Source organism: Rutidosis leptorrhynchoides, chromosome 5 (assembly GCF_046630445.1).
Source record: "Rutidosis leptorrhynchoides isolate AG116_Rl617_1_P2 chromosome 5, CSIRO_AGI_Rlap_v1, whole genome shotgun sequence".
In the NCBI taxonomy this organism is placed as follows: Eukaryota; Viridiplantae; Streptophyta; class Magnoliopsida; order Asterales; family Asteraceae; genus Rutidosis; species Rutidosis leptorrhynchoides.
This window is the reverse complement of record NC_092337.1, coordinates 172781715-172853803: the sequence shown is the minus strand read 5'-3', so window position 1 is coordinate 172853803 and position 72089 is coordinate 172781715.

The following is a 72089-nucleotide window of genomic DNA, read 5'->3' as shown; positions in this document are numbered from 1 at the left end:
CAAAGCTCATTAATATTCAACTTTAAGCTTGTTTGTGAATTAATTAAGTGTTTTCATGATGTCTTAACAATTGAAACAAGTAATAAAAAATATGCATGTTATAAGACAACAAGTTAATCAAGTCTAAACCATTCTTTGTGATGCCCCGTACAAAACCTTCGTGTATGAATCATCAACAACAGGATCATTACAAGGTCAAATACTATATGCGGTTTCAAAAGAAGTTTGCATTCATGAATAAAGGTGATGTCTTAACCAACATCAAATATCTTACAACAAAAGTATGCTTCAATGAACAGAAGTGATTAGTAATAGTACGTGACCCAATGGTCTTTACAAATCATTGTTTCAAAAGGTAACATAGTTTGAATGCAAATAAAACATTTCATGCGGTGACAACTCTAACAAGCGCAGCGGGTGTCTACAAAGCATGACTAGTACAGCGGAAATAAGCAAACCTTAAGCACCTGAGAAAAACATGCTTAAAAATGTCAATACAAAGGTTGGTGAGCTATAGTTTAAGTATAACAGTATGTAAGGTAGGCCACGAGATTTCAGTGCTTCAACAGCATTTCAAAACAGTATGTAAAGTATATGTTTAACCGTTGGCACTTGGTAACTAACTTAACGTTTATAACCCCCTGAAAGTACACTTGGCGAGTGCGTATGTTTACGAAGTATTAAACACCAGTTAAATGCTAGCTCTACTAGCCCGAGTGGGGATGTCAAACCCTATGGATCCTTATCTAAGATTCGCGTTCACCGGTTCAAAGACCAATGACTAAACGTTATCGAGCTAAGGGGAAAGTTTATGCCGTTGTATAACCTACACATATATAAAGTTTAAGTACTCGTGCCTAGTATGTAAAACATAAAATGTGCATGTATTCTCAGTTCCCAAAATAGTTAAAGTAAAAAGGGATGCTATAACTCACAGCGTAAAGTAGTAGTAAAGTTGACTCGGGAAAAGTAAGCAAGTATGTTTGTCCGAAAGGGTCCTCAACCTAAGTCAAAAGTTACTAAGTCAGTAAATCGTCCCAATATGTTTATAAGTATGTGAATTAGGTCTTAAGTATCATCATCATTCATCATCAAACAAAAAGTGTAAAGTAAGTTTCATTCTAGAAAAGAGTTTAAATCAAAGGTTGATTTCGATCAGTCGCCACGGCCTCTATACAAACTGAATTGAGTTGGGACCAGTGGCCATGGCTCCGTATATGAGTCCTTTAGTTTCTGTAAGTGCGAGTAGGTCAGAATTTTTTGACCATGGTGACGAAACTCGTCTTCGTTTAACCGTGGCGATGGTTTAAGTGCGAGTATGTCAGAATTTTTTTCAGCACAACGTTAAAAGGACATAGTGACGTTCGGAGGGCCATAGATCCTAAACCGTAGCTCGGATTAAGATGAGTCTTAAACGAAAAATTATCTACTCGAATAGAGATAACTGAAAATCAACTTTAAATTAGCCCAGGTATTCTGATAAGACCCAAAAAACAGTAGGTTTAGTGTTCTGGTGGGTTCTTGGTGCTCGATGCTCATCACGGTTCTCATCCTTGATGCATATAGCTTCAAGTGTACAACTCGTTGATGTGTTTGCATCATATTTACCAAGTTTTGACCATCATAACACAAGTGTAAGTCTAAGATAAGTAGCACAACTCAATTAAGTGTTGCAAGTAGTTTGATGAACCAAAGTTACATCAAGATCTTAGATCCGTCACATACATGAACTCTAAAAGTAATATTAAGCTACAAACTTGAAAGTAAACTAAATAATCAAGATCTTAAGTTGTAGAACATAGTTCATAGTTAGATCCTGAAGATCCAAGACCCAAAAGTCTAGATCTAAAGTTACTAAGTTAAATCCTAAGTCATAACACTTGAATCTTTACTTTAATGAAACCATAAGTTATGAAACTTAGATTTTCAACTTGTAAAGTGTATGTAAGCTCATAAGCTCTTGTTTACAACAAAATAAGTAGACCATAAGCTATAGAAACTTAGATCTTTCATAAGTGTTTGAAGTTATAACTAGAAAGTTATACTTCCATGTTCTTGAACTTATAAAGTTAACTTTTAGTTTCAAGAAATATGAGAACAAGATTAACTAGTAATACTTGACCAAATTAACAACATTTCAACTTTAAAGTACATAAAATGAAGAAATAAGTTAAATCTACAAGTAACAAGTTCATGGTTGTTCATACTTTAAAGATTCAAGCCAAGGCTTTGATCTTTAAGAAAGTAAACTTTAAGTTTACAAACATGGATACAAGTATGATTTTAAAACTCATGAACTTTAAATCTTTTAAAGCATTAAATGTAGAACCATAAACTAGAAAGTTTAGGTTCTTGTTTGTTCTTGTAATGACAAGATAATATGAAGAATAAACTAGAAAGTTTGATTCTTAATAATTAGTAAGTAAACAACAACAAAAGAACAAGTAACAATCAAGCAAATGATGATGATATGTTTGTTTAGGATTCGGTTTTCACAAGAAAAAAGAAAGAAAAAGAAGCCTTGTTACTTAAAAGAATGGAGAGAAAAGATGAGAGAAGGTTGCAAGTATTTTTGTGTGTGTGAAATGAAATGAGATACAAGTGAATAAGTAACTCAAAAAAAAGTTTAGAACCCCCCTTTACCCTCATCAAAACCGACGGCCCAAGGGTGGCCAAAAGAGGGTGGTCACAAGCTTGTTTCCATGCATGGGGAGGAGATGTTGGCTTGAAATGGTAATAAAGTTAAGTTGGTATGGGAAAGTGTTGTAATTGTACAAGTAACTAGTCTCCTTACAAGCTAATTAATCTAGTTTCATCTAAATGTGATACTTGCATAAGAAGATGGGCTAACTTAGTCCATTAAGTGTGTAGGGTGGGCTTCTAAGTCCATGTACATTTATAAAGCCAAAGTATGTAAGTAAGTAACAATTAAATAAACAAAGCCCAAGTAATTAACTAGTAACCTTAGTTAATTAAAAATGATTAATAAAAATTAATCATGAATGTAAATAATATTTGAAAATATTATTCGTGTAATGTACGTGTGTCATAAAGACGATTCGAGCCATGCAAAGTCATGTACGGTAACAAGTATATGCATAAAAATACATTTATTAAAACACAAGTATTAATAATAAATATTATTAATTAAACGTTGGAAAATCCAGGGTCGTTACATTACCCACCTGTTAAAGAAAATTTCATCCCAAAATTTTAAGCTGAGGTAGATGGAGGAGTCGGGAAAAGGTGAGGATACTTCTGCATCATTTGATCCTCTCGTTCCCAGGGAAACTCAGGTCCTCGTTTGGCATTCCATCGAACTCGGACGATCGGAATCTTGTTGTGTTTCAAAGTTTTGACCTCACGGTCCATAATCTCAACAGGCTCTTCCACGAAGTGGAGTTTGTCATCAATCTTATGTTCTTCCAATGGTATGACATTTTCCGGTTCAGCAAGACACTTCTTTAAATTCGATACGTGAAAAGTGGGATGAACTGAACTCAATTGAGTTGGAAGATCCAAACGGTATGCAACGGGTCCCACACGCTCCAAGATTTCAAAAGGACCAATGTATCGTGGGTTTAACTTTCCACGCTTTCCAAAGCGGATCACACCTTTCCAAGGTGCAACCTTCAACATCACACGGTCACCCACGTTGAATTCAAAGTCTTTACGTTTTAGGTCGGCATAACTCTTTTGACGATCACGGGCCGTCTTGAGGTCACTTGAATCTGGACAACTTTCTCAGTGGTTTCATGGACAATCTCGGGTCCGGTGATTTGCGTTTCGCCTACTTCGGCCCAATAAATAGGAGATCGGCACTTGCGGCTGTACAACACTTCAAAAGGTGCGGCATTAATACTCGAATGATAACTGTTGTTGTAAGAGAATTCGGCTAGTGGCAAATACCTTTCCCAGGACTTTCCAAAGTCTGAATCGTGCGTTCGATTTTTCCATCGGTCTATAGGTGATATGCAGTGCTCATGTCGAGACGTGTTCCCAAGGCTTCTTGCAAAGAACGCCAAAATCTGGAAGCAAAACGGGGATCGCGATCTGAGATGATCGATAAAGGTACACCATGACGAGATACAACCTCTTTGATGTATAGTTGAGTGAGTCTCTCCATCGTATTCGTTTCCTTCATAGCTAAGAAATGTGCAGATTTGGTAAGACGGTCAACGATAACCCAGATGGTATTGTATCCACCCACCGTCTTTGGTAGCTTAGTAATGAAATCCATTGTTATCCTTTCCCACTTCTGAAATGTCCCGTTCTTATTGATTAAAAACGTTCCATATTAATTGATTTCGTTGTTAGGTTTTGACCTCTATATGAGACATTTTTTCAAAGACTGCATTCATTTTTAAAACAAACCATAACCTTTATTTCATAAATAAAGGTTTAAAAAGCTTTACGTAGATTATCAAATAATGATAATCTGAAATATCCTGTTTACACACGACCATTACATAATGGTTTACAATATAAATATGTTACATCGAAATCAGTTTCTTGAATGCAGTTTTTACACAATATCATACAAACATGGACTCCAAATCTTGTCCTTATTTTAGTATGCAACAGCGGAAGCTCTTAGTATTCACCTGAGAATAAACATGCTTTAAACGTCAACAAAAATGTTGGTGAGTTATAGGTTTAACCTATATATATCAAATCGTAACAATAGACCACAAGATTTCATATTTCAATACACATCCCATACATAGAGATAAAAATCATTCATATGGTGAACACCTGGTAACCGACATTAACAAGATGCATATATAAGAATATCCCCATCATTCCGGGACACCCTTCGGATATGATATAAATTTTGAAGTACTAAAGCATCCGGTACTTTGGATGGGAGATCTATCTTTAGGATTCACGTCAATTAGGTTGTCTGTTCCCTAATTCTTAGATTACCAGACTTAATAAAAAGGGGCATATTTGATTTCGATAATTCAACCATAGAATATAGTTTCACGTACTTGTGTCTATTTTGTAAATCATTTATAAAACCTGCATGTATTCTCATCCCAAAAATATTAGATTTTAAAAGTGGGACTATAACTCACTTTCACAGATTTTTACTTCGTCGGGAAGTAAGACTTGGCCACTGGTTGATTCACGAACCTATAACAATATATACATATATATCAAAGTATGTTCAAAATATATTTACAATACTTTTAATACATTTTGATGTTTTAAGTTTATTAAATCAGCTGTCCTCGATAGTAACTACACCTAGTTGTCCACAGTTAGATGTACAGAAATAAATCGATAAATATTATCTTGAATCAATCCACGACCCAGTGTATATGTATCTCAGTATTGATCATAACTCAAACTATATATATATTTTGGAATCAACATCAACCATGTATAGCTAACTCCAACATTCACATATAGAGTGTCTATGGTTGTTCCGCAATATATATATATAGATGGGTCGACATGATAGGTCGAAACATTGTATACGTGTCTATGGTATCTCAAAATTACATAATATACAATATAAGTTGATTAGGTTATGGTTGGAATAGATTTATTACTAACTTTCACGTAGGTAAAATGAGTAGTTTTTATCAATCTTGTTTTACTCGCCATTTCTTCGTTTCTAATCCGTTTTGAGTGATTCCAGTGGCCACGGTTTCGTATTGAACTTAACTTTATGAATCTGAATAGAAAAAGTATAAGTTTATAGTTAGAAATACAAGTTACAAGTTGTTTTTGAAAGAGATAGTCATTTCCGTCGAAAGAACGACATCTTGATGACCATTTTGAAAAACATACTTTCACTTTGAGTTTAACCATGATTTTTGGATATAGTTTCATGTTCATAAGAAAAATCATTTTTCCAGAAGTATAGCTTTTAAATCAAAGTTCTTCTTAGCTTTTAATTATCCCAACCAAAACAGCCCTCGGTTTTACTACGACGGCGTATATCAAGTTTTATGGTGTTTATCGTGTTTTCAGGTTTTAAATCATTAAGTTAACATATCATATAGATATAGAACATGTGTTTAGTTGATTTTAAAAGTCTAGTTAGAAGGATTAACTTTATTTGCGAACAAGTTTAGAATTAACTAAACTATGTTCTAGTGATTACAAGTTTATAACGTTGAATAAGACAGCTTTTATGTATGAATCGAATGATGTTATGAACATCATTACTACCTCAAGTTCCTTGGATAAACCTACTGGAAATGAGAAAAATGGATCTAGCTTCAAAGGATCCTTGGATGGCTTGAAAGTTCTTGAAGCAGAATCATGACACGAAAACAATTTCAAGTAAAATTTCCACTCGAAATAAGATTGTTATAGTTATAGAAATTGAATTAAAGTTTGAATATGATTATTACCTTGTATTAGAAAGATAACCTACTGTAAGTAACAAAGGTTTCTTGATCTTGGATGATTACTTGGAATGGATTTAGAAAACTTGGAAGTAAACTTGCAATCTTGGAAGTATTCTTGATTTTATGAAACTAGAAATTTTGAAATTTATGAAGAACACTTAGAACATGAAAATAGAACTTGAGAGAGATCAATTAGATGAAGAAAATTGAAGAATGAAAGTGTTTGTAGGTGTTTTTGGTCGTTGGTGTATGGATTAGATATAAAGGATATGTAATTTTGTTTTCATGTAAATAAGTCATGAATGATTACTCATATTTTTGTAATTTTATGAGATATTTCATGCTAGTTGCCATATGATGGTTCCCACATGTGTTAGGTAACTCACATGGGCTGCTAATATCTGATCATTGGAGTGTATATACCAATAGTACATACATCTAAAAGCTGTGTATTGCACGAGTACGAATACGGGTGCATACTAGTAGATTTGTTGATGAAACCGAACGAGGATGTAATTGTAAGCATTTTTGTTAAGTAGAAGTATTTTGATAAGTGTCTTGAAGTCTTTCAAAAGTGTATAAATACATATTAAAACACTACATGTATATACATTTTAACTGAGTCGTTAAGTCATCGTTAGTCGTTACATTATGGTTAGGCCACCAATACTGTTCTTTAAGATCGTGGTACATTTTTCCCACTCCGGGATGAATTGAATATCTCGACTTGTAGGCTTCATCTAGTATAAGGTTCCGTAGATCTCCATAAAGAGGTACCCAAATCCTTCCGGAAAAATATCGAAGTCCAGTCTCCTTAACCTTGAATCGAGAGACGAGAATGTTCAGGTGTTCATGATATATATTTTCCTCCTTGAGAGCTTCATCTTGGGCTACTCGGATCTGGCTGTTGAGATTTGAATGAATAGTGATGTTGAGTGCCCGAACACGAAAAGGTGCCATCCTCTCCTTTCGGCTCAAAGTGTCAGCTACAACATTGGCCTTGCCAGGGTGATAACGGAGTTCACAATCATAGTCGTTCAGCGTCTCGATCCATCGACGCTGCCTCATATTCAGTTGCTTCTGATCAAAGATGTGTTGGAGGCTTTTATGATCGGTTAAAATAGTGCTCTTAGTTCCATAAAGATAGTGTCTCCACAGTTTTAATGCAAAGACAACGACTCCAAGCTCGAGATCGTGAGTAGTGTAATTTCGTTCGTGAATCTTCAGTTGTCGGGAGGCATAAGCGATAACCTTTGTTTGTTGCATCAGTACACAACCAAAACCACTTTTCGAAGCATCGCAATAAACGACGAAATCGTCACTGCCTTCAGGAAGTGATAAGATAGGTTCGGTGGTTAAATTCTTCTTCAAGGTTTGAAATGCTGATTCCTGTTCAGGTTCCCAAATGAACTTCTTCCCTTTGTAAGTCAGCGCGGTCAAAGGACGCGCAATCAGAGAGAAACCTTCAATAAATCTTCGGTAGTAACCGGCGAGACCTAAAAATTGGCAGATGTGAGTTGGAGTAGTGGGAGTTTCCCACTTGCTGATAGCTTCAATCTTTGCGGGGTCAACCTTGATACCCTGGTCGCTCACAACATGACCCATAAATTGGACTTCCTTTAACCAAAATTCACACTTGGAGAATTTGGCATAAAGTTGCTCTTGTCTCAAGAGTTCAAGCACTAATCGAAGATGTTGTTCATGTTCTTCTTCGCTCTTAGAGTAGATGAGGATATCATCTATGAAGACGATAACGAACTTGTCCAAGTATGGTTTGCAGACACGATTCATGAGATCCATAAAAACGGCAGGTGCGTTGGTTAATCCGAATGGCATTATGAGAAATTCATAATGACCATAACGAGTTCTGAACGCAGTCTTCATCACATTGCTTTCCTTCACCCTCAACTAGTGATAACCGGATCGCAAGTCGATCTTAGAGTAAACGATTGATCCTTGTAGCTGTTTGAAAAGATCGTCAATTCGGGAAAGAGGATACCGATTCTTGATCGTCAATTTGTTAAGTTCACGGTAGTCGATACACATGAGAAAGGATCCGTCCTTCTTCTTCACAAATAAAACAGGTGCGCCCCAAGGCGAGAAACTTGGTTGGATAAATCCACGGTCTAGTAGTTCTTGTAATTGGCTCTACAACTCTTACATGTCGGAAGGTGCGAGTCGATAAGGTGCGCGAGCTACAGGTGCAGCTCCTGGCACTAAATTGATCTGAAACTCCACTGCTCTCAGTGGCGGTAATCCAGGCAATTCTTCCGAAAAGACATCGGAAAATTCGTTCACAATTCGTATGTCATCTACGCTCTTCACCTCAGTTTCTAACGTTTTCACATGTGCTAAAACAGCAAGACGTCCCTTCTTCATGATCTTTTGCGCTTTCATGCAACTAATGAGATTTAGTCTCGAGCTACATCTCTCTCCGTAAATAATCAGTAGCTCACCATCTCCTTGTGGTATACGAAGAGCTTTATCTCCACAGATAATGTTGGCCCTTATCTTGGTCAACCAGTCCATACCGACAATAACATCAAAGCTTCCCAACTTAATGGGTATCAAGTCAATCTCGAAATCCACACCAGCTATATTGATAATAGCTCATCGGCTAACTTGGTCAACTTTCTCAAGTTTTACATTGGCTACCTCTACAAGCATACTCTCCTTTAAAGGAACTAACGACCAATTTATCTTATCGCAAAAGTGTCTACATACATAACTTCTATCGGCACCAGTATCAAATAGGACAGAAGCTAATAGATTGTTGATAGTGAATATACCTGTCACCAAGTCGGGGTTCTCACGAGCATCCCTTGCATTTACATTGAAAGCTTGTCCACGCGGTGGTCCACCGTCCTTTCGCTTGTTGGGACACTCATTTCTAAAGTGGCCCGTCTGTCCGCATTCATAACACTTTCTCGGTCCATTGGGGTTCAGTTTCCCAGTCATGGTGGTGATCTTGCAGTCCCTGGCAATATGCCCGGTCTTTTTGCATTTTTCACAAACAATGTTACAGTACCCGGTATGGTGCTTGTAGCAACTCTTGTACTGTGGCAGACTGCCCTTGTAGTTGGGGTTCAAGTTGGTATTCGGATTGGGATTCCCACCGTTGTTGTTTCCTTTGAAACGCTCATGTTGCTTCACCGGGTTTTGATCATAGGCTCTACCCTTGTTGTTATCCCACTTATGCTTATCACTACTACCCGCTTCAGATTTTGCCTTTTCTGGTTCATCGATGATGATTTGGTTCATTAAGGTATGCGCCATGCGCATTGCCTCCGGGACATTGGGTGGCTTAGACGAGGTGACATTTCCCTTAATGGACTTAGGAAGTCCCCGCAAGTACCTTTCCATACGTTTAAACTCCGGGGTAACCATGGTAGGACACATCAGGGCTAATTCTAGAAATCTACGGTTGTAACCATCGAGATCGTTTCCCACAACCTTCAACTGCATCAACTCAATCTCCATTTTCTGGATCTCGATCCTAGGGCAATATTCTTCAATCATGGCCCTCTTGAAATCTTTCCATGGCGTAGCATACGCCTCATCAATACCCTTTGCTTGAGCCAGAGTGTTCCACCATGTTAGCGCGCTGTCAGACAGCGTACATGAAGCATACTTGGTTTTGTTCGCCTCTGAGCAGTTACTAACTCGAAATACAGATTATAATTTCTCAAACCACCGAGTGAGACCAACTGGTCCCTCCGTTCCACTAATGTTGTGGGGCTTGCAGCTTTGAAACTCTTTGTATGTACACCCATTATGAATGGGCTGGATAACCGGTGGCGGTGGAGCTTGGGGGTTCATTTCCGCTAAACCTGCGGCGACTCGTTCATTGATCATTTCCTCGATTTGGGCTACGGTAGGTGTTGATCTTCCGTTGGCCATTGATGTTCTAAACAAAAATTTTGACTCAAGTCAAAATCCAGCGTTCAATAAATAATAATACAGTATATTGTAACCAACATGGAATCAACACATCACATGTTTATTAAGTAATGCAACTAGGTATAAATACCACAAAATCATCATACAATAACGTAAATAGAACGCCGTGCAAGAATTAAATAACGCAAAATTCCATTCATTAATAATAATAAGTTGCATACATTCGCATAGGTTCGTACAATACATAAGTGAAACATGAAACTACAACTAGATTACATAATGAAATCTACTACAAAAGACCTAAGGTGATGGTGGGTGTAGGATGTCCATTACGTGGGACATCTGGTCCTCGAGCTCAGCTACCCAAGCACGGAGGATCTCCACTTCCCTCGTCAGTTCCTCGACAAAGAGAGATGGTGGGGCAGGCGGTGCAGTCGGTACGGGTGGTGCCGGTGGTGCAGACGGTCTGGCTCCAGAGGTAGAGGCTGCAAAGCGGTAAGGCTTATGCATAAAAGGATCAGCAGGGTACGGCACAAGCCGCTTACGGGCGGTAACCCTACGACGCCGACCATGAGCGTCAATGAATGGTCGACCTCCATTAATCCCTAGAATGACGGTACCATCGAAACTGAAATGTCCCATTCATATTGATTATAAACGTTCCATATTAATTGATTTTATCGCGAGGTTTTGACCTCTATATGAGACGTTTTTCAAAGACTGCATTCATTTTTAAAACAATCATAACCTTTATTTTATCGATAAAGGTTTAAAAAGCATTACGTAGATTATCAAGTAATGATAATCTAAAATATACCGTTTACACACGACCATTACATAATGGTTTACAATAAGAATATATTACGTCAAAAATAAGTTTCTTGAATGCAGTTTTAACATAATATCATACAAGCATAGACTCCAAATCTTGTCCTTATTTTAGTATGCAATAGCGGAAGCTCTTAATAATCACCTGAGAATAAACATGCTTAAAACGTCAACAAAAATATTGGTGAGTTATAGGTTTAACCTATATATTATCAAATCATAATAATAGACCACAAGATTTCATATTTCAATATACATTCCATACATTGAGATAAAATTCATTCCTATGGTGAACACCTGGTAACTGACATTAACAAGATGCATATAAGAATATCACCTATCATTCCGGAAAATCCTTCGGACATGATAAAAACAACATCGAAGTACTACAGCATCCAGTACTTTGGATGAGGTTCGTTATGCCCAATGGATCTATCTTTAGGATTCACGTCAATTAGTAGATCGGTTTACTAATTCTTAGGTTACCAAGCAAAAGGGGCATATTCGGCTTCGATCATTCATCCATATAATGTAGTTTCAATTACTTGTGTCTATTCTGTAAAACATTTATAAAACTGCATGTATTCTCATCCCAAAATATTAGATTTTAAAAGTGGGACTATAACTCACTTTCACATATTTTTACTTCGTCGGGAAGTAAGACTTGGCCACTGGTCAATTCACGTACCTATACAAATATGTACATATATATCAAAGTATGTTCAAAATATATTTACAACACTTTTAATACATTTTGATGTTTTAAGTTTATTAAGTCAGCTGTCCTCATTAGTAACCTACAACTAGTTGTCCATAGTTAGATGTACAGAAATAAATTGATATATATTATCTTGAATCAATCCAAGACCGAGTGTATACACGTCTCAGGCTAGATCACAACTTAAAGTATATATATTTTTGGAATCAACCTCAACCCTGTATAGCTAACTCCAACATTACTGCATATAGAGTGTCTATGGTTGTTCCAAATAATATATAAACGTGGGTCGATATGATATGTCAAAACATTTGCGTACGTGTCTATAGTATCCCAAGATTACATAATAGATTAGAATACATGTATAATACAATATAAGTTAGCTAGGATATGGTTTGTATAGAATTGTTACAATATTTCCCGTAGCTACAACAATCAAAAAAATATCCAATCTTTTTTTACCCATAACTTCTTCGTTTTAAATCCGTTTTGAGTGAATCAAATTGCTATGGTTTCATATTGAACTCTATTTTATGAATCTAAACAGAAAAAGTATACATTTATAGTCGGAAATATAAGTTACAAGTCATTTTTGTTAGAGGTAGTTATTTCAGTCGAAAGAACGACGTCTTGATGACCATTTTGAAAAACATATTTCCACTTTGAGTTTAACCATGATTTTTGGATATAGTTTCATGTTCATAAGAAAAATCATTTTCCCAGAAGAACAACTTTTAAATCAAAATTTATCATAGTTTTTAATTATCAAACCCAAAACAGCCCGCGGTGTTACTACGACGGCGTATGTCCGATTTTACGGTGTTTTTCGTGTTTCCAGGTTTTAAATCATTAAGTTAGCATATCATATAGATATACAACATGTGTTTAGTTGATTTTAAAAGTCATGTTAGAAGGATTAACTTTTGTTTGCGAACAAGTTTAGAATTAACTAAACTATGTTCTAGTGATTTCAAGTTTAAACCTTCGAATAAGGTAGTTTTATATATATGAATCGAATGATGTTATGAACATCATTACTAAATTAGGTTTTGTGGATAAACCTACTGGAAATGAGAAAAATAGATCTAGCTTCAAAGGATCCTTGGATGGCTTGAAAGTTCTTGAAGCAGAATCATGACACGAAAACAAGTTCAAGTAAGATTTCCACTCGAAATAAGATTGTTATAGTTATAGAAATTGAATCAAAGTTTGAATATGAGTATTACCTTGTATTAGAAAGATATCTTACTGTAAATAAGAAAGATTTCTTGAGGTTGAATGATCACTTTACAAGATTAGAAGTAAGCTAGAAAACTTGGAAGTATTCTTGATTTTATGAAACTAGAACTTATAGAATTTATGAAGAACACTTAGAACTTGAAGATAGAACTTGAGAGAGATTAATTAGATGAATAAAAATGAAGAATGAAAGTGTTTGTAGGTGTTTTTGGTCGTTGGTATATGGATTAGATATAAAGGATGTGTAATTTTGTTTACATATAAATAAGTCATGAATGATTACTCATATTTTTGTAATTTTATGAGATATTTCATGCTAGTCGCCAAATTATGGTTCCTACATGTGTTAGGTGACTCACATGGGCTGCTAAGAGCTAATCATTGGAGTGTATATACCAATAGTATATACATCTAAAAGCTGTGTATTGTACGAGTAAGAATACGGGTGCAAACGAGTAGAATTGTTGATGAAACTGAACGAGGATGTAATTGTAAGCATTTTTGTTAAGTAGAAGTATTTTGATAAGTGTCTTGAAGTCTTTCAAAAGTGTATGAATACATATTAAAACACTACATGTATATATATTTTAACTGAGTCGTTAAGTCATCGTTAGTCGTTACATGTAAATGTTGTTTTGAAACCTTTAAGTTAACGATCTTGTTAAATGTTGTTAACCCAATGTTTATTATATCTAATGAGATGTTAAATTATTACATTATCATGATATTATGATATATTAATATATCTTAGTATGATATATATACAGTTAAATGTTGTTACAACGATAATTGTTACATATATGTCTCGTTTCGAAATCATTAAGTTAGTAGTCTTGTTTTTACATATGTAGTTAATTGTTAATACACTTAATGACATGTTTACTTATCATTTATCATGATTAAACATAGTGTATTAATATCTTAATATGATTCATATGTATTTAGTAAGATGTTGTTATAACGATAATCGTTATATATACCGTTTCGAGTTTCTTAATTCAATAAACTCAATTTTATGTATATAACTCATTGTTAAAATACCTAATGAGATACTTACTTATCATAGTATCATGTTAACTATATATATATATATATCCATATATATGTCATCATATAGTTTTTACAAGTTTTAACGTTCGTGAATCACCGGTCAACTTGGGTGGTCAATTGTCGATATGAAACCTATTTCAATTAGTAAAGTCTTAACAAGTTTGATTGCTTAACATGTTGGAAACATTTAGTCATGTAAATATCAATCTCAATTAATATATATAAACATGAAAAAGTTCGGGTCACTACAGTACCTACCCGTTAAATAAATTTCGTCCCTAAATTTTAAGTAGTTGGAGGTGTTGACGTATCTTCTGGAAATAAGTGCGGGTATTTCTTCTTCATCTGATCTTCTCATTCCCAGGTGAACTCGGGTCCTCTACGAGCATTCCATCGAACCTTAACAATTGGTATCTTGTTTTGCTTAAGTCTTTTAACCTCACGATCCATTATTTCGACGGGTTCTTCGATGAATTGAAGTTTTTCGTTGATTTGGATTTCATCTAATGGAATAGTGAGATCTTATTTAGCAAAACATTTCTTCAAATTCGAGACGTGGAAAGTGTTATGTACAGCCGCGAGTTGTTGAGGTAATTCAAGTCGGTAAGCTACTGGTCCGACACGATCAATAATCTTGAATGGTCCAATATACCTTGGATTTAATTTCCCTCGTTTACCAAATCGAACAACGCCTTTCCAAGGTGCAACTTTAAGCATGACCATCTCTCCAATTTCAAATTCTATATCTTTTCTTTTAATGTCAGTGTATCTCTTTTGTTGACTTTGGGCGGTTTTCAACCATTGTAGAATTTGGATGATCTTCTCGGTAGTGTCTTGTATTATCTCCGGACCCATAATCTGTCTATCCCACACTTCACTCCAACAAATTGGAGACCTGCACTTTCTACCATAAAGTGCTTCAAACGGCGCCATCTCAATACTTGAATGGTAGCTGTTGTTTTAGGAAAATTCTGCTAACGGTAGATGTCGATCCCAACTGTTTCCGAAATCAATAACACATGCTCGTAGCATGTCTTCAAGCGTTTGTATCATCCTTTTGCTATGCCCATCAGTTTGTGGATGATAGGCAGTACTTATGTCTAGACGAGTTCCAAATGGTTGCTGTAATGTCTGCCAGAATCTTGAAATAAATCTGTCATCCCTATCAGAGATAATAGAGATTGGTATTCCATGTCTGGAGATGACTTCCTTCAAATACAGTCGTGCTAACTTCTCCATCTTGTCATCTTCTCTTATTGGCAAGAAGTGTGCTGATTTGGTGAGTCGATCAACTATTACCCAAATAGTATCAAAACCACTTGCAGTCCTTGGTAATTTAGTGATGAAATCCACGGTAATGTTTTCCCATTTCCATTCCGGGATTTCGGGTTATTGAAGTAGACCTGATGGTTTCTAATGCTCAGCTTTGACCTTAGAACACATCAAACATTCTCCTACGTATTTAGTAACATCGGCTTTCATACCCGGCCACTAAAAATGTTTCTTGACATCCTTGTACATCTTCCCCGTTCCAGGATGTATTGAGTATCTGGTTTTATGAGCTTCTCTAAGTACCATTTCTCTCATATCTCCAAATTTTGGTACCCAAATCCTTTCAGCCCTATACCGGGTTCCGTCTTCCCGAATATTAAGATGCTTCTCCGATCCTTTGGGTATTTCATCCTTTAAGTTTCCCTCTTTTAAAACTCCTTGTTGCGCCTCCTTTATTTGAGTAGTAAGGTTAGTGTGAATCATTATATTCATAGCTTTTACTCGAATGGGTTCTTTGTCCTTTCTGCTCAAGGCGTCGGCTACCACAATTGCCTTTCCTGGGTGGTAACGAATCTCAAAGTCATAATCATTCAACAATTCAATCCACCTACGCTGCCTCATATTTAGTTGTTTCTGATTAAATATGTGTTGAAGGCTTTTGTGGTCGGTATATATAATACTTTTGACCCCATATAAGTAGTGCCTCCAAGTCTTTAATGTAAAAACAACCGCGCCTAATTTCAAATCATGCGTCGTATAATTCTGTTCGTGAATCTTCAATTGTCTAGATGCATAAGCAATTACTTTCGTTCATTGTATTAATACACAACCGAGACCTTGCTTTGAGGCATCACAATATATCACAAAATCATCATTCCCTTCAGGTAATGATAATATAGGTGCCGTAGTTAACTTTTTCTTTAACAATTGAAACGCTTTCTCTTGTTCATCTTTCCATTCAAATTTCTTCCCTTTAAGCGTTAATGCAGTCAAGGGTTTTGCTATTCTGGAAAAGTCTTGGATGAACCTTCTGTAGTAACCAGCTAGTCCTAAAAACTGGCGTATGTGTTTCGGAGTTTTCGGAGTTTTCCACTTTTCAACGGTTTCAATCTTTGCTGGATCCACCTGAATACCTTCTTTGTTCACTATATGACCGGGGAATTGAACTTCTTCTAACCAAAATGCACACTTTAAAAACTTAGCGTACAGTTTTTCTTTTCTCAGCAACTCTAGCACTTTTCTCAAATGTTCTTCGTGCTCTTGATCATTCTTTGAGTAAATAAGTATGTCATCGATGAAAATAATGACAAACTTGTCAAGATATGGCCCACACACTCGGTTCATGAGGTCTATGAACACAGTTGGTGCGTTAGTCAATCCAAACGGCATAACCATAAACTCGTAATGACCGTAACGCGTCCTAAAAGCAGTCTGCAGAATATCATCCTCCTTCACCCGCATTTGATGATATCCAGAACGTAAATCAATCTTCGAATAAATAGACGAGCCTTGTAGTTGATCAAATAAGTCGTCGATTCTCGGTAGTGGGTAGCGGTTCTTGATGGTAAGTTTGTTCAACTCTCGGTAGTCGATACACAACCTAAATGTACCATCATTCTTCTTGACAAACAAAACAGGAGCTCCCCACGATGATGTGCTTGGTCGAATGAAACCACGCTCTAAAAGTTCTTGTAATTGGCTCTAAAGTTCCTTCATTTTGCTAGGTGCGAGTCTGTATGGAGCACGAGCTATTGGTGCAGCTCCCGGTACAAGGTCTATTTGAAATTCAACGGATCGGTGCGGAGGTAGTCCCGGTAATTCTTTCGGAAATACATCGGGAAATTCTTTTGCGACGGGAACATCATTGATGTTCTTTTCTTCGAAATTGACTTTCTCGACGTGTGCTAGCACAGCATAGTAACCTTTTCTTATTACTTTTTGTGCCTTCAGGTTACTAATAAGATTTAACTTCGCGTTGCTCTTTTCTCCGTACACCATTAAGGGTTTTCCTTTTTCTCGTATAATGCGAATTGCATTTTTGTAACAAACGATCTCTGCTTTCACTTCTTTCAACCAGTCCATACTGATTATCACATCAAAACTCCCTAACTCTACTGGTATCAAGTCAATCTTAAATGTTTCGCTAACCAGTTTAATTTCTCGATTCCGACATATATTATCTGCTGAAATTAATTTACCATTTGCTAATTCGAGTAAAAATTTACTATCCAAAGGTGTTAATGGGAAACTTAATTTAGCATAAAATTCTCTACTCATATAGCTTCTATTCGCACCCGAATCAAATAAAACATAAGCAGATTTATCGTCAATAAGAAATGTACCCGTAACAAGCTCCGGGTCTTCCTGTGCTTCTGCCGCATTAATATTGAAAACTCTTCCACGGCCCTGCCCATTAGTATTCCCCTGATTCGGGCAATTTCTAATAATGTGGCCCGGTTTTCCACATTTATAACAAACAGCGTTGGTATTACTTGCTCTGACACTATTCGTTTCGATATTACTTGTTCTGACATTATTTGTTCCTTTAGTTCTGTTAAACTTTGGTCTGTAGACCTCACACTTTGTCGCGCTATGACCATTTCTTTTACACCTATTGCAAAATGTCGTGCAAAACCCCTGATGATTTTCTTCACACCTATGACATGGCAGTTTTTAGTTTTTGTTACTGTTGTTGTTATTGAGGTTGTTGTTGGGATGTTTGTTGTAGTTATTGTTCGGATCGCGGTTATTGTTGCGATTGTTTTTGCGGTTGTTGTTGCGATTTTGGTTGTAATTGTTGTTGTTGTTGTACTGGTGACTCTTGTCACCATTTTCCTCCCACTTCCTCTTGAGTTGTTTCGTGTTGGCTTCTTCGGCCAACTGCTCTTTAATTCTTCCCTCATTCTGATTTATGAGTTTATGAGCCATTCGACTTACCTTCTGTATAGAAGCGGGCTCGTGTGAACTCACATCTTCTTGAATCCTTACTGGTAACCCTTTTACAAACACGTCGATCTTCTCTTCTTCATCCTCGAATGCTCCCGGACACAATAGGCACAACTCTGTGAATCGTCGTTCATATGTGGTAATGTCGAACCCTTGTGTTCGTAACTCTCTAAGTTCTGCCTTGAGTTTATTGACTTCGTTTCTAGGACGGTACTGCTCGTTCATTAATTGCTTGAATGCCGACCACGGTAGTGCGTAAGCGGCATTTTGTCCTACATGTTCAAGATAGGTGTTCCACCACGTTAACGCAGTACCTGTGAAGGTATGCGTAGCGTACTTAACTTTGTCCTCTTCATTACACTTACTTATAGAAAACACCGATTTGACTTTCTCGGTCCACCATTTCAATCCAATTGGTCCTTCGGTTCCATCAAATTCCAAAGGTTTGCAGGCAGTGAATTCTTTGTAGGAGCATCCTATACGATTTCTTGCGCCATTAGCTGCATTGCTAGATTTAGAGTTATTGTTGATATGTAGCGCAGCCTGTACTGCAGCTATGTTTACAGCAAGAAATGTACGAAATTCCTCTTCGCTCATATTCATGGTGTGTCGAGTAGTCGGTGCCATTTCCTTCAAAATAGCCAACTGAATCGAGTTAATCATACAGAATATTAAGACTAGTCAATAGTATTTCGTAGCATAATATGAACTCATTTATAAAAGCTTTTTCTTCATATTAGCGTTTTATAAGTTTAAATTCGGGTACTACCTATCCGTTAAGTTCATACTTAGTAACTAATATACAATTCAACTACTACAATTCCATATGAAAAACTGATTATAATAATATATCACATACAAATATTCTTCAAACTTATAACTTCGCTATATTACATATAACATGAAATATAGTACACTTTGATACAAGACAGTTTTTGAAGATAAACCTAGTTAATACGCAAATTGTTCAGCAAAGGAAATAAAGACACGTAGTTCATAAGTCCAGAAACAAGTCATGCATTCTGGTTTTACTAAGACGACTTCCCATCCTTGGTCTTGTGGAAAATAACCATTATGACCATTGGCTAAGCAGCATGTTGTAATGTCGTCAAAAGGACGAGGGTTTCGTAATGTCCAACAGCCCCGTAATAATCTAAAAACCTTGTTTCTCACCCCAACTACTGAATCCGTCACTTGTGGGAAGGTTTTATTTAAAAGTTGCAATTCAATATTCTTTTTCTCACTTTGGTAAGAAGCGAACATCACTAACCCGTAAGCATAACATGCTTCTTTATGTTGCATGTTAGAAGCTCTTTCTAATTCACGAAATCCTATGTTGGGATATGTTGAGTCATAATAGGTTCTTAACCCGTAGCGTAAAATTGCATTTGGGTTCCCCGTATTTAATGCTTTAAAGAAAACACGGCGTAACTTATGGTCTCTCCAATGTGATATACCCCACCTATCAAAGGAAAGCCTTTTATAAATTAAGGCATTTCTGGAAAGTTTTTCAAATGTTTGACAAGTTAATTTCGCCATAACTAAATGTGCTGATGAATTCTGACCGACTCTAGACAAGATTTCCTCAATCATATCCTCTGGTAGGTCTTCTAAAATATTCGGTTGTCTACCCTTAACGTCCATTTTGTTTTTATACTGTAAAATAGACAAAGATTAGATTCGTAAAAGATAATTAACAAACAATACAAGCAATTTTTACATAGAACATAAAAGTACAAGCACACTACAATACATATAATACATAACATGATTACAACCCTCTAATCTGAATCACTGGTTTCTTCTTCTTCGGACTTGGTTCATTTTCCTAATTTTCTAGGAATATATGGTGTTCCTCTAATACGAGCCGTCGTTTTCCATAATGGTTTAGAAAAACCTGGTGGTTTAGAGGTTCCCGGGTCATTGTTACATTTTAGGAAATACGGATGTTGCCGATACATATAAAGTTCATCGGGGTTGGAATCGGGTTTCTCTATTTTTATACATTTTCCCTTATTATTTTCTTTCGCTTTATTAAATTGGGTCTAGGTAATTTCTATAACATCATCGGAATCCTCATCGGGATCCGATTCATCGGAAAATTGGTAATCTTCCCAATATTTTGCTTCCTCGGCGGAAACACCATTGACCATTATTAACTTTCGTCCGCTGGTTGAGGATTTTCTTATATTTAATCGATTTACTATAGGTATCAATATTTCTTCCTCCAGAACCTCTTCTTCTTCTGGTTCCTCCTCTTCTGACTCCTCCTCTTTTGGTTCCTCCTCTTCCGGTTCCTCCTCTTCCGGCTCCTCCTCTTTCGGTTCCTCTTCGGGAATTTGTGAATCTTCCCAAAATATATTCAACTCTTCATTATTATTAGATGAATCAATGGGATTTGTACTAGAGGTAGACATATATCACACAATATCAAACACATTAAGAGGTTAATATATCACATAATATTTACATGTTAATAATATATAGTTTCCAACAAAAGTGTTAAGCAATCGTTTTTAAAGAAAACACGGTCGAAGTCCAGACTCACTAATGTATCCTAACAAACTCGATAAGACACACTAATGCAAATTTCTGGTTCTCTAAGACCAACGCTCGGATACCAACTTAAATGTCCCGTTCATATTGATTATAAACGTTCCATATTAATTGATTTCGTCGCGAGGTTTTGACCCCTATAGGAGACGTTTTTCAAAGACTGCATTCATTTTTAAAACAATCATAACCTTTATTTTATCGATAAAGGTTTAAAAAGCATTACGTAGATTATCAAGTAATGATAATCTAAAATATACCGTTTACACACGACCATTACATAATGGTTTACAATAAGAATATATTACATCAAAAATAAGTTTCTTGAATGTAGTTTTAACATAATATCATACAAGCATGGACTCCAAATCTTGTCCTTATTTTAGTATGCAACATCGGAAGCTCTTAATAATCACCTGAGAATAAACAAGCTTAAAACGTCAACAAAAATGTTGGTGAGTTATAGGTTTAACCTATATATTATCTAATCATAATAATAGACCACAAGATTTCATATTTAAATATACATCCCATACATAGAGATAAAATTCATTCGTATGGTGAACACCTGTTAACCGACATTAACAAGATGCATATAAGAATATCCCCTATCATTCCGGGAAATCCTTCGGACATGATAAAAACAACATCGAAGTACTAAAGCATCCGGTACTTTGGATGGGGTTCGTTATGCCCAATAGATCTATCTTTAGGATTCGCGTCAATTAGTAAATCGGTTTACTAATTCTTAGGTTACCAAGCAAAATGGGCATATTCGGTTTCGATCATTCACCCTTATAATGTAGTTTCAATTATTTGTGTCTATTTCGTAAAACATTTATAAAACTGCATGTATTCTCATCCCAAAATATTAGATTTTAAAAGTGAGACTATAACTCATTTTCACAGATTTTTACTTCGTCGGAAAGTAAGACTTGGCCACTAGTCAATTCACGAACCTATAACAAATATGTACATATATATCAAAGTATGTTCAAAATATATTTACAACACTTCTAATACATTTTGATGTTTTAAGTTTATTAAGTCAGCTGTCCTCGTTAGTAACCTACTACTAGTTATCCATAGTTAGATGTACAGAAATAAATTGATATATATTATCTTGAATCAATCCATGACCCAGTTTATACACGTCTCAGGCTAGATCACAACTCAAAGTATATATATTTTTGGAATCAACCTCAACTCTGTATAGCTAACTCCAACATTACTGCATATAGAGTGTCTATGGTTGTTCCAAATAATATATATACATGGGTCGATATGATATGTCAAAACATTTGCATACGTGTCTATGGTATCCCAAGATTACATAATATATTAGAATACATGTATAATACAATATAAGTTAGCTAGGATATGGTTTGTATAGAATTGTTACAATATTTCCCGTAGCTACAACAATCAAAAAAATATCCAATCTTGTTTTACCCATAACTTCTTCGTTTTAAATCCGTTTTGAGTGAATCAAATTTCTATGGTTTCATATTGAACTCTGTTTAATGAATCTAAATAGAAAAATTATAGGTTTATAGTCGGAAATATAAGTTACAAGTCATTTTTGTAAGAGGTAGTCATTTCAGTCGAAAGAGCGACGTCTTGATGACCATTTTGAAAAACATATTTCCACTTTGAGTTTAACCATGATTTTTGGATATAGTTTCATGTTCATAAGAAAAATCATTTTCCCAGAAGAACAACTTTTAAATCAAAGTTTATCATAGTTTTTAATTATCAAACCCAAAACAGCCCGCGGTGTTACTACGACGGCGTATGTCCGGTTTTACATGGTTTTTCGTGTTTCCAGGTTTTAAATCATTAAGTTAGCATATCATATAGATATTGAACATGTGTTTAGTTGATTTTAAAAGTCAAGTTAGAAGGATTAACTTTTGTTTGCGAACAAGTTTAGAATTAACTAAACTATGTTCTAGTGATTTCAAGTTTAAACCTTCGAATAAGGTAGTTTTATATATATGAATCGAATGATGTTATGAACATCATTACTACCTCATATTTTGTGGATAAACCTACTGGAAATGAGAAAAATAGATCTAGCTTCAAAGGATCCTTGGATGGCTTGAAAGTTCTTGAAGCAGAATCATGACACGAAAATAAGTTCAAGTAAGATTTCCACTCGAAATAAGATTGTTATAGTTATAGAAATTGAATCAAAGTTTGAATATGAGTATTACCTTGTATTAGAAAGATATCTTACTGTAAATAAGAAAGATTTCTTGAGGTTTGATGATCACTTTACAAGATTGGAAGTAAGCTAGCAAACTTGAAAGTATTCTTGATTTTATGAAACTAGAACTTATAGAATTTATGAAGAACACTTAGAACTTGAAGATAGAACTTGAGAGAGATTAATTAGATGAAGAAAAATGAAGAATGAAAGTGTTTGTAGGTGTTTTTAGTCGTTGGTATATGGATTAGATATAAAGGATGTGTAATTTTGTTTACATGTAAATAAGTCATGAATGATTACTCATATTTTTGTAACTTTATGAGATATTTCATGCTATTGCCAAATGATGGTTCCCACATGTGTTAGGTGACTCACATGGACTGCTAAGAGCTAATCATTGGAGTGTATATACTAATAGTACATACATCTAAAAGCTGTGTATTGTACGAGTACGAATACGGGTGCAAATGTGTAGAATTGTTGATGAAACTGAACGAGGATGTAATTGTAAGCATTTTTGTTAAGTAGAAGTATTTTGATAAGTATCTTGAAGTCTTTCAAAATTGTATGAATACATATTAAAACACTACATGTATATACATTTTAACTGAGTCGTTAAGTCATCGTTAGTCGTTACATGTAAATGTTGTTTTGAGACCTTTAAGTTAACGATCTTGTTAAATATTGTTAACCCAATGTTTATTTTATCTAATGAGATGTTAAATTATTACATTATCATGATATTATGATATATTAATATATCTTAGTATGATATATATACAGTTAAATGTTGTTACAACGATAATTGTTACATATATGTCTCGTTTCGAAATCATTAAGTTAGTAGTCTTGTTTTTACATATGTAGTTCATTGTTAATATACTTAATGACATGTTTACTTATCATTTATCATGATTAAACATAGTGTATCAATATCTTAATATGATTCATATGTATTTAGTAAGACGTTGTTATAACGATAATCGTTATATATACCGTTTCAACTTTCTTAATTCAATAAACTCAATTTTATGTATATAACTCATTGTTAAAATACCTAATGAGATACTTACTTATCATAATATCATGTTAACTATATATATAATCATATATATGTCATCATATAGTTTTTACAAGTTTTAACGTTCGTGAATCACCGGTCAACTTGGGTGATCAATTGTCGATATGAAACCTATTTCAATTAATCAAGTCTTAATAAGTTTGATTGTTTAACATGTTGGAAACACTTAATCATGTAAATAACAATTTCATTTAATATATATATATATATATATATATATATATATATATATATATATATATATATATATATATATATATATAAACATGGAAAATTTCGGGTCACTACAGAAACGGTACCGCTTCTTCGGCGGGGTGGAGGGTGGCTGTACAGGTGCATCATCAGGGTCCTCATCTGAATCCTTGTTACTAGAGTCATCAGAGGATGAGTCGTCGAATGAAGAATCGGCGGATGATAGGTCATCTAGATCGGCTGGGGGTGGCTGCACGGGTGGCTCTCCTCGGGCGGCCATCATTTGTCGGTATCTGGCGGGTCCGATCGGCACGAGACATCCGTCAGGAAGGCGTCGGCACTAATGGTTATGCTCATTACGGATCGGACCTTCCCCAAGATCCGCGGGAATCACAGCACCACCGAGATGGTGCTGTGGCTCCGGAGGTCCTGGGGCAAGTGGAGCTAGAATCTCCTGTGGGTCCACGTGTCCATCTGAGGTAACTACTGGGTCGGTCGTATGGCTACTGGCTCCAGAGGATGAAGCGCCTGAGTCACTGGAAGGTGTCGATGACGGCATCTGAGAATCGGCAACAATGGTAGGTGAGGTGGCTGATGAGTCTGTGTCGCTGTCCAAAATGATGACAGGTGGAATATCCGACATCTGAACAAGGAAAAATAACTTTTTCCATGTCAGTAAGTCATTAAGCAAGCACGTATTAGGCAAAGTAACTATGACAGTCTAGATCTTGTATAGCAGTAAGTAGCATGGCAATAACAACAAGTATCATGCAATCAAAAATAGGTAATAGCATGCAGAAGTGAAAGCAAGTAACAGTATACGGCATATAGCGGTAAAAGTAAGCAGTAGCATGCAGCAAGTTCTGTAGAAACAAGTAAACTAGCAAGTTATAGATTAGTCCTATTAGTGAATCCTACTCGGGTCGGTCCAGACTCACTAATGCATCCTAATTCCCTACAACCAATGCTCTGATACCAAATGTGATGCCCCGTACAAAACCTTCGTGTACAAATTATCAACAACGGGATCATTACAAGGTCAAATACTATATGCGGTTTCAAAAGAAGTTTGCATTCATGAATAAAGGTGATGTCTTAACCAACATCAAATATCTTACAACAAAAGTATGCTTCAATGAACAAAAGCGATTAGTAATAGTACGTAACCCAATGGTCATTACAAATCATTGTTTCAAAAGGTAACATAGTTTGAATGCAAATAAAACGTTTCATGCGGTGACAACTCTAACAAGCACAGCGGGTGTCTACAAAGCATGACTAGTACAGCGGAAGCAAGCAAACCTTAAGCACCTGAGAAAAACATGCTTAAAAACGATAACAAAAAAGGTTGGTGAGCTATAGTTTAAGTATAAAAGTATGTAAGGTAGGCCACGAGATTTAAGTGCTTCAACAGCGTTTCAAAACAGTATGTAAAGTAGATGTTTAACCGTGGGCACTTGGTAACTAACTTAACGTTTATAACCCCCTGAAAGTACACTTGGCGAGTGCGTATGTTTACGAAGTATTAAAAACCCATTAAATGCTAGCGCTACTAGCCCGAGTGGGGATGTCAAACCCTATGGATCCATATCTAAGATTCGCGTTCACCGGTTCAAAGACCAATGACTAAACGTTACCGAGCTAAGGGGAAAGTTTATGCTGTTGTATAACCCACACATATATAAAGTTTAAGTACTCGTGCCTAGTATGTAAAATGTAAAATGCGCATGTATTCTCAGTTCCCAAAATAATTAAAGTAAAAAGGGATGCTATAACTCAAGTGTAAAGTAGTAGTAAAGTTGACTCGGGAAAAGTAAGCAAGTATGTTTGTCCGGAAGGGTCCTCAACCTAAGTCAAAAGTTACTAAGTCATTAAATCATCCCAATAGGTTTATAAGTATGTAAATTAGGTCTTAATTATCATCATCATTCATCATCAAACAAAAAGTGAAAAGTAAGTTTCATTCTAGAAAAGAGTTTAAATCAAAGTCTGACTTCGATCAGCCGCCACGGCCTCTATACAAACTGATTTGAGGTGGGACCAGTGGCCATGGCTCCGTATATGAGTTCTTTAGTTGCTGTAAAAATTCCAGAACCAAACTCGTCTTCGTTTGACCGTGGCGATGGTTTAAGTGCGAGTAGGTCAGAATTTTTTCAGCACAACGTTAAAAGGACATAGATCCTAAACCGTAACTCGGATTAAGACGAGTCTTAAACAAAAATTATCTACTCGAACAGAGCTAACTGAAAATCAACTTTAAAGTAGCCCAAGTATTCTGATCAGACCCAAAAAATAGTAGGTTTAGTGTTCCAGTGGGTTCTTGGTGCTCGATGCTCATCACGGTTCTCATCCTTGATGCATATAGCTTCAAGTGTACAACTCGTTGATGTGTTTGCATCATCTTTACCAAGTTTTGACCATCATAACACAAGTGTAAGTCTAAGATAAGTAGCACAACTCAATTAAGTGTTGCAAGTAGTTTGATGAACCAAAGTTACATCAAGATCTTAGATCCGCCACAGACATGAACTCTAAAAGTAATATTAAGCTACAAACTTGAAAGTAAATTAAATAATCAAGATCTTAAGTTGTAGAACATAGTTCATAGTTAGATATTGAAGATCCAAGACCCAAAAGTCTAGATCTAAAGTTACTAAGTTAAATCCTAAGTCATAACACTTGAATCTTTACTTTAATGAAACCATAAGTTATGAAACTTAGATTTTCATCTTGTAAAGTGTATGTAAGCTCATAAGCTCTTGTTTACAACAAAATAAGTAGACCATAAGCAATAGAAACTTAGATCTTTCATAAGTGTTTGAAGTTATAACTAGAAAGTTATACTTCCATGTTCTTGAACTTATAAAGTTAACTTTTAGTTTCAAGAAATATGAGATCAAGATTAACTAGTAATACTTGACCAAATTAACAACATTTCAACTTTAAATTACATAAAATGAAGAAATAAGTTAAATCTACAAGTAACAAGTTCATGGTTATTCATACTTTAAAGATTCAAGCCAAGGCTTTGATCTTTAAGAAAATAAACTTTAAGTTTACAAACATGGATACAAGTATGATTTTAAAACTCATGAACTTTAAATCTGTTAAAGCATTAAATGTAGAACCATAAACTAGAAAGTTTAGGTTCTTGTTTGTTCTTGTAATGACAAGATAATATGAAGAACAAACTAGAAAGTTTGATTCTTAATAATTAGTAAGTAAACAACGACAACAACAAAAGAACAAGTAACAATCAAGCAAATGATGATGATATGTTTGTTTAGGATTCGGTTTTCACAAGAAAAAAAGAAAGAAAAAGAAGCCTTGTTACTTACAATAATGGAGAGAAAAGATGAGAGAAGGTTGCAAGTATTTTTGTGTGTATGAAATGAAATGAGATACAAGTGAATAAGTAACTCAAAAAAAAGTTTGGAACCCCCCTTTACCCCCATCAAAACCGACGGCCCAAGGGTGGCCAAAAGAGGGTGGTCAAAAGCTTGTTTCCATGAATGGGGAGGAGATGTTGGCTTGAAATGGTAATAAAGTTAAGTTGGTATGGGAATGTGTTGTAATTGTAACTAGTCTCCTTACAAGCTAATTAATCTAGTTTCATCTAAATGTGATACTTGCATAAGAAGATGGGCTAACTTAGTCCATTTAGTGTGTAGGGTGGGCTTCTAAGTCCATGTACATTTATAAAGCCCAAGTATGTAAGTAAGTAACAATTAAATAAACAAAGCCCAAGTAATTAACTAGTAACCTTAGTTAATTAAAAATGATTACTAAAAATTAATCATGAATGTAAATAATATTTGAAAATATTATTCGTGTAATGTACGTGTGTCACAAAGAAGATTTGGGCCATGCAAAGTCAGGTACGGTAGTAAATGCATAAAAATACATTTATTAAATCACAAGTATTAATAATAAATATTATTAATTAAACGTTGGAAAATCCAGGGTCGTTACATTCTTAAACTTATTTTTAGACTTAAGCAAATTCTATGTGTGTTAATGATTCTTCAACCTTTTAAGATCACTAGATTATGACACATTAAATGTTATCCATGTAGCATAAACATATATTGAAGTAGTCCAAATATAAGTTGATGGTTTTCCAACTTGTAGCACATAGGAAGACAAATTTGTTATGATTTAAAATTAGTATGATCATTAAGCATAAAGCCACATTCTCCCCCAACATTCTCCCGATTTTTGATGATGACAAACACATAAGTGATGGTGGACATTTATTTATAAATACGCACAAGTGTTAACATCACTTATCCAACTTTCTCCCCCTTTTGTCGAAGATAAAAGGTTAGCTCCCCTTGGAATTAAGCTCGCCCTAAGAAAAATACTCCCACTTAAATCGTACATGGTGGAAATTATCAACCACAACACATAAAACACCAAACACACAAATTTTATTCATTCGTAAGAAAACAAGACAACACAAGATAGGAACATGCATAGTATCTCACATCAGATATGCATGAGGATTACATGGAAGTTTTTTAGGGTCTATCATAGGGATGAGAAGTGCTTCCTCTACAAGTATAACGTCCCGTCAAAATACACTTGACGACCAACGTTATCTCGGTCCCACAGCTTGATCATAACTCTAAATGAATTTAATAAATAACATTGAATTCTTTATTTAAAAATGATTTCCTATAAAGGCAACATGTAATAAACGTAAGTTTAGAAAAACCAACATAAGTAATATAAAAATCTGACCAAAACCATGTCAACAAACACCCACAATTTAATGTAATAAAATAGAATGCAAGTTTAAATGTTTAACAAAATCTGCCAAAACATATGCAGACCCTCTAAGCACAGCAGAAGACGATAGCAATCAAGTACCTGAGAAAACATGCGAGTAAACTGTCAACAAAAATATTGAGTGAATTATAGGTTTAAGTAATGTATAAGTTTTAGACCACAAGATTTCAAATGTTTGAAAACATAAAAATATTATTCACTAACCCGTGAGCCACCTGGTAACCACTTAACAATTTATTACCCTTAACATACAATAATATACACTGAACAGGTGTATCTTCCAAAAAGACGAAGTACTAATACATTCCGATTATAAATTTTTAGCGCGACTAGCACGAAATGGGGCTGTCATGCCCGATAGATCTATCTATAGGATTCGTTTTCACCAGTAGAAACCAGTGATTACAATCACCAGATTAGGGACTACTTTTGTTCAACTCACAATGAATAATTTAAATTAATTTCTACTTGTGTCTAAAATGTAAAACAAAAGTTGCATGTAATCTCATCCCAAAAACACTTTAAAATAGTATGAAAAACGGGACTATAACTCACCGTAAGTGCATTTAAACAGTAATGTGTACACGAATGATAAAAGAGTGATCAAAAGTGATCGCGACTCCAACCTAATATAAAACAAGCAGGTCAGAATATTTCTAACTTAGGTCGGATCATACATGGTAGTCCTAGTGCTTGATGTAGTGAAGTAGCACGTGATAGCATATTTGTTTTGGTTAAAGCATTATACACACTTTCTATTTTTAGTAAGTTTCTATTTTTAGATAAAGTTTCTATTTTTAAAAAGTTTCTATTTTTGAAAAGTTTCTATTTTTAGAAAGTCAACTTAAGTCAACCGAAAGTCAACTCAAAAGTCAACCCCTAGTCAACCTAAGTCAACTTTAATATTTAAATATTATTAAATTTTAATTTCATATATTATAATGTTTTTTTCATAATATAAATATTTATTTTTGATAATATAAGTTTAATTAAAAATAATTACCATTAATAAGTTATCATAAGTTCAAATGATATAAGGATATATAATAAGTATTGAAATAATTAAATGATTATTTGTTATATCATAAGTATTAAATTATCTCATAAATATTTAATTAATTAAATAATAGTTTAATTAATCCATAAGTATTTAATAATTAAATCTTTATCATAAGTATTTTAATAGTTATTATTTACCATAAGTAATTATATAATTAAACTATATCTTAAGTGAATAATAATTAAGTGTTAACAGAAGTGATTAAATAATTAGTTAATGTCATAAGTATTGTATTTAATTATTATTAATATAAGTATTATTAATAATAATTATGTAACATAGTATAATCATAGAAATAATTAAATCATATTATAAGTATTAAATAAACGATTTAATAAATACTTGTTATAAGTAATTTAATTATAATAATAATTATTCTTATAACTTAAAATTTTAGATAATAATGTAAATTGTTATTTTATCATAAGTTTAATTTTTAAAACGTAAGTTTTTATTTAAATGATGTTCGGGTCATAACTTGACGCTCGGGTGTCAATTTTTAACGAGCCTTATATATATCCTCGTCTAAAAAACCATCCCGACACCTTAAGATGGTCAAGAACAGACCAACCCATGCTCAAAAACCGAGGTGACCTGGTCTTAATCAATTATGCATTTTGATTCGTTTCAAAACTTGTTTTATTCATAGTTTTAGTTACGTAACTCGATTTTAACGCCCCGAACATATAAATTTGTTGCTTTAATGATCCCAACATGATGAACAAGTTTAAAGTGTCTAGAAATGGCCCAGAAACCGAGACCAAACCTGCTATGCATCTATATGTGTACCGATTAATCATTAAATCTTGTTTTACGTGTAGTTTTTGATCCGTTAATCCGATTAAGACAAATCATATATGTAAAATTGACTACTCAATGCGAGGAACTCATTGGGTAGATTTTTATAATCAGAAAACTATGCTAGGGTTCCCAAAATTATCAGTTTAGCGGCTATACATTTTAAATCAAACCAAAACATGTGTTTATTCGTGTTTTTAATTAATCAAACATCACCACAAACATAATCAAGCACTATAACATCCCAATATACACAAAAATAGTAAAATAAAGATGAAATTTAAAAATTTAGGGTTCATGTTTATACCCAAATGAGAAATCAAGAAGAAGAGGCTTAAAGATCGCGAGATAAGACACCTGAATATGCAAACAACCTTGGAAGATGATGAAGAAATGTGTGATGGTTCATGGTGGCCGATTTTAGCTTTAGAGAAGGCCTAGAGGTCAGCCAAAAATAGTGATAGAGGGAGAGAGGATGTTTGCTAGGGTTAGGTTAAGTGATAAGTTCAAATGAAGGTGTAAAATGAGTGTATATGCAAAAACGAATCAAGGAATGGGCCATGGGTGGAGTGGTGGCCGAAATTATTAAGGGAGTGGGCCCCACATGGCCCATTTTGATCAAGTGAATAAAATCTTCGGAAGAAACACGCACCCGCGAAAAATAAGATATAAAAATATTCTATAATTTAATATGACATCAAAATATCATAAATAAAATAATTTGGGTTTGAAAACCACAAAAATCTAATCGTTGGTTTGAAAACCGAAACGATTCACCGGATTAAAACCGATACACATAGAAATGTAAAATTATATATTTACACCTTTGCACATAATAAATAATATTGAAATATTATTTATGTTAATATAATGTATTATCACATAAAAATGACGTGGCAAGAATACCATGACCAACGGTGCAAAGAAATTAACGAAAACATAACGGAAAAGATAACGGAAAAAGCAGGGTCGTCACAACAAGTGAACTTAACTAAGCACTTTCTTAGTAGTTTATGGGTTCGTCTAGTCTGACGATGAAGCACGGCATGCTGGATGAATGATAATAGGAAGATGAACTGATCATCCTCCACACTTTCGTCAGACCCGGTTGTGCTCCATGAAGGTGTGTTTTCATCTTCAGTCACTTCGTTGAATGCTCTAACCGAATCATAGTTTATTGAAGAGGTGGTTAGATTATCAAGGTGTAATGCTTCAACATTCAAGTGCATGAAGATTTTGGTGAGATGAGCTCCGTACGGAAGAGGAAAAGAATCATCATGAGCAAGTCCGTTCATCCTCTTTGCCATGAAGAATGCCATGTTGACCAAAATATGGTGCTTGAGACACCATAGAAGAGCAGCTTCACTGGCATATACTCGAGGGAAGAGACTTTCAGCTTTGCAGAACAAATTCATGCTTATGACTTTGAGCCAAAATTCATATTTGGGAGTAATATGATAACCTTGGAGACCATCACTTTGAATGGAGATGTGGTTGATAGGATTTAGGCAAAAGGCTCTTATGATGTCACCTTTTGAGACAAACACAGGAAGACGATTGAGGTTTGGGCTATGATTGAAGAATTCGACTCCTTCACAAGGAACATGCATTATTTTCCCAAACTCTTGAAGAGTCATGGAGCATTCCTTATGAAATAAATGAAACTTAATTTCATTTGTTGGAGTAAGCTCATAGTTGGCATAGAATTCTCAAACAATAGTAGAGTGAATGGGACCCTTAAGAGTTAAAAAGGCATCCCATTGGATTGTTGAAAAGTTTTCGATGAGAAATTCAGGAAAGTGTTCAATTATGACTTGAAAACCTTCGGCTATTGGTTGTGAGTTGACTAGTAGCCTATTTTGGTTGACCAAATCCTTGACGTCTTCGGGAGAAGACAAAGGAAGGTTATCGAATGAATCAGAAACCGATGATGTTAAGTGGATTAAAAAATGATTATTAGGAGATTTGTTTGAATGATTCATTATGAAGGATAGGATTGTGAGGAACTTGCATGTTTGTTCCTTCCTTATAAAGAGACGAGTCTTCCAAACATCTTTCCTTTTTAAAGTAATTGAATATTAAAAGGAAATGAGTCATAGTTAAGAATGATATTTTATGTTCATTAAAGTTAATTATGATTCAGCCTATTGAATGCACTTGAATCCTTGTTTGAGAATTTATTGTGCATTAAATTTTTTTCTAAAAGAAAAGACAAAAAGTTGACAGGTAGTCTGCGGCTCATACTGCAGTCGACCGTGAGATCGACCGCACACTTTCTGTCATTGTTCTTTGTTCAAATCATTCATTTAAGTAACAACTAATTATTGAAATAAACTATTAAATATTCAGAAGAATAATTAGTCATTACATTGATAGAAAATATGATTTTACTATCTACGTATTTGGCTTCCTTCTCCTACATGCCTTGAATATTCCACATCATCATTCTTTTTGCATGATATAGCCTTCATGACTTTCTTTACCAACTTCTTTAACTTAGATTGATATTTCTCAGCTTTGACTTGATTCAGATAAATTCTCTCCAATTTTGAATTAGGGTCTAAGCCATAGAATGAGTCTCTTGACTCTTCCAAGATTTCTTCCTCATCACTGTGTGATATGTTTTCCAGATTAACTCGAGCATTGACCATCTCTTCATAAACTTGCTCGATCACATTAGAATCATCATATTCATCTATTTGTCCTTCAGATTCATATCCCATTTTTCTGATTGTATTTTGGGTAAGCAGTAGATGAGATGGAGGATGTTGATCATTATGGGTGATCTTAAGGTGAGAAAATAGCTTGTTGAGATGCATCCCATATAGAAGATCTCTAGAAGTATCCTTGGGAACATTGCTCATCTTTGTTGCCATAAGATAAGCCATGTCAACATGTTCTCTATTTTCCAAGCACCAGAGAAGAGTAAATTGAGTGGAATGGGCATTTGCTTGATTTCCCAGTTTACATTATATGTTGTAATCAATCACTTAGTTCCAAATGTTATATCTTTGACGTAAGTGTCTCCCAATGATTCTGCGCTCAAGTATCTCTCTTTTTGACACGTTCTTTAGACACAGTTCCTTGATTTCTTGGTCAGCATCAATGAAGTATGGAAGATAAGTGAGACTGTGGCGTGTGTGGAAGAATCGTTTTTCGTAAGTGGGAACTTCCAAAATTCTTCCAAGTCTTCGAGTGTTAGATTGTCGTTGCTTGTTAATTCTGAACATAATCTTTCCTTCCTTATATATGAAGCTTGCATAGAATTCACGAACCAATGTGGTATATATGGGACCTTCTAGATTTAGAAATGCATTCCATCCTAGATTTGTAAATGCATGAACTGTTTCAGGAAAATATTCAATTTTGATCATCCTTCCTTTTGCAATCTTCCTTGTGCTTATGAATTCCCTAATATACACTGACTTTGTTTCATTTGGAGGAGGATTGTAGATGCCTTTTCCTTTGCTCGTCATTTCCTATACAATAACACTTTAACTCGATTCAAAGTGAACGTATAAATGACTCAATTGTGTAATTAGTGTTTTGTAATATTAGTTAACATGAACACAAGATTGTTTTGATGTTAACATTCTTCACATTTTCACCCCTTATGGTGGAAATGTGTTTGCAACTGTATGAATGCTTATTCTCATAACATTCATACATAACAATGATTTTCAAACTTGGTTATCATCAATACATAATTTTTTGATGTTAACATTCTTCACATTCTCACCCTCTTTTGGTGATAATGCGTTTGCACTTTAGATTAATAGCGATTTTCATAATGTTCACATGTGTAAGTGTTTTGCAAGCTTGATTTTCATCAGTACACGAGTGTTTTGATGTTACCGTTTTTTACATTATTACTCTTCATTAGTAATAATGTGCTTGAACCATGTGAACAATGAACTTATGAAAACCTAATCTAGTTTTATGATGAACCCTAGAATTTATAACTTGAATTGATGCATTATTAATAATGATTTCAAATGTTTTACAAGTTTTCACGAACACATTTGATTTTTATTATCAATTTAGAGTTGAATTTTCTAGTTAGGTTTCTTCAAACAATGTTTGAAGATTTCATCATACCAACACAATTGAATGAAAGGAAGTCATAGATTAATCTTGCCGTCTGGACCCGTGCGGTCGACCATGGGTTCGGTCATGGAGAATGAATGCGCTGCGGTTGAGCATACGGTCGGCCGTGTTTCGACCATGCATCTTCTGATGGAGGTTTCTTTAAGTCGAGCGCATGTTGGCGATTTTGTCGTTCTATAGAATACATGAGGACAAGTTTTCTTTGCCTAAACAATATATGATCAAATCCAACCGATGTTTCATCATCAATGACACGTATGTAGGCACGTTGATATATATATATATATATATATATATATATATATATATACGTATATATATACGTATATATATACGTATATATATACGTATATATATACACGTATATATATATACGTATATATATATATATATATGTATATATATATACGTATATATATACGTATATGTATATATATATATATATATACATATACCTATACATATACTATATTATAAACATAAGGCACTTTGACCTACATCTAGGATGCAATCTTTTCAAGTAAGTGTCACATTAAGTTTTAAATGCACTATCAACTTTCCTTATTGTTTGATCATTGATTCTCATTGATCCTTATGTTACCCAACCCTTGACTTATCCCTCTCATTGAATTGCTAGACTTGTTTATCCTTCCTAAGTTTTCAACTTTTCTAATGATTGACCTTGGACTTAGAGTACCTTATTTGTGCCTAAAAAAAAAAAGTTTTGACTAGATTTCAAATCAAAATTATTTTGTTTTGAAAACAACATTTGTCATTTAAAGACCTTTTCAAATAATTATTTTCATTAGTTAAAACTTTGTTGCGTTGATTAACTTTTTGTAGTTCTTTTTCCAACAATTTTACTTTGTCACAACTTCTAGTATACACAAATTTTACCTCTTTGTACTCATCTAGCAATTCTTCAGATTTAGAAGGGTAGAATATATGTACCTCATTACTTTGAACGCTTGAGTTCTCGCCATCTTTTTCTTGGAAGCAAGATTTAACCTCATCTTCGCTACGAGCATCTTGACTTGGAGAGTATCTTGATGCCATGAGACAAAAGTCTTCATCTTCATCTCCATCTTGATAATCTAACCATTTTCCATCAAGATATTCAAGTCTTGTTAACTCTTCCTTCAGCCCATTCTTCTTCAAACAAGTTGAGACTTCTTCAACTTGAGGACATAGTTTATCCCAAGATTCCTTTGCACTTTCACAAGAAAGAATTCTAAACCTTATTTCACTTGGAAGAAATCTATGAAATAGTGATATAGCATCAAATTTCTTTAGCACTTTGTTCACTACTTCATCATTTTGGAATGTTGAGTGCACTACATTTGAAGATTTTTGAGGAACAAGGTTTCCTCCCTTGATGATCCTTCATATGTCATAATCCTTTGATTTGACATATATCTCGAATCTTAATTTCCATACATAGACATCCTCTCTATAAAATATTGGTGCTTTTCCAAGCCAATCCTTCAAGGTATGCCATTGTTTGAGTTGATCCCAATAACGCTTGACTCGGGTTTTTACACAAAATGGTTTTTGACTCGATCAAAAACATTTCTAGAACAAAGGTTCAGGCAACCAATCTGATACCAATTGGAAGTAACTAGAGGGGGGTGAATAGTTACTTAACATGATTTTTAAAACTTTTTCGATGATCAACAAGATTTGAACAATCCTTTATCAACTTAATCAACTCAAACCCAATGTGTGTAGTGTTTATGTTTTGTAGTAATGCGGAATGTAAAGTAAAGAACATAAACACAAGGATCTATAGTGGTTTAGGTGGATGTTAACTACTCCACCTTAGTCCACTCCCCGATTTACTAATCGAGAGTTTTGCTTCACTAAGAACTTTTCTCCAAATCCGGTGGAGATCTGATTTACAACTCTTGTACTTCTTCTTAGACAACAAAACAAATCCTTCCATCCCTTCGAAAGATTACCTCTAACTTAGTTCAACTTGTCTTCACCTTGGACAAGTATTAATCCCCAATGGAATTAATCAACTTCCTAGTTCGCTTAAGGAAGATGATAGTTAAGCTAGATATGCTTCTAGTTACAAAGTACAAGACTCACCCTTTCTAGTGATGACAATCCTAAGACTATTTAAAGGATTAATACAACACTAAGTAAACTCACAAAGGTAGTAATCTGATAGTAAGTTTACAACCCCTTTTACAATCTATGAGATTATAGAACTTCTCTTGCTAATCACAAACACATGTATATGAATTATGATCTTGTAATTCTCTAATGATTTGAAGTTGAAGCATGCAAGAGGGTGAAGTCTTCAAAGTTCTCCAATTCTTTCTATTTATATGGAGACATAAAAAATAGCCGTTACTGCGGCTGGGACAACGGTCGACTGTGGGTCGACTGCACGCGGTCCTGTCCAAAACATATATCCGTTGTATAGCCATTTGAATCAATTTTGAACTTAAATCTTTGGAATATTTACTTCATTTTATACCTGCAAAAGATACCCAACATCCTATACAAGTACTATATGCATACAGTATTCATTTATCTTGGATGTATTGCCTTGATAATGACTTGTCATGTTCAAAGTGGTAAGTCTAACATTCTTGGATACAAGTCATGATAATCATTTGAGGCAATCTTAGTTTTGTCATAATCTTTTGTTTGTAATAAACACATTTTCTAAAGTCCTATTGGTTGGTCAATGATCAAGATAAATTAGTACAATGGGTTCAGTTCATGCAAAATCACCAATAAAGGAGGATTTATGGGTTCCTTGAGTTTAACTCTCCAGTTCGGAGTACCGTGAGTAACCCTAATGCGAGATGATGATCTAGGAAAGGGTGGTTAAACATGACCCACCATCATTCGGGGCAGCCGGCATTGATGGGTCAAGGGAGGTGTTAGGATTTATATTGTAGCAACGTTACCTGAAACCGCAAAGTGTATCAAAGAGCTATTATAGTCGCGCAAGTTAGCTAGGGTGATATTGTGACGACCCGAAAAATTTTGACTAATTTTAAATCAAACTCTCGATACGATTTAATATTTTTGACACAATAAGCAAAGTCTGTTAGGTTGAGTCTCAAAAACTTTGAACTATTATCATATATGCAAATACCCTTCGACTATTCCCGATGATTCACGAACCACTATTTGTAAATAGACACATGTATATTTAAATATATGAATATATAATAATAATTTGAAATATTATATGTTGTTGTTATTAAAAATTAAATATGTAAAATAAAATTAAAAAATATGATATTATGATAATTATTATTTAAAACATATCTATATATATAAATAAAGTATATTAAATATATAGTTTGTGATTTCAAATCTAGTTAGTAAACGACAGTAACACTCAATTACCATTCAATGGATATTAAACAAGTTTAATACGAACTTATTGTTATAAGTCATATGGTGGACGACACATTTATTAAAGTAAAATTTGGTGGATCAAATTCACATTCACGGATGTATTACTATTCCACCTAACTGCACCGTAAAATCAAGAATTATTGATTACTATTTCAGCTACTCTATAATTGATTGTGAAAATGAATAATGTACAGTTAACTTTTAGTATTATAAATACTAACTCAATTGTAAAGATATGTACACCATTCTTGAATAAGAATTTACTATCTTCTTTCTTCTTTAATGTTAGTTGAAAATAGGCATTAAAGGTAGTTATAAACTACTAAAATTACAACACGTTATCAGCACGAGAAGCTTCGTATAATCAAGGTTGTCTAGACAATCACAAGTCACTAATTAAAGGACTAAAGTTGCAGTTCATTCCGCTAAAGATGTAGCAGAAAAATTTAGAGATTGAGACGCCATTGAAGTACTACGTGTTAATTCCGAACATGATTATAGTCACACCTGAATCAGATAGTAAGCATATCTATTATCCATTCTTCATAAATAAAGCTTATATCTACAATTAACAAATTTGACAGTTTTTGTTCAAAAGATTTCAAGATCAATTAACAAAATTGTTTTATTTTTAAGGATTTTACACCATAACACGATTCATGAAATCCATATCCAAACTATGATTAAAATAAGAAAAATTTGTAGAGAAATATATATGCCCAAAGTTCAAATAAAGCAATTTAAAGGGTTAGATATGCATACCTTTGTTGATCTTTGCAAAAAGCATATGAAGAAGAAATTTGACTACTTTTAACAAGCGTGGTTTCTTGATTTGAAGATCTTAAAGATCTGGATTCGAAATCTCTGGATGAGAAAGAAAAATATTATAGAGAATATTTCGAGTATACAACATTTGATTTTGATTTTTATTAAATTAAAAGCTAAAACCAATAATTCAGATTCTACAACAAACTTTAATATTACCAATTGCATGCTACCACGTTTTCTCGTATATAGTAATATAGTATGTAGAGAATTCTATGTTGACTAGAAAATTTTGCATCTTACGTGACATTTAACAATTGCATGTCCTCACCCAAATGACAACGAAAATTATTACTACTTTTTAAGCATACATGCATTTATAATTTAGTGGGTTTGATGTTGAATTTAAATTTATAAAAGTTGATTTATTTTATTTTACTTATAGATTATTAAATGATTAAATAAAAGAATAATTATTATTAATTTCTTGAAATATCTTATGAGTTACTCATATGTTCCTAATTCTAATCGGATATTAATTTACGTGTCTTATGGCTTGCTTGCTAAGGAGTCACAGTACAATGACACCTAATTGTGTCTACAAAATAGCTTTGGTGAATCAAGCTATTTTTACTTTTTGATTGGGAGCTTCCCAAGCTCTATGTTCTTAAGAATTCCGCAAGGGTCTTACCACCTTCTTTATTTACTATATTCGAGTTTTCAGTGTTTTGGGATAATGAATAAATAGATATACACATGTAAGAATAGACGGGCCTGGAAAGATCTAGAAAATATAATATATTAATCGTGGATATTTCAAACGGGCTTCACGAGTACGGATATCTGCTGGATGCGGATTTTTTTTCCTTTCCTCACCTATTGCCATCCCTAATTATTATTCTATATTAAATTTTTTTTGTAATACAATATTATTTCCTATTATATCACTCTAGTATTATGAATATCTCAACATCTTATTCAGTCCTACATGAATTCACAAATTAAAAGAAAATGATAGTGAATCTTTTGAAAACCTTGATTAAGTAAACCCCGAGCAACCTTGGACTTAAATGATTTAAATTTTCTAAGATACCTAGTTTGTTATGTGTCACTCCTAAATAAATAATTTTAGACCATAACACATATATGTTTATTAGGTGATATCTTTTATGTACTGCGGATTGTAACTTGTTTGCAGGTAATATAATTTGATTATCTTGCTGAAATATAACTCATTATTTGCTTATCTTATTTGAAGTTTTAGTATGAATCCTGCTGAAATACAACATCAATTAAATGGTAAAGACCTATGTATTGCAGATAGTGGTACCATACACACTATGATCAAATCTAAGAACTATTTCATTGATTAAATCAAATGAAGGAATTATAAATACTATATCAGGTCTTACAAACTTGATATAAGGAACGGAAAAGGCAAAAATTCATATTACCAAATGGTACGAATTTTCTGATAAACAATGCCTTGTTTTTCTCCCAAATCAAAGAGAAATTTGTTAAGTTTCTCTAATATATATCATAATGGATATGATTATCAGTCAATGATAACTGAAAATGAGAAATATCTAAAGCGCATATGATGAAAAGCGCAGCACATATGATGAAAAGCGCAGCGCATATGATTAAAAGCGCATATGATGAAAAGCACATATGATTAAAAGCGCATATGATGAAAAACACATATGGTGATTAATGAAAAAACACATATGGTGATTAATGAAAAATCACATATGGTAATTAATGAAAAAGCACATATGGTGATTAATGAAAAACACATATGGTGATTAATGAAAAGCACATATGGTGATTAATGAAAAAGCACATATGGTGATTAATGAAAAAGCACATATGGTGATTAATGAAAAGCACATATGGTGATTAATGAAAAAGCACATATGGTGATTAATGAAAAGCACATATGGTGATTAATGAAAAACACATATGATGATTAACGAAAAAAAAATATTGAGAAAGAATCACCAATGTTTCTTGAAAGAATTCAAGGTTATATATATGGACCAATTCATCTATCATGTGGACCATTTTGATATTTCATGATTCTAATAGACGCATCTAGTGGATGGTCTCATGTTTGTGTGTTATCAAGCCGTAATATGGCATTTGCAAAGTTTCTTGCACAAATTATTAAATTGAGAACACATTATTCTGATTACACTATTAAAAGGATGAGAGTTGATAATGCTGGTGAGTTAACATCTCAAGCATTTAATGATTATTATATGTCTATAGGGATTATTGTTGAACATCCAGTTGCTCAAATGCATACACAAAATTGGTTTAGCTGAATCAATAGATAAACGCTTGCAGCTAATAACTAGACAATTGGTAGTGAGTACAAAACTCTCAATATTTATATGGGGACATGTAAATTTACATGATGCGACATTAATTCGCATTAAACCAAGAGTAAGTCATAAATATACTCCCCTACCAACTTAATTTTGGTCGAGAGCAAAATATTTTCCACCTTAGAACATTTGCTTGTGCAGTGTATTTTCCAATTGCACCACCACAATGCACTAAAATGGTTCCTCAATGAAGGATGGAAATATATGTTGGATATGAAACATCTTCAATCATAAGATATATTGAACCCATGATGGGTGATGTTTTTACAACACGTTTTGCTGATTGTCATTTTAATGAAAATTGTTCCCTAGATTAGGGGGTGAAATGAAAAATAAATAAATAAAATGATGTTTCATGATGTGAACAACAAATAAGGTATCTTGATACTCGCACAAAAGAATGCGAAACAAAAATTCAAAAATAATACATATGCAAGAACTTGCAAATAAATTGCCCGATGCATTTACAGATGCAAAAAGAGTGACTAAATCATATATATCAGTAGTAAATGCTCTAGCAAGAATTGAAATTCCAAAAGCTGACAATAATGTCACTCATGAGTCTTTGCCACGTCTAAAACGTGGAAGACCAATTGGTTCCAAAGATAAAAATCCTCGAAAAGGAAAATCAACTAATAATGAGGTAAAAGAAAATGTTCAAGAAGAACCATAAATCAATATTCCTTCTGCAGAGGATATTGATAAATGTAAATACATAAATTGCGATAAATTATGCAATATTATGGAACCGAAATGAAATGAAAAATCTTGATGAGATATTTTCATATAATATTACAATGACATCATGAATAAAGATGATGATCTAGAACCAAAATCTGTCATTGAATATCAAAATAGACATGATTAAGCTCAATGGAAATGAGCAATATGAGCTGAATTAGAATCGCTCAATAAAAGAAAATTTTTCGGATCAATCGTTATCACTTTTAAAGATGTGAAACGTATGAGATACAAATGAATTTTTATCCGAAAAAGAAATGTGCAAATGAAGTTACAAGACAAAACTAGACTTGTAACTCAAGATTTCCCACAAAGACCATAAATGAATTATAAGGAAAACTTATCCTCCTGTAATGGATACAATTACTTATTAGATACTTAATCAACCTGATAGTTACTTAAATGCATCTCATGGATGTTGTTACTACTTATCTGTATGGATCACTTGATAGTGATATATATGAATATACCTAAAGGGTTTAAGGTATCATAAGCATCTAATGCAAAACCCAAGGGAATGTATTCCATTAAATCACAAAGATTTTTAAATGGGTTTATACAATCGGGACGTATGTGGTATAACCCATTAAATGACTACTTGATAAAAAAAGGGTATACATATAAACTTATTTGCACGTGTGTTTTATAAAACAATATTCGGATATATGATCGTAGCTGTTTATATCAACTATTCTAAATGAAGAAATCTATGAAGCCATTCAAATTCTAAAGGAAGATTTTGAAATAAAAAAAAATCAAGTATTACGTTGATTTACATATTGAGCATATAACTAATGACTTACTTATACATCAAACAACTTATACCGAAAAGATTTTTAAAATATTTTAATATGGACATGATACAAACCATTAAGTACTCCTATGGTTGTTAGATCTCAATATTGATACTGATCCATTTCATCCTCTAGAAGATCATGAAGATCTTCTTGGTTCAGAAGTTCCATATTTTAGTGCAATTGAGGCTCTTATATATCTTACAAATTATACAAGACCTAACATTTCTTTTGCAGTTAAATTGTTGACAAGGTTTAGCTCAGTCCCTACCAAAAGACATTGGAATGGGATCAAACACATATTTTGATACCTTCGGGGAACTACTGGTTTATAATTATTTTATTCTAACAACTTGAAACAAGATTTGTTTGGTTATACAGATGCAGATTATTTATCTGATCAAACAAGATATTCCTAAATGGAGGCACCGCAATATCATGACGTTCTCAAAAACAAACACTTGATGCAACATCATCAAATTATACCGAAGTGATTGCATTACATGAAGCCACTCGGGAATGTTTTTGATTGAGATCAATGACACAACTCATTACTGATACTTGTGGACTAGAACGCGATAAAAGTCCAACAACTATCTATGAAGATAATGTAGCTTACATAGTACAGATGAAAGAAACGTATATCAAAAGTAACCTAACAAAATACATACATCCTAGATTCTTCTCATACACTCAAGATCTCATCAAGGACAACCAGATTGAAATGAGATATATTCAATCCAGCAAAAACTCTGCCAATCTTTTAACCAAAGCACTTCCAACTGCTGTTTTCAGAACACACGTTCACAATATTGTCATGAGGCAAGTTCAAAAGATGTGACGACTCAGCAATGACTACTTGAGGGGAGTCAACTCTATGCTGCACTCTTTTTCCCTTGCCTAAAGTTTTTATCCCACTGGGTTTTTCTTTAGCAAGGTTTTTAACGAGGCAGTATCATGTAGTTGATTTTTAATGAAACAAAATTTTCGTCCAAGGGGGAGTGTTATAAGTTATATGGTGGCCGACACATTTATTAAAGTAAAATTTGGTGGATCAAATTCACATTCACGGATGTATTACTATTCCACCTAACTGCACAGTAAAATCATGAATTATTGATTACTATTTCACCTACTCTATAATTGATTGTGAAAATGAATAATGTTCAGTTAACTTTTAGTATTATAAATACTCACTTGTAAAGATATGTACACCATTCTTGAATAAGAATTTACTATCTTCTTTCTTCTTTCATATTAGTTGTTGAAAATAGGCATTAAAGGTAGTTATAAACTACTAAAATTACAACACCTATATGATTTTAAAATATACGGTGATTCGAAAATGAGTTATATAAATTTTAGTCTTATTAAAAAATATATTTAGAAGCTAATTAATAAATTTCAACACTTTTTAGATTTTACCCAGGATCGAGCGCGGACAGCTGAGTTAATTTTTATTTAATAATTAATGACAAAATTTTATACCATAATTACTAAAATAAATGAAGATAATTACTGTAAAAATTTGGGATTTTTCCGAAACATTTTTATCCGCCACTGATTTCAAATAGTGGACGATACACAGTCCGTGAAAACTATCGGTAGATATTTTAAAATCCACTGTGTCAAATTGATTAATCTTTTGAGATTACTGTGACTAATTGAAATATGATTCTTACTATACTTGTTTTATTCTTTCTCCACTTACTTGATTGTGTTAAATTGATTAATCTTTTGAGATTACTGTGACTAATTGAATATGATTCTTACTATACTTGTTTTATTCTTTCTCCACTTACTTGATTGATCAACTTGTAGTCCTTTTTATTATATATAAATATATGTATTGATATATGTAAGCAACTGATATTCGAGAATGGGAATAGGATGTACTGTGTTATTTGAAAAATCATCACCCACTTTGTTTGATACACTTCATGTCTATGTTTCTTTTTGTCTTCCTTACCCACTAGCATCATATATATATATATATATATATATATATATATATATATATATATATATACATACATATTACATACATACAAGATATAGATATATAACCAATGCACCTCTACAATCTTCTTCTTCAACAATCGAGCACCACCCATGACATTTAAAATCGCCACCACTTCATCACCATTATGATACCATCTCTTCACCACCTTCTTCTTCTTCGCAAACCTACCACCATTCCACCCTCCATCCTCTCCAAGACCGCCATCATCATCAAAGAACCACCATAACCTATAACCGTCGTTCACCACCTCACCACCTTAGTTACTTCTACTTCTACGATTACCCATTTCTTTTGAAACCACAACGCGTCACAAATTGCAGTTAACCTTTGCTGTAGTTACTACTTTATTTTCTGTACGAATTAAATCCCAACCGGCATCATTAAATTACTAAAATATGTTGCTGCTATTATTTCCTTTTGTTTGTTCAAACCACGAACCCGCATCTTGGACTACTATACCTGCAACTTGTTCCACTTCATATTGTCCACTGTATCGAACCACCCTCACACAAAATTACAGTTACTTTTCGTTCCTGTGTTGCACAAAACCAACCACCATTAAACTTCAAGCTACCACTACCGTTACCTTCTCTTACGATTTGATAAACCTGCTGCACATACAAGAACACCAACGCAAACACACACATATAATAATTAGTCATTACTATTACTACTTCTAGATCGATTCACACACCAACGATATCATCACCACCATCGAAATATTACCACATTCATCACTATCGTCCTATATCTACCTATTCTATTTCTGTTCTATATGAAGATCACACAAACAAAAGACTACTACATGCTACTGATTCAGTCGACTATTAGCATGAATCATCTTCAATCATTGCTTGCTATTCATTCAATCAACACCACACCATTACTAGATGAACATTACCACACACACAAATAATTAAATTCATACAAATACTGCTACTACACATGCAAGATTATTGTTCGAATCCTAAGCAATGAATTGATAACAAAGATTAGATATAAAACAGAACTTACAAATATGGAAATGATTTACTAATTAATTAGTTAAGTTTGTGACAATACCGATACTCAATGGTGATGATACTAACAGTCTATGGTGCGGCGGTGAAATTGGCATCAATCGAGGTAAATCTAACTGTGTACTGCCGGAGTCATCGAATACCAGAATGAGTTCTTCTGCTATAAAATAGCATCGATGCACCCACCATTCAACAGAATCCACTTAAAAACCCTAACTACAAAAAAATTCATAATAAATTATAGTTAGGGTTAGACAAAATCATACGGACTCACGGGAAATTGAAATCTAATTTCGAACTATTGTAACTGTACTGATAGAAAATTGGGTGCTCGATTGATGATGGTTATGATACGGAAGTGAAGATAAGATGATGATGAGGATGATAATGATTGTTGATCGATTGCTCGATGATGAAGCTTTTTCTCTGCGGTTTGCTTCTGATATCTCGATATGTTTTTGGGAAACCCTAATAGAACACGCATTCTTTATATTAGGTTCGTGAATCCAAGGCCAACCCTGCACTTGTTCAGTGCCGTCATATGCATATTTTACTACAAAATATCGTATCGTGAGTTTCATTTGCTCCTTTTTTACTAAATATTTTTGTAATATATATTTTTGGGACTGAAAATACATGAAATGCTTTTATAAATGTTTGAAATGATAGACACGAGCAAAACATTCCTCGAATGAATTATTATACAGACAGAAGTTCTGTAAGTTATTATATCGAATATTTCCCCCTGATTATTATAGCTTAGTAACCTAAGAATTAGGGAACTAGCCCCTAATTGACGCGAATCCTAAAGGTAGCTACCGGATTTAACACCCCCACTCAGAATGTTCACTAGACAGAGAAGAGCTAGTGGGCGTGGTGTTTAGTACTTCGAGGTTTATATATTTATTACAGACTGAAAGTTCTGTTTATTTTTGTGATATTCATGATGTGCATTAAATGTTAAGGTCGGTTACCAAGCAAAGGTTATATATGGAAGGAATGATTTTATACACAGGTTATGTGTATGTTATTTTGTACATGAGATATGTGTACGGTTATTAAAAATCGCGAGGCAACCTACGGAGGAGAAAAGGATACGAACCAACTCTTCCAAGCATTATGAGAAATGGTTTCGTACACGAGGTAGGTGTACTGTATTTAAACCTTGTGGTCTATCAAAATTACTTCATTTTATTGTTTACGATAAACCTATGAACTCACCAACATTTTGGTTGACACTTTTAAAACATGTTTATTCTCAGGTCTGAAAGAAATCTTTCGCTGTGCATTTGCTCATTTTAAATATATTACATGGAGTCGTTCATGGCATATAGAGGTCTGTACCTCGTAATGGGACCAGCTGTTGAAGACTTTGTCCAGGTGGATTAGGACGGGATACTACAGGTAGTATCAGAGCGGTGGACTTAGCGAACCAGGTCTTGCATTAGTGTGCCTAACTGATAGTTGTTAGGATGAATTAGTGAGTCTGGACTTCGACCTAGTAGTTGTTAGGATACATTAATGAGTCTAGACTTGGACCTTGTCTGCATGTCAAAAGTTTTGCATATCATTCCTTGCCAAAAAATATCTACTTATCATTTTTAGTCTCGACAGGTCTTATTGCAATTATTGCATAGATGGTGTACAGATGAATTCATATTCCATCACATTAGACCTTGTCTGACACGTTTCCTTAATTCCCTCCGCAATCCACGAGATCTTCTGTACTATATATAGGTATCCGGTATTCTATGTAACGAGAATATCATCCGATATCCGAAAATCATTTCATATCGAAAATCCTTTATCTGACCTTGCAAGATGGATCCCGCAACCAGTTTAAATTCCTCGGATTCCGATAGCTATTTCGATATGGATTTCCACTCGAGCTCCGAAAGCAGTGTAACCGGAATGGATCAACCAATCAGCCATCATCAATTCTGGATGAATTGGGGATGGGTTCATAGTTGACTTAATCAATGGAGCCAAGAAGAAGGAGATCATTTCCACCCATCAGATTGCCCTATTGGCGAAGAACCTGAAGCACTTACCGGTGAACCAGTCCGAAACACCATCTTCACCCTCATTTCCCGAATATCTTGCCATTATTATATACTATCTCAAATTCAAAACCTTATTCATTCGCTCGTTCCAACCGTCAACCATCCCGTGGTAATGGAAGAAGTTAATGAACTTCGTGCTCGAGTAATGACTTTGGAAGATATGGTGCAAAAGTTACAAGCACCAGCAGCGTCACCGACACCAACAGTTCCACCAGCATCGGCACCAGTACCACCAATAACATAAGCCTCAACATCACACGCCTCAATATCACCATCTGTACTTCGAGTATGATCTTTGTTCTACATATCGTTCTACATCGATTATCTTCGTTCTACATATCGTTCTACGTATCGTTCTACCTTATTTATCTTCATTCGACATGGCGATTATGTAATCTATAATGTTTTAGAGATTATGTACTCTAGTTCTAACCGTAAATCATATGAGTTTAATATCATATTAACTCATTAAATCCATGATTACATCTGAAGAAAATATAGATGTAAGTATATTTTCATAAAGATTATAATTAAAAATTCTTTTGTACAAACTGTTAATCTTGAAAATATTTTAACAGGTAGGTAATACTCGAGAAATATTTAAATTTCACATTAATAAGTTACACTGTACATTCTTCAATTCAGATTCAGCAGTCATTAACAATACTGCTCAAATCCACACATATACGTATCCATTCACCAAAGAGCAACTATTTTCATTTAAACTCAATTTCATATTCGGATTTTGACCGATCAGAATCCAAGTCATGATTTAACAAGTGGCATAATGAAGAAAATAATGGACAAAATAAAAATTGAATTAGAAACCAATTAATTAACTACGTAAAATTTTAAATCTATACTAACCAAATCCTAGCTAATTGTTCCTATACCCGTTATGACTATTTCCTTATTACATTTTATTTATTGTCATTGTAATTATCGCAATTTTAATACTCTCAACTTTATTTATCGTCATTTTAATACTGTTATTTATTTTATGCACTTTAAATATCATCATTTAAATACTGTCATAATATACTAGTCTTAGTTAATCCCAAGACAATATAATATAACCTTGATTAACTAGATATATATTGAACTATTGGACTATTGGACTACTAACATTGGACTACTAACCTTGGACAATTAAAAAGTATTAAAAGATTAGGAAATATTAATACAACACATTTTGACTTATAAATATCGTTAATAAATTACATCTACTACAGTTAAATATTCCCTCAAGTTTGCCACTTGATTTCAGCTTAAACAATCTTTTATATCTTGACGATTAAAATATGCGTTCAAATTCTTCAAAATTTCCTGAAAACACCTCGGATCGATAACCAATGATTCGGATTCGTTAACCTAGAGAATGATGATGATGCAGCAAAAGCTATAGATGGTCTTAATGGCCAGAAGCTTAATAATAAAGAATAGTGTATTGGAAAAGCTCATATTTGGAACTGTAAAACGGATTGAGCAAACTATGAAGGAGACTGTTGAAAAATCACAAGGACTAACCCTGCCTTCGAAGAATCCAGATAATTCTGTACCTGATGAAACCCTTAGCGAATACTTGGCTCTGCACTTATTTCAAATCCTTGCAGAAAATTTTCTTCATCATCTTTCGATCTTAGAAATTCAAAAATATCATCATAAATATCTTCGATATTTCTAAGGATATTTTCATGAATATTCTTGTCTGCAATTATTTATCTCTTCGTACTATATATATTACATCATAAATGATGTTAAAGTAGAGGGGTACGAAATAGTTATATTTTTATTGCGAAATACTATTAAATACGATACAATTTTACGCAAGTTATTTATTTATTTATTGAATGGATATACCTAAACCTTGCTACAACACTTATAGGCAGTGTACCTAATCGTAAAGTAGTGTAGTTTTTAGTAAGTCCGGTTCGTTCTACAGGGAGCTAGCCAAGTTTAACGCTATATTTTTAAACTATATTTGTATAAAGATATCTATATAAATATATAAGTCATGTTATTATTATTATTATAAAAAGGGGGTTTTTAACTTTTAATGACCGGTTTGTCGATTTTAAAACTTAAGTCACAATTAAAACCTAATGTAAAATATTAAATATACAAATAACTTAATTTAAAGTGTAAAGTAAATAACGATAATAAAAGTGCGATAATTTAAAGTGCGATAAATAAAATGACGATAAATAAAATTGCGATAATTAAAAATGCGATAAGATATAAAATAAAGGAATTATGCTTATTTAAACTACCATAATCATAATATTCGACGTGTTGATTTTAGTTTATTACCATGGGTTAATTGTCCTTTGTCCTGGATTATTCGATATGTCCATATGTTTTTGTCCATAATAGTCCATCAGTCATAAATATAAAGTGCGAGGATCTTCGTCAAATTATCCTTATACCCGAACTCAAATATTCCAACTAATTGGGGATTCGAAATGTAACAAGGTCTTAATACTTTGTTTAATGAATACACCAGGTTATCGACTGCGTGTAGTCCAAGGTTTTACTACTTTGTTAACAATTACACCAATTACCCTTGAATGTAATCCACCCCTGTTTTAATGAGTCCATTAACTATTAATCTATCCCCGTGTCTGGTTAAATGAACAATTATTGGTATTTATAGATATCCCGCCCACCTTACCCGATTAAGCGTATGTGGTGATATATAGATACGTCAAATTGTAACCTTTATATTAAGTTAACGAGGTATCGTTTAGTTAATATAAATCCCATTAATAGCCCATAGTCTAATTTCCACAAGTGTCGTTCTTTTGTCCAAACCCCAATTATGGTACAAAGCCCAATTACCCAGTCTTGATATTTAGCCCAACATCATGATTACTTTGCTTTAAATAAACATAATAATAATAACTTACCTACGAGACATTAATTTAAAAAAGCTGAACATAACTTACAATGATTAATAATAGCGTAGCGTTACACGGACAGAATTTCGACTTACACACTTACAACATTCACCACTATAACCTTATTATTATTAAACTTAAATTAAAATTAAAATTATAAAATATAAATATATTTTTACGTATATAGAAAAGAAAGAAAAGGGGTAATGAATCGATCAGAATGCGCGGCCTTTTATAGGCCCACATTTCACTGTTGAGCTCCGCGAGTGCGGAGGTTTTCTTCATCAAAGCTCCTCGAGTGCGGAGGTCTGGAATCCAGTTCATAGATTAAATCCAAAACGTGGGCTGCGTATAATTATAATATATAATAATATATATAATTAATTATATATTATATTATATTTTTGTGCATAGTTGACTTGTTTTTTTTGGTCCGTTGCGTCGCGCGCTGAAAGTTGGTTCATGTCTCGGTTCCGGATTTTCGAACGCCTTTTCGTACGATTTAATATCTTGTACTTTGTGTTTCACGGATTGTACTCTTGTAATTTTTAGACGTTTCTCATCAATAATTTGAACCACTGAGATTGTACTTTGTAATTTTTTGCTTTTTGGTCATTTGCGTCTTCAATTCGTCGAATCTGTCTTTTGTCTTCACCTTTTATTATTTAAACGAATATCACTTGTAAATAGAACAATTGCAACTAAAAGCTTGTATTTCTTGAGGGATAATGCTATGAAATATATTTTCGTTTTTAGCATAATCAAATATTCCCACACTTGAGCGTTGCTTGTCCACAAGCAATATAATCTTGAAATAAAAATACTAGAATCACTTCTTTATTCTTCACACTTTGTACATCAGTGATTTCTATACGGCAGTATGAACAATGGTAGTAACATTGTGGTTTACAGTCCCACATGACTTTGAAAATTTAGATCCTTTAAGGAAATTGGATCTTTATGAAAACTTTTGATCTTTTTGAAAATTCAATCTAGCTTTTACCCTAGATAAGTTTTTCGGAATAACCCTTCACCGGTGTTTGCAAAATATTTGTGGGTTTTGTGGGTTTCAGATTTGAAAATTTTAGCTCAAAACTTATGGTTTTATGTCACCCACTTGCTAACCTTGTATTGGAAAAGCAACACGTCCAGTTTACTTGCTCCGTATATTACCTTTCGGTAAACTACCATCCGGTTGTAAAGAAAAGCGTTGAACAAGCAACTGTTGAGGCAATGTCCCGTGACATGCTTTTGATTATGGTCTATATCGTGTCGGATGCAATTACTATCCTTTGTAGGAGCAATAGTAAAGATCACCCTATAGTTTTTCGGTCTGGCACAAGGTCCTATCTTCGACCATGCTATACAACCACCATTCTTACGGTTGACACCCGATTTGGTTCAGGTGACCTAATGAATTCCGGTGAATTCTTAGGATTTTACGTTCAATGGTAATGAACGCATTAAAAATGGGTTTTCAGAAAACAAATCGGTTTGTAATTTTATCAAAATATTTTCTCGTTCAAGCTTGAGTTTAGATATCATTGAATTCCATGAGTTTGAATTCTCAATCTTTAAGGTCAATCTCAAGGATTGAGTAATATCAGTCTTAAAAGCTGATTTTTGATCTTTAAGGAGATTATCCTTTCTGGGGATCTGATTCATTAGTCTTATAAGCTAATTTGAACGGTGCCCCCCATTGTACGAGATAGATCCTCTCATGGTTAGGATAAGTCTGACCACTTGGCGACCCTGTTTGATGCTGAGGTCAGTGGATTTCCAGCTGATTTTTGAGAAAACTTTTCAAGGTTTTTCGTAGACTCTACAACTGGTCTGGACGACAACTTCCTGACCTAAATCAAGAAGCGCGTATCTTTTTCTCGGAAGACTTTACTTCCTTTTAAATCAAGTGGCACATTTCTTTCAAATATATTATAAGATATCGGGTAAAACTGATAAAATTGTCCAAAACAAAAGTATCTTTAATTATTTGTACAAAAATATGTGATATATGTAATTTGAATAATTTGGTAAATTTTTCCCACACTTGGTTTTTATTTTCCTTTCTTTGCCTTTTTATTTTCCTCTATTCCATTTTTAAATGAATTCAAGCGTTTTGGGTTGTTTCTCAATTTATGTCCTTTACGAGGTAACGACAATTTCGGTGTTAATACCTAGTTTTATCGTTCATAAATATTTATAAACATGATTTTGAATTCATTTAGTTGAAATTTTTTTTTTAAAAAATTTTTACTAGAAGTGGATAGTCAGTATATAAGACTAGGGCTGTTCTTTATTATCAAAGAGTACTAGATTCTAATACAACTACTGCGTTACTAGTATTTTTAATGGTAACCAAGTGCTTAAATTAATTTTTTTTTTTAAATTCGAAAGAATTTAACCCCTTCCCACACTTAAGATCTTGCAATGCCCTCATTTGCAAGAAATCAGTAACAATTTAAATTATTGAGGGTGATTAGTGTAGAAAAATGATTAAATTTTACCAAAGTTTCCAAACATATTGTTGTTTATGCTGAATGATAAATGGTGCACATCATTTGTTCATTCCTGCAGTTGTTATTTCACATATATTTTGCATCTTGTCGTCAAAATTAGTTGCTTTTACTGAACTTAATGTCAGTCTTTGAAAATGCACTGTTTTACCCTGTTTTGTACATGAGATAATCTACAAACATATATATACATATTTTTGAAGTTGGGTATATCACCCCACATTCAAAAATTATTAAAAATCTAATAATAAAAGTTAGAAAATTATAAAAACTATTATAGTATCAAAAGAAATGTTAAAAGTATAAAATTACAAGTTACCAAATAAATAAAAATAGGCATAAAAGAAAATTAGGGTTGATGAGGATGGTGCCAGTAGGGATCCCATTCATAGCTGTATGTGCTGTAGAATGCTTGAGCTGGGTCATATGTAGGGTACGGTGGTCGGGTCTGTATAGTCCAGGGAGGAAATACGGGCATTGGAGTAGGAATATAATTTGTATTTATGTGTGCACAATGACTTATGATTTGGTTTTGATGATACTGTCAATCTTGAAATGCTCGTTGTCTAGCCATTTCATACTCATGTTGAGCCATAAAAATTTGCATTTCTGTCATCTGATTCCCCCCCTCCCGCATTACCTTGCTGCTGATCTCTTTCGACCTGTGGATGATGGCCATCATATGGTGCTGCAGCGTTATGTCGTTTTGTGACGACCCGGAAATTTTCGACCAAATTTAAACTTAATCTTTATATAATTCCGACACGATAAACAAAGTCTGTAATGTTGAGTCTCGAAAATTTTGGAAACTATGTTCATATATTCATATTATCCTTCGACTATTCTCGACGATTCACGAACATTATTTGTAAATGAATATATATATATATATATATATATATATATATATATATATATATATATATATATATATATATATATATATATATATATATATAGATGTATGAATAATAAATTGTAATATTAATATATTAAAGGTATTTACAAATTTGAATATAAATGCTATATTAAGATTCTTAACTTCATTATTAATATTAATATTAATAATAATATTAGTAACAGTAATATTAAATATATATATATACATAAAAGTTTAATACGCATAATGTGTTATATTAATATTAGTATTTCTAACAATATTAATATCATTATTATTATTACTGAAATTACTAAATAAATTATATGTATTGTTATTTTTCAAGATACAAACATGTTATAATTATCATTAAGGTTATTATGATTATTATTAATAAAAATCATTATTTTTGTTATTTATAATATTATTATAATATTAAAAAGTACTTTTATTACTATATTTATATTTATAATAATTATAAAAAAATAAAAAAAATAAAAAATACAAATAAAAAAAATACAAATAGATTCCCAGTTTGTTACATATCACGATCAAGCTTTAATTTTTTTGTTTCAGGTCTGCATTTTGTTATCTGTCAACTTCAAAAACAAAGATTTTTACATTATAAATGAACTACTGAAGTTAAGGATTGAATTACAAACCAAAAATCACAAAATTTGCTCGAAACCTCTGTTCTTCATCTTTTTAGCCAAATTTTGATTTAGTGTTAAATTTCAAAATTCTTAAATGCAGAAGTGTTAGAATTCATCTAACTAAACTATCTGTAAGTTTTCAATTCTCAATTCTTTCTATTAATCTCTAATTTGAGAGTCAAAGTTTTGGGTTTTAAAAGTCAACTAAGTGTTCTTGAATCAAATTCGAGTTTGTTTTGATATCTCCAGTTAATTTGATGATCCATAAAGATTATAGGAATGATTTGCAACACAATCTATGTTGTAATCATAACTTATAACACTCTTAATCTAAAAATCAATTTTTGAGTTCTTGTGTTCTTGACAGTGAGATACACAAACTAGAATTCGAAACAAATTTCAAAAACTAAAAATGCAGAGTTGTTAGGAATCATTTACTTAAACATTCTGTAAACTCTCACGTTCTAATTCTTAATAACGAATTCGAATTTGCGAGTCAAAGTTATTTTGTCAAAAGTCAACTAATTTGTTCATCGAGAAATTATAGCTTGTTTTGATGTTTTAAGTTCAATTGACGATTCCAATAGTTTTTAGGAATGATTTGAAACATATTTCATGTTGTAAAGATTGTCCAAAACGAACTCAAAATTGAAAACATTAATTTTTTTTTTTAGAAGCTACGAGCTTCAGGAGTAGGCTTTTTCTTAGTTTTTTTTTTGAATTTTCTTAATTACAAGAACACTTTTATTTTTTGTTTCATGTTTGTTTAAAAGTCCTAAAACCATTTTGATGATTGACTATTAAGAATGAAGTTGTTTGATTGTTTAGATTTTGGTGAAGAAGATGAAGTGGGTTGAAACATGTAATAGATAAGTATTTGAGTTTGTATTATAAATCAGAAAAACTGAAATGGAGGAATGGTTAAGGGTGTTGATGAGTGAGCGAGAGGTCTCGGGTTCGAACCCTGTTCGGGACAAATTTTTTTTGAAAAGCTTTGGAAGGTAGATTTCATTACCAAAATTATTATTATTATTATTAATGTTATTGTTACTAAAATTATAATTTTTATCATTATTATTATTACTAATATATGTATTATTACTATTATTATGATTAAGATTATTATTATTATCAAAATAACACAAACTATTATTATTATTAATATTAATATTAGTATCATTATGTACTTATTAGTATTATTAGAATCATTATTAACATATGTATTATCATTATTATCATTATCATTTTTATTATTAGTATTATCGTTATTAATAAAGTTATTATTAGTAGGACTATTATTAGTAGAATCATTAATATCAAAACTATCATTCTTAACAAATAGATATTTAGTACATAAAACCTACATATTACATATACTACAATTATATTACTAATCTATATAACTATATATAAGACATATTAACATTTCTTATATAAATACCTACATACAACAAAGTCGATATTTTTAATATAATACTAAATATATATATATATATATATATATATATATATATATATATATATATATATATATATATATATATATATATATATATATATATATATATATATATATATATATATATATATATATATATATATATATATATATATGTATATATTAATATAACTAAATGTATAGATTCTAATCATTTTAAATATATATAAAACATATACCTTAAGATATAATATAAGTATATATTTTTAAATGGAATTTAATATAAATTATATAAACTACAAACACATAAATAATATATAATTAATAAAGGAAATTATATGATTTTCATTATATGTTTTAATAGATATACAATTGATATAGGTTCGTGAATCCGAAGCCAACCCTGCATTGTTCAGTTTCGTCGTATGAATATTTTTACTATAAAATATTGGATAGTGAGTTTCATTTGTTTCCTTTTACTCTTTACATTCTTGGACTGAGAATACATGCGCTGTTTTTATAAATGATTTACGAAATAGAGACAAGTGATTAAAAATGATATTCTGCGGATTGATGTGCTAGGTAATTTAGTTATATGTTATAAGAGCATATAAGCGCGAATCCTAAAGATAGATCTATTGAGCTTAACACCCACATCCTGAAGGCTGCACTAGACATAAGAGCTAGTGGGCGGATGTTTAGTACTTCGAGGATTATTTATACACTTGCGAGTGTACGTATCCATCTTTGCGAAGATGACTTATTATATTATTATTAAGGTTGGTTACTGAGGCCTCAACATAAGCAAAACAGTTTTATACACTTGCGAGTGTACATATATTTATAAATGAAAATCTTGTGGTCTATTAAAATATTGGAAATGATTGTTTATGATAAACTAATTAACTCACCAACCTTTTGGTTGACACTTGAAAGCATGTTTATTCTCAAGTATGAAAGAATTCTTCTGCTATGCATTTGTTCATCTTAGAGATACTACTTGGAGTCATTCATGACATATATCTAAAGACGTTGCATTCGAGTCGTTGAGTTCATCAAGATTATTATTAAGTCAATTATAAGTGGATATATTATGAAATGGTATGCATGCTGTCAACTTTCGATGTAATAAAAGTTTGTCTTTCAAAAACGAATGCAATATTTGTAAAATGTATCATATAGAGGTCAAGTACCTCGCGATGTAACCAAATGTAATGTTTTCATCCAGATGGATTAGGTAGGGTCATTAGAGTTGGTATCAGAGCGGTGGTCTTAGCGAACCAGGTCTTGCATTAGTGTGTCTAACTAGTAGTTGTTTAGATGCATTAGGGGGTCTGGACTTCGACCGTGTCTGCATGTCAAAAGTTTTGCTTATCATTTCGTATTGAAAATTACCTATTTATTATTCTTAGGAAATTACCTGCTTATCATTCTTAGTCTAGACACTTCTTATTGCATTGATTGCATGAATAGTGTAGAGACAAAATTCAGATCTTAGCGTATCTGTTACTGCAGACTTTATCTAACACGTTTCCTTAATTTCCTCCATAATCTACGGGATCTTCTGTACTAAACATAGATATTCTATGTAATTAGAATATCATCCGATATCCAAAAATCATTTCATAAAATCCTTTACCTAACCGTGCAAGATGAATTCCGCAACCAGTTCAAGTTCTTCGGATTCCGATAACTATTCCGATATGGATTTTCACTCAAGCTCCGAAAGCAGTGTAACCGAAATGGATCAACCGATTAGCCATCACCTATTCTGGATGAATTGGGGCTGGGTTTGTAGCCTCCTCAGTCATTGGAGACAAGAAGAAGGTGATCCTTTTCATCCACCACATTGCCCTCTTGGCGAAGAACCTGAAGCACTTACCGGCGAACCTGTCCGAAACACCATTTTCTCTCTCATTTCCAGAGTATCTCGTCACGATTATATACTATACCAAAATCCTAGATAATATTTATCCGCTCGTCCGAATTGACAATCACCCCGGTGTAATAGAAGAAGTCAACGAGCTTCGTGCTCGGGTAGTGGCTTTGGAGAATATGGTGCAAAGGTTACAAACACCAGCAGCAGCACTAGCAGCATAACCAGTACCACCATCATCAACACCAACAGTACCATTACCACCACTAACAACAACCGCATCGCAAACCTCAACTTCACAATCTGTCACACGAACATCAACGTCATACGCACCATAGATACCAAGGAGTACCAAGAACAATGAACGATGAAGTATTAATTCATAACTTCATTGAAGAAATATTTTGTGAAGAAGAAATATTCTGTGAAGAATATGTGGTTTCTAAAAGTTTTAGAGATTATTTATTCTAGCTCAAACCGAAAATCATATGAGTTTAATGTCATATTAACTCATTAAATCCATGATTACATCTGAAGAAATATATATGTATATATGTTTTCATAAAGATTGTAATTAAAAATTCTTTTGTACAAACTGTTAATGGTGAAAATATTTTAACGGGTAGGTAATACCCGAAGAATATTTAGATTTCACATTAATAAGTTACACTGTACATTCTTCGAACCTGATTCAACAGTCATTTGCTATCCTACTTACATTCACTGATATACGAATCTGTTCACCACAGAATAACCATTTTCATTCAATTTCATATTTGGATTTTGACCTATCAGAATCCAACAAGTGGCATAATGAAGAAAACATTGGACAAAATAAAATTTGTTAGAAACAAACAATTTAACTATGAGAAGAATTTTGTTAAGAATCCACGCTAACTGTTCCTAGCTAACTGATTACATTTTATTTATTGCAATTTATTTATCGCAATTTAAATTCTCGCAATTCTATTTATCGTCATTTAATTTCTGTTATTTATTTTATGCACTTTAAATGTCGGGACACGTATACAAGGTTTTGACATATCATATCGACGCACATATATATATTATTTGGAATCACCATAGACACTCTATATGTAGTAATTCTTGAGTTAGCTATACAGGATTGAGGTTGATTCTACAATAATATATATACTTTGAGTTGTGATCGAGTCTGAGACATGTACACGGGTCACGATACGTATTAATTAATATTATATATTAAACTATATATAAATTATTGAACTGCTAACTGTGGACTATCAACCGAGGACAACCAACATTGGACAATTAAAATGAATTAAAATATTAATTATAACATATGAAACTAAATAATTCTTCAAGTTTGCCACTTGATATCATCTTAAACCTCATTTGCATCTTGACGATTAAAATCTGCGTTCAAACCTTTCATGATTCTTGAAAACACCTCAATTGATAGGATGAACCAACCGCACTTCATATACGGGAAAAAAGATTGATGCATATAGCTATGCACCTGAAAACAACTAGAACTTAAGTAAACGTTTAACACGTATCTGTGCTAGCTCCTTTGGCATTGTTATTACCGAAAATAACACTGCAATTCCTTTTCAAAATAGCCAGTCTTGTCACAGCTTCAGCAAGTCAACTTCGACTTTTCATCCGGATTGCTCTTATTATAGCCTTGATATATAAGTTTGCCTTTTGTCATTGTTACCGGGGAACCGTTCATATTACACCACATTAGCAGTAAACTTACCAGCAACTTCATTGATATTTGACTTTTCGAAAAATCATTATATTTATTGAAACTCTATCATATACTCATCCGCATCTTGTAATGAGAACTGCCATACCAAGTACCGGGAAAATCAGCAATCAGTATTTTGAATCTCGCAGCGTTTCTACATCAAACGTTATATATACATATAATATTTATCCCTTAGAATTATGATCTCTCATCCTGAAACTCTGAACAAATTACAAGGACTAAACTTGTACATAAAGAATCATGATGATTCTGTTCTGATGGAATCTTTAGCGAGTACATTGTTCCGTAATTGTTCTAAATCATTATGAATGAATTTCTTCATCACATTTTGATTGTAGAATTATAAGATATTATCATATCTTTCATTATAAATATCCTCAATATTTCTGAAGATATCTTCATAAATATTCTCGTCCGATATTAATTATCTCTCCGCGCTATCTGTGTTATATCATAAAAGGAAACTGTTTTAGTTTCTATATTCTGTAAACCTTCGAGTTTAAAATAAGAATGTTTTTGAAGTAGTGTTGGGAACTGAATCATGAGTTACTATAATATAATGACACTTGATCAACGTGATTATATTACAGTAAGTCATGCTGAGTTTCTAATGTAACGTGATGATTCAAAGATCATAACGTCATCATGTGCCATGTTACACGACTCTTACATTCTACCTAATCTCCAAACATATCTTCTTGATAGTTTTATCTTTTCCCGTAACTTCTGGTAATTTAACCAATCAAGATCGTGTTATTACAATTTCTTAAAGCATTAGTTATGTTCATTCGAAACTTCATACCTATGAATTTTGGACCATTATTCGTTTGACTTAAATTCAGGAAGAGAAAACAAAAGTATGGAACTCCAAAATATAAAGAAAATGGAGAGGGTGGATTTATAGTGAAATATTTGACCGAACAATCAAAACAGATCATCGCATTTAACAAAGAGGATTCTAATTTCCTTAATTATCAAAGAATCAAATCTTATCACGAAGATTTTCTCCAAATCCCTTGAACTCCGGAAATCAACCATATGTACGTCAAAGGATATGACGAAACATTATTTTCTCATTTCACTCTTTTGTGATAGCTTCACTTATACTCTTCGCGTAATCTAATTGTTTTATCTATATTACTCAATGATGATAAAACTTTAATTTCTAGCTCGTATGCGTCATGAAAACATACTTATTGTCCGCCATGACCATCCCAATCAAATTTCGGGATGAAATTTCTATAACGGATAGGTACTGTGACGACCCAGAAATTTTCGACCAAATTTAAACTTAATCTTTATATAATTCCGACACGATAAGAAAAGTCTGTAATGTTGAGTCTCGAAAATTTTGGAAACTATGTTCATATATTCAAATTACCCTTCGACTATTCCCGACGATTCACGAACATTATTTGTAAATGAATATATATATATATATATATATATATATATATATATATATATATATATATATATATATATATATATATATATATATATATATATATATATATATATATATATATATATATATATATATATATATATATATATATATATATATATATATATATATATATATAGTTATATTTATAGATGTATGAATAATAAATTGTAATACTAATATATTAAAGGTAATTACAAATTTGAATATAAGTGCTATATTAAGATTCTTAACTTCATTATTAATAATAATATTAGTAACAGTAATATTAAATATATATAGACGTAAAAGTTTAATACGAATAATGTGTTATATTAATATTAGTATTTCTAACAATATTAATATTATTAATATCATTATTATTATTACTGAAATTACTAAATAAATTATATGTATTGTTATTTTTCAAGATACAAACATGTTATAATTATCATTAAGGTTATTATGATTATTATTAATAAAAATCATTATTTTTGTTATTTATATTATTATTATAATATTAAAAAGTACTTTTATTATTATATTTATATTTATAATAATTATAAAAAAATAAAAAAAATAAAAAAAATAAAAAAAATAGTACAAATAGATTCCCAGTTTGTTACATATCACGATCAAGCTTTAATTTTTTTGTTTCATGTCTGCATTTTGTTATCTGTCAACTTCAAAAACAAAGATTTTTACATTATAAATGAACTACTGAAGTTAAGGATTGAATTACAAACCAAAAATCACAAAATTTGCTCGACACCTCTGTTCTTCATCTTTTTAGTCAAATTTTAATTTAGTGTTAAATTTCAAAATCCTTAAATGCAGAAGTGTTATAATTCATCTAACTAAACTATCTGTAAGTTTTCAATTCTCAATTCTTTCTATTAATCTCTAATTTGAGAGTCAAAGTTTTGGGTTTTAAAAGTCAACTAAGTGTTCTTGAATCAAATTTGAGTTTGTTTTGATATCTCCAGTTAATTTGATGATCCATAAAGATTATAGGAATGATTTGCAACATAATCCATGTTGTAATCATAACCTATAACACTCTTAATCTAAAAATCAATTTTTGAGTTCTTGTGTTCTTGACAATGAGATACACAAACTTGAATTCGAAACAAATTTCAAAAACTAAAAATGCAGAGTTGTTAGGAATCATTTACTTAAACTTTCTGTAAAATCTCAAGTTCCAATTCTTAATAACGAATTCGAATTTGCGAGTCAAAGTTATTTTGTCAAAAGTCAACTAATTTGTTCATCGAGAAATTAGAGCTTGTTTTGATGTTTTAAGTTCAATTGACGATTCTAATAGTTTTTAGGAATGATTTGAAACATATTTCATGTTGTAAAGATTGTCCAAAACGAACTCAAAATTGAAAACATTAAATTTTTTTTTAGAAGCTACCAGCTTCAGCAGTAGGCTTTTTCTTAGTTTTTTTTTTTTTGAATTTTCTTAATTACAAGAACACTTTTATTTTTTGTTTCATGATTGTTTAAAAGCCCTAAAACCATTTTGATGATTGACTATTAAGAATGAAGTTGTTTGATTGTTTAGATTTTGGTGAAGAAGATGAAGTGGGTTGAAACATGTAATAGATAAGTATTTGGGTTTGTATGATAAATCAGAAAAACTGAAATGGAGGAATGGTTAAGGGTGTTGATGAGTGAGCGAGAGGTCTCTGGTTCGAACCCTGTTCAGGACATATTTTTTTTGAAAAGCTTTGGAAGGTAGATTTCATTACCAAAATTATTATTATTATTATTAATGTTATTGTTACTAAAATTATAATTTTTATCATTATTATTATTACTAATATATGTATTATTACTATTATTATGATTAAGATTATTATTATTATCAAAATAACACAAACTATTATTATTATTATTAATATTAGTATTAGTATCATTGAGGAATATTCATTTGAGTCCATAAATTAAGTTGAGATTCAAGGGACCAATGAGAGCGCGACATGTGTCGCGAAAATCACATGTGATTGAAGAAAAAAAAATCAAAATTTTTTTTTTTTTAAATTTTAAATTTTTTTTTCGAAATTTAAAAAAAAATTTTAATTTTTTTTTTACAATCACATGTGATTTACCTGCACAATCACATGTGATTGAATTGTACAATCACATGTGATTGGATTTACAATCACATGTGAATTGACATGCATAATCACATATGATTTTTAAAAAAAAATTCGAAAAAAAAAAATTTCGAAAAAAATTTTTCAAAAAAAAATTTTCAAAAAAAAAATTTTAGAATTTTTTTTTCCAATCACATATGATTTTCGCGCCACATGTTGTATTCTCATTGGTCCCTTTGTTTTCAAGCAAATTTATGGATGCAAGTGATTACAACTCTAGTATTATTATGTACTTATTAGTATTATTAGAATCATTATTAACATATGTATTATCATTATTATCATTATCATTTTTATTATTAGTATTATCGTTATTAATAAAGTTATTATTAGTAGGACTATTATTAGTAGAATCATTAATATCAAAACTATCATTCTTAACAAATAGATATTTGGTACATAAACCTACATATTACATATACTACAATTATATTACTAATCTATATAACTATATATAAGACATATTAACATTTCTTATATAAATACCTACATACAACAAAGTCGATCTAGTAGAGACATATGGCGCATCACACCTCCTAATAAAAATCTAATAAAACTCCGATCGGTTAAGGTAGCTACCCGATCATTTATTTCAACACTACATAATAATTCCACACACCATTCTCTATATACACGTCTACGTATATTGAACAAACGTTCCCAATCATTAAAAGTAGAATTACCATACCTTTGTGTAAGTAATTTTCTGATTGGACCTGCCAATCCCACTGTTTTTAATAGTTCCCAATCTATTACCCTGGGTACTTCAACAACATTAGACTGAAGGGTGTGAAAGTTCCTCTGATATTTTGGATAATCTATCCAATGTCGGTCAAACCTTAAATTAGGGTGTAAATCTGCCAATTCTATATTTGAATATGAAATGAATTGATGCGGTAGATTTTGTCTATATTGGTCGTTAATCTCCTGTTCTTCTGCATTCTCAGGAGGAACATTGTGAGACTGAGATGCGGATGAAGATTCACCCCTTTCAGTCTGCAAAACACATTAAACACAATTTTTGTGTACATCCAAATATGCATTAGTATTATCAGAACATAAATCAAAACAATCATAATGACATGTTTAATCCATTTTAAACTTTATATGCATTTTCACAATATTAACAATTCTACACTTTTACAAATAAACATATATGAAAATGTATACAATGTTCTTTAGCTTTTATCTCAAATAACATGTCAAAATAATCATTACTAGCAATTAAACAAGTTCCAAATGGCATTCATATCAATTAAATTGAGTTCATGCATTTTTGACTCAAAAAGTCTACTTTAATACTTAAAAATCATGTTTAGGATCAAAGTTTTGATCATAACCTAAACATGTTACACTACTCAATTTAGTATAAACTAACAACAAAATTCGGCCATAACCCGTTTATATCAAAAAGCCCCAATTTTACTCAAGAACACAAACACTAGATTACTTAAAATTTGAAGTTTAAGGCTTCTAATCATGTTAAATAGCATCAATCTAGGTTATACAAGCATAATACACAAACAATTTAAGCATAATTAAACTAGAAATCATCAAAATCAAATTAGGTATAAATTTATTCAAGAACACTAAAAATCCGAATTAAAGAGTATTTAGATGTAGAAATTACCGATCTCCTTGAGTAACTTCTTGGTAGGATCCTTCTCAACATGATTTTAGCAAAAAATTTGATGTTTAACGGTGAAAAATTTCGAATTTGAGAGCGTTTTGTGTGTGTTTTTCGCAGAAAATTGGGTGTGGTGTGTTGGGGACTGGTCTGTTCAACCAGTTAACCCTTTCTGGGTTTTTCAAACTCCGCAAGTACGGATGTGGGTCCCTTTCAAGTTCCGCGAGTGCGGTTTTTTTTTTAAATCTTTAATAATAAAACAATTAATTAAATTTAAAATTTTGTTTTTCTTTTTATTTAGGACGAGGTTGTTTCGGTACGTTTACCTAGTCCGTCCCTCGACAAAATTTTAAAATTTTGTCATTTTAAAGCGTTTGTTTTAAAAGCAAAGATTTTTGGATTTTTTAAATGTTTTTGGCATACTTTAAATCAATAAGATTAAAAATAATGATAACAAAATTTCTCGTCCCGCCCTTCGGTAAAGCAATTTCGGTTCAACGACCTAGTCTTCAACTCATGACGAATTTTAAATATCAAATTTTTAACTTAATGAAATAAAGTAAATTTTTGTTTTTAAATTCACACCAAACTTAAATTTAAAATGCATAAAATTAAAAATTCATATTAATATTATTAATATTTTTATACATTAATTTTACAAACTTTATATTGAAAATATTAATTTTTAAAATATTTAAAAACTTAAATATATTGATTTAAAAAGATTTACAATATTAATTTAATATTTATATATTAATTTTTAAAAACAAGGTAAAAATAAAATTAAAAATCTTTTTGGTCTTTTATCCCACTTTAATCAATCAAATATTATCAAAAATATACGCCCCTCTTTTGGGTAAAGTAATTTTGGCTATATTACCTAGTTTTACTCCTGACGAATTTTTAAAATATTTTGGATTGATTGATTAAAGATATTTATACCTTAAGAATAAACGGTAAATTTCGCAGTGATGTAATAAATTTTTGTATGATATCAATAATTTCGGTTTTGCATACCTAATTTTATTGAATATCAATTTAATACTTTATAGCAAACGATTCAGCGTTTATTATCAAAAGGTTAAAAGCAATAAATAAAAAAAATAAAAACTGTACATACTTACCTATGAGATAGAATTCTCAGAGACCTGCTTTAGCTGACTCATAGGAGAGTCGTGTGATTTGGTTTTCCATAGCTACATAAGCCTAACCTCGATTCTTCAATAACTTTTCTTCTAAACATATGAACGGTCCTTCTCTGCATAGAGTAACAAATTCGGTATTTGAATATGTTTGATTGTTCAAACATTTATCTTCGTGTGACCATTTTCCACATTTATGACATCTTTCAAGGTGTCGTGCTCTTCTTTTTGTTGCGGATTTTGATTTTCCTTTACCAAAATGTGTCTTATGATGATCGTTCCTGAGTTCTTTCCTCACTTCATCCATTTTTCCTCTTATGAATGATACCAGTTCACTTGGAAAGATGTTATTATTACGTTTAGTAATCATAGCGTGTAGTAGTAGACCATGGTTCAGATCAAAGGAATTCTTCATCTCGTAAAACCTAAAAGAAATAAAAATTCAGAATGGATGGAGAAGACTAGTTCTTTAAGGTCTGCTAGGGAAAGACCATTCGGATTCCATTCTCGGAAACTACACGAAAACAGAATATCTAACTCTAACAGAAATATATATTATCCTTAAAAAGACTTGATTCTCCCCACACTTAGTTAGTTGTGGTGTTGAAATTGTGATTAACTTCATTGTCAACTTCCATTGGATTATCTATGTAATGTTTAACTCTGTGACCATTAACCTTAAATTCAATCCCATTTGAATTTATTAATTCTACTGTTCTGTATTGGAAAACTCTTTTGACTATGAATGGTCCAGACCATCTTGATTTCAATTTTCCAGGAAATAGCTTGAATCGTGAATTGAAAAGAAGGACTATGTCTCCTTTCTTAAATTCTTTTGAACTTCTGATTCTTTTATCATGCCATTTCTTCGTTCTTTCCTTATAGATTAACGAGTTTTCATATGTTTCATGTCTTAATTCTTCTAATTCGTTTAGTTGACTTAATCGTAGACGTCCAGCTTCATGCAAATCAAGATTGCATGTTTTCAAAGTCCAAAATGCTTTGTGCTCAATTTCTACTGGAAGGTGACATGCTTTTCCGTAAACGAGTTTAAAATGTGTGGTACTAATTGGAGTTTTGTAGGCTGTTCTAAAAGCCCAGAGTGCATCCTCCAATTTCATGGACCATTCCTTTGGATTTGATCCTACGGTTTTCCCTAGAATACGTTTTAAAGCTCGGTTGGTATTTTCAACTTGTCCACTTGTTTGTGGATGATAAGCGGTTGAGATTTTATGAGTTACTCCATATCTTTTGAGAACTTTCTCAAGTTGATTATTACAAAAATGAGTACCCCGATCACTTATTAAAGCTTTCGGTGTTCCGAACCTTGCAAAAAGACATTTTAAGAAGTTGACTACAACTCGTGCATCGTTAGTTGGGAGAGCTTGTGCTTCCGCCCATTTAGATACATAATCAATGGCAACGAGAATATAGAGATTATTATGAGATTTTGGAAATGGATCCATAAAGTCAATACCCCAAACGTCAAATACTTCACATACTTTAATGACATTTTGTGGCATTTCATCACGTTGACTTATTTTCCCGGCCCTTTGACATGCATAACAGGATTTACAAAGAAGGTGTGTGTCTTTGAAAATTGTAGGCCAATAGAATCCAGCGTCGTAGACTTTTCTTGCTGTGAGTTGAGGCCTATAATGCCCTCCTGTTGGTCCTGTGTGATAATGGTTTAAGATTTGACTGGCTTTATCCCCGAATACACATCGGCGTATTATTCCATCGGGACAACTTTTAAACAAATGTGGATCTTCCCAAAAATAGTGTTTTATATCACTAAAGAATTTCTTTCGTTTTTGGTACGACAACCCTTTTTCAAAGAATCCACATACTAAGTAGTTTGCATAATCTGTAAACTATGGAATTTCATTATAATCGATCTTCAAAAGATATTCATCAGGAAAGTTATCTTAAATAGCCGACTCATTTAGAACTTCTAATTCAGGATTTTCAAGATGAGAAAGATGATCAGCGGCGAGATTTTCTGCTCCCTTTTTGTCTCAGATTTCAATATCGAACTCTTGTAAGAGTAAGATCCAACGGATTAATCGTGGTTTGGCATCTTGTTTCAAAAATAGGTATCTAAGAGCAGAATGGTCGGTATAGACCACTGTTTTAGCTAGAACGAGATATGAACGAAATTTGTCAAAAGCAAAGACAATAGCAAGGAGTTCTTTTTCAGTAGTTGTGTAATTCGTTTGTGCTTCTTGTAACGTCTTACTAGCGTAATAAATAGGTTAAAATCGTTTTTCAATCTTTTGTCCTAAAACGGCTCCCATTGCAAAATCACTTGCATCGCACATGAGTTCAAACGGTAGATTCCAATTTGGAGTTATCATGATCGGCACATTAGTGATTTTTTCTTTAAAAATATTAAAAGATTTGATGCATTCATCTGAAAAGATGAATGGAGCATCCTTTTCTACGAGTTTATTCATAGGAGTGGCAATTTTAGAAAAATCTTTTATGAAACGTTGGTAAAAATCGGCATGCCCTAGAAAACTCCTAACTCCTCTAACATTGGTGGGATGTGGAAGTTTAACAATTACATCTACTTTAGCTCTATCCACTTCAATTCCTTCCTTTGAAATTTTATGACCAAGAACGATGCCTTCTTTAACCATGAAATGTCATTTCTCCCAATTAAGAACTAGATTTAATTGCTCGCATCTAATAAGCATTCATTCAAGATTAACTAGACATGATTCAAAAGTATCACCGAAGACTGAAAAGTCATCCATGAAAACTTCCATGCATTCTTCTATCATGTCATGAAAAATTGCCATCATGCACCTTTGAAAGGTTGCAGGGGCGTTGCATAGTCCAAATGGCATGCGTTTATAAGCAAAAGTACCATAAGGGCACGTGAACGTGGTTTTTTCTTGGTCCTCGGGTGAGATTGGAATTTGAAAATATCCGAAAAAACCATCAAGACAACAATAGTAACTATTCCCAGCTAATCTTTCCAACATTTGATCAATGAAAGGTAAGGGAAAGTGATCTTTTCTGGTGGCGTCATTTAATTTTCTATAATCAATACAAACACGCCATCCCGTTACAGTCCTTGTAGGAATAAGCTCATTTTTTCATTTGTGATGACAGTCATGCCACCCTTCTTAGGTACACATTGAACTGGGCTTACCCATGGACTATCAGAGATTGGATAAATTAAACCTGCATCTAGTAGTTTAATAATTTCTTTCTTAACAACATCTTGCATATTAGGATTTAGTCTTCATTGGCGTTGCACATACGTTTTATGACCTTCTTCCATAAGGATTTTATGTGTGCAATACGAAGGACTTATGCCTTTAATGTCATGAATTTTCCATGCAATAGCTGGTTTATGAGCTTTTAGCACAGAAATGAGTTGAGATTTTTCACTTTCCGTAAGAGAAGACGATATTATTACATGTAATTCAGATTCACCATGTAAATAAGCGTATTTCAAATGGGTTGGAAGTGGCTTTAACTCTAATATCGGTGGTTCTTCTATCGATGATTTGTATCGATATCTGTCTTCTTCTTTTAGCATTTGAAGTTCTACTGTTATTGGTTCGTATCCATTAGCAATGAGTGTAGCTAACATTTCAGTTTCATCAATTGGTTCAGTTCCTTCTCCTAAAGAACATTCTCCTATTCCTTGTAATTCTAGAAATTCTTCTAACAATTCTGCATGTGAATCTATAGTTTGAATATAATAACATGTATCATCTGCAGATTGCGGTTGTTGCATGGCTCTATCAACAGAAAAGGTAACATTCTCGTCCTCTATACTTAGTGTCATCTGCAGATTGCCGTGTTTAAGAATGGTCTTCCTAATATAAGAGGAACTCGAGAATCTTCTTCCTTATCCAGAATAACAAAATCTATTGGAAATACTAAAGTACGAACTTTAACTAGCATGTTCTCCATTATCCCTCTAGGATATTTTACTGATCGATCGGCTAGTTATATGCTTATTCGTGTTGGTTTCAATTCTCCAAGGTCTAGTTTAGCGTATAATGAATACGGCATTAAATTTATACTAGCACCTAAATCTGCCAATGCTTCTATTGAACCAAGACTACCCAGAAAACATGGTATTGTGAAACTTCCTGGATCTGATAATTTTTCTGGTATCTTATTCAACAGCACTGCAGAACAATTAGCATTCATTGTAACATCCGAGAGTTCTTTCATTTTCTTTCTATTTGTGATTAGATCTTTCAAGAATTTAGCATATCTTGGCATTCCTGAAATCACATCAATGAAAGGAAGATTAACATTTATTTGTTTAAACATATCCAAGAATTTGGATTGCTCGACTTCAAGTCTTTCTTTTCTCATTTTACTCAGGTAAGGAAGTGGTGGTTGGTATGGTTTAACATAAGGTTTAGCTTTAACTGTGTTATCTTCATTAACCTTTTCAACTACCGGTTCTATTTCCTTATCTTTTTCAGGTTGTGGTTCTTGTGTAGTAGGAATAGAGTCATTAGAAATTTCAGGTATTTCAGGTGGTTTAAGTGTAATACCACTTCTCGTGGTAATGGCTTTAGCTGTTTCATTCCGGGGGTTAGCATTTGTATCGCTAGGTAGATTTCCCGGTTTTCTTTCACCTATCAACCTTGTTAGGTTACTTACTTCTTGTTCCAGATTTTGAATAGAAGCTTGTTGATTTCTAAATGCTTGAGCATTTTGTTCATTGATTTGTTTCTGAGATGTGAAAAATTGCGTTTGAGATTCAACTAGCTTCGACATCATATCTTCTAAATTTGTCTTTTTATCATCGGTTTGTGGTGGTTTATTTTGAAAAATAGGTCTTTGCTGATTGTAAGTATTGTTGGATACTTGTTGATTGCTAGGACCTTGTTGGTTGTTGTATGGAACATTTTGGTTATAATTCTGGTTTTGATTGTAGATTGGTCTTAGCGGTTGATAATTATTCTGATAATTATTTCCAGGCCTTTGGTTTATGTATGAAACATTCTCTCTTTGTTCCATTGTTTGTTCAATACTAAGACAATCTTTTGTCAAATGTGGTCCTCCACACTGCTCACAACTAATTCGTATTGAGTGAATATCTTTAGTCATCTTTTCAATTCGTCTCTCGAAAGAATCTATCTTTGCAGACATGGAATCTAAGTCATGGCTAGAATCGGCTCTAGCCGCTTTAGATGATCTAACGATATCTTTTTCTTGATGCCACTCATGTGAGTGGGAAGCAGTGTTATCAATAATTTTGTAAGCTTCAGTTGCGGTTTTCTTCATAATGGAACCACCAGCTGCTATGTCGATGTCTTTTCTTGTAGTGATTTCGCATCCTTGGTAGAATATTTGTACTATTTGATAAGTGTCTAAACCATGTTGCGGACATCCTCTTAACAACTTTCCAAATCTTGTCCACGCCTCATACAGAGTTTCATTTGGCTTTTGT